General features: G+C 47.8%; 1 protein-coding gene, 3 long non-coding RNA genes and 1 other non-coding gene across 5 annotated transcripts; 4 read left to right on the top strand and 1 right to left on the bottom strand.

The window, feature by feature from the left end:
- The first annotated feature begins 18,040 nt into the window (after nucleotides 1–18,040).
- On the top strand, nucleotides 18,041–18,459 carry LOC115248916 (uncharacterized). Its single transcript, XR_003887645.1, has 2 exons — nucleotides 18,041–18,165; nucleotides 18,254–18,459. It is a non-coding gene; the product is annotated as an uncharacterized lncRNA (long non-coding RNA).
- Nucleotides 18,460–27,586: 9,127 nt separating this feature from the next.
- Nucleotides 27,587–27,659, top strand: trnar-ucg (transfer RNA arginine (anticodon UCG)). The gene has a single exon. It is a non-coding gene; the product is annotated as a tRNA-Arg (tRNA).
- Nucleotides 27,660–33,149: 5,490 nt separating this feature from the next.
- sox11a (SRY-box transcription factor 11a) lies at nucleotides 33,150–36,350 on the bottom strand. The gene has a single exon (XM_011617887.2). The coding sequence runs from the start codon at nucleotides 36,164–36,166 to the stop codon at nucleotides 35,060–35,062; it is 1,107 nt and encodes a 368-aa protein (XP_011616189.1). The 5' UTR covers nucleotides 36,167–36,350; the 3' UTR covers nucleotides 33,150–35,059.
- Nucleotides 36,351–49,054: 12,704 nt separating this feature from the next.
- On the top strand, nucleotides 49,055–49,747 carry LOC115248919 (uncharacterized). The gene is made up of 3 exons (XR_003887647.1): nucleotides 49,055–49,143; nucleotides 49,296–49,585; nucleotides 49,673–49,747. It is a non-coding gene; the product is annotated as an uncharacterized lncRNA (long non-coding RNA).
- Nucleotides 49,748–52,632: 2,885 nt separating this feature from the next.
- LOC115248920 (uncharacterized) lies at nucleotides 52,633–62,674 on the top strand. The gene is made up of 3 exons (XR_003887648.1): nucleotides 52,633–53,258; nucleotides 62,207–62,371; nucleotides 62,554–62,674. It is a non-coding gene; the product is annotated as an uncharacterized lncRNA (long non-coding RNA).
- The last annotated feature ends 9,139 nt before the right edge of the window (nucleotides 62,675–71,813 follow it).

Genomic DNA, 71,813 nt, shown 5'->3' with positions numbered 1-71,813 from the left:
TTTGCCTTCACAGGATGATGTCAGCTTACATCATTTCACAATCAAAGTTAGCTGTGCTAATGCAACCAGAAAAAGGCCCCTTCAGGGTCGGTTCTATATCTGCGTTTCTATGAATGGCTGTGAGTAGTAGCACCCAGCTAGCTGTAGCCAGAACTAGCTGTTTACACGAACACTAATTAAAAGAATGAAAAGCTTCAAACATGAAATGTGTAGTTCAACAAAGACAGAGTGCTGGAACCCTCCAAAGCTGGATGGAAGTCATCAGCAACAGTTTCCAACAAGTAGCAAATAGCTTACAGAGGCAGGTGGGACGGGGTTCTATCTAAAGACCGGCCTAATTGAAGAAATATGCATTACCATACGTGTGTGTGTGTGTGGGGGGGGGGGGTGCTATGCTGTGTAATAAGAAGTAAACCCACATTTTGATTTCAGTTACTGTAAATCAAACATAAAAACATCAGAGGACCTGAGTTTGCTCCAGGGTGTGAATGCAGGATCCAAGGCGGTGGTGGTGGTGGTGGTGGTGGTGGTGGGGGGGGGGTCTTTGGGTGATGGGGATCAGTGATAAATCCATTTACATCCTCCCTGTTCCATTCTCTCCCCCAGACTTTGCCTGGGTCTCCACATTCGGGCTTGTTTACCTGTTAAGCTGAGTGTGACTAAAGCAAATTCCCACAGCCCGAGGTGGGATCGCAGCCGGGGGCTGACGGGGATGCGGGATGCCAGGTTTAAGGTAGGCCTGTAAGAAGGGTGATTGGGAGGGGGGGCGTAGGCCATGGAATCACTCAGAGCTGTAACCCACCTTCCCTCACCCAGCCCCCATGGCTTAATTATCATGTGCAGCCTAGTGGAGATGAAATAACGGAGACTCTCACACGAACACCCACACAGGGAGGATCTGAGGACTCCTCATGCACACACACACACACACAGGCAGACAAATGCACAAATAGGAGCAAAGAAAAAAACACGGTCTGCTTTTAATCGAAGCTAATCGGCAGGGAAAATAAACAGGCTGGCAGGGCCGCCATCTATCTGCAGCGGAGGCTGAGGCTGCCAGATAAGGAGCAGCGGCCTCACAGACACGTGTTCTCCTCTTTAAAACACCGCCTGCTCCTGTCGGCAGAATTAAGCTTAAATATGGGTCTTAGAGGAAGGCTTCTCCAGGGTGAAAAGGTGAAATTATGGGATGGATCACCCCCCAGACACATCAATTACATTCAGTGTTGTTATTTTTTATTTGCTGGGGGTCAAAGCCGGCCCCCCGTCGTTTTCAGCCTTTCCTCGGAGGAGCTTCTGCGACTATCGGATTCGCCGCACCCTTCGTTAGCCGAGAAGAGCTAAGAGCTGAATTAGCAGCACTTCTCATGATCTTTGTTGATTAGAAGTAGCCAAATGAGATTTAAAAAGAAAAAAAAAACTAAAAAAGGAGCGAGGGAGCAGGACCTGGAATCAGAGAGGGGATAATCGTCCATCCAGTGGGCAGAGTAAGGGATCCACTCCCTAAGCAGCTCTGGTAGCTGTGGAATCCAGACACACGTGCCTGCAGAAGCTTTTCGAGCATTTAAAAAGACTAAAACGCTCAAACTTACAATCCTGGACTGAATTTTCTGGCTCCGTTTCCGTTCCCCATCTGACCTTTCTGTCTTTATAGTTGGGAAGTGTTGCAAACCCCAGGCAGTAAATCATTCCCCACATTACTGCGCTCAAACGCAGCAATTAGACGCTGATTAATAGCTTGCTTTGAAGAATAATATAAAAAATAAACCTATTGTAAATCAACAAGCACTTCATTTGCTGAACTTAGTTTCACTCGGGCAGTGCTGATGCGTTCCTGCTCCTAAACGGTGTTTGAGTGACCAACAAACAGAGAAGAAGAGGAAGAAAAATGGAGGATGCTTTGATGTCTCACAAAGGGGAAAAAAAGAAGAAATCCCGACCATTTTGTCAAGCGTCTGAGGCGGCGGAGCAGCGGGGCAGCAGACGTGCACACACAGAGCCAGGACCGGGGCTAATTTGCGGGGATCACTGCACTGACCCCGAGCAGATAAGGTGCCGGCCGACGAAACTTCCTTCATTTCCTCTTGTTGTTGCAGAGTGGGAGCAGAGGTAGCCAGCACCCGGCTTAAGGACAGCGGGGGCTAAAAGGTGAACGCCACGATCGGCTGAACTTCGAGCTTGATCAAAAGGAATGCGACCTGGGCTCGGTGAGGCAGCAGAGCTTATCGGCCCCGCGGTGAGGCTCTGGAGGGAGGAGAGAGAAGATCCCAGGCCCCAGATAGCGGGCGGTAAAAAACGCCTTTTCTCAGGAATTAGGTGAATCCCCCTTTTTCTCTTTGTCCCCCCCCCCCGACGGCAGCGCTGCACCTCAGCTGAGGCGACAGTCGGCTGATGTGAATTAAATGATCTGACATCCACCACCAGTAGACACGCTCACACGATGCGCTGCCAGCAGCTAAAAACGCAATTATTCCTTCAGACTTTCCATCAGCTTCGCTAGTTTTAAACAGAAAGTCCCCGTGTTTACATATGCGGGAACCCCCCCCCCCACCATCTTTACTCCATCTGTCCTAATGTATCATTCATGATTTTAATTGCTAGTAATTAACTGGGCCCCAATTAGCAAGAGAGATAATCAATACTTGTTGATCAACACACAGGTGCATTATCTTCGGTGCCATTGGTAGCATGTTTAATGCCAAGAGGAAATCCTGTTGACTGCAGATTTACACCTAATTGAATCAGTTTGGTTTAATTCGGGACTTTACTTCAAACAGATTACACACTGAACTCCCTCGCTCTCTTTCTCTCTCTCCCTCTGTCTCTCTCTCCCTCCCTCTGTCTCTCTCTCTCTCCCCCTGTCTCTCTCTCTCTCCCTCTGTCTCTATCTCTCTCCCTCTGTCTCTCTCTCCCTCTCCCTGTCTCTCTTTCTCTCCCTCTGTCTCTCTCTCCCTCTGTCTCTGTCTCTCTCTCTCCCTCTGTCTCTCTATCTCGATATCTCTCTCTCTCTCTCTGCTGTAACCCATTTTAACTCGGTGCTAACAATTATCTGCTGACTAAAGAGTGAAGAGAAGAGGGAAAAACACACTCTGTGAAATGAAAGGAACACCGATCAGAGGGAAGTGAAAGAGGGAGTAGAACCAGCAGAAATGAATGAATACACAACGTGGACTTTTCTCCTGTATGGAGGAAAAAGGAATGAGTTGGAAGTCCTATGTTCCCCTCGTCCGGCCCTCTGGCACCATTCGCAGGGCGATGTGATCGATATTGACACTGTCATTAAGCGACTCTGGTAATGAGGGTGGGGAAGCGGGGGTCCGAGGGGAGACGTTACCTGCAGGTCAGCCCACCAGGCGTATAAAGCTGCCACTCACCCTGCTCCAGCACCTCCCTCGCTTTTTAAAGATTCCATATCGTCACACCTCCCTGAATTACAGCTTTTGGGCCGGTGGAAGCATTCCACGGTGGTTCCACGAGTGCAGAGGCACAAATCACACGCAAAACGTGACAGGATGGCAAGTTTAGGGGTAAGAACTGAGCGAGTGTGTGTCCGTGTGTTTGCAACATGTTGACAACCAAAACATGCATTATTCTAACAAAGCGGGGCTGTTTTGGCTGCTCCTCGCAACTCTAGAGGACTGTTTGAGGGTCAAGACATGATTTTAAGGGTGAGGTTAGACGGGTTTTGGTCAGGGTTAGGGGGTTCGGGGTTAGCTGGTATGTCAGGGTTGCGTTAGGAAGCTCCCTGTTGCATTATATCGATGAAAGTCCCCACTAAGATAGAAATGCACAGAAGGGTGTGTGCACGTCTGTGTGTATGTGCATGAGTACGTGTGATTGAGAGAGCGGTCTTTCATTGCTTGTGACGGGGTCAGGAGAGTACCCAACTCATCCCTCGGCGGGCCTCACTAATAGCCGTGCAAACATGCATTTATCTCTGACACCAAAATCCAAGAGCTCAAAACTGTCCATCAATGCTCCTGAGAAGAAAGAGCCCCCGACTGAAAGGACACAGGAAGGGAGACACGATGGACGGAGCGCAGCCACGTCCCGACGGATCTATGCGGCGTTCACGGAGCCGGTGAAACGGAGCGACTGGGCGAGCGTCACAGAATGAGATAATGTGCAGAACTAGATGGCACGTTGGGGTTGCGCGCTTCACCCGGGCCCTCCCCGTCTCTGTCTGGGTCAGCACTGCCGTCCTGCTCCTGCAGCTGCTGCGGCGAGGCCCGCGGTCGCCGCCGTGTCGGCCGATGACTGGATGACGGGCAGCCTGAGCGCACGGGCAATTCCAGGAAGTTTAAAGAAACAGCTCACCCAAAAAGGAAGTCACTCCATCCAGAACTATGGGCTGGCTGTGGGTTCAGCTCCCCAACAGACCACTGCTGTAAAAATCTCATCGGGATCGGAGCACTCGGCACAGCTTTACGAGCCGTCCACTTTTTCGGTCGGATATTTGCTAATTTGAGGAGAATAATGAGGAAATCATGGGGGATGACCGGTTACTGACTGTAGCTCTCATGTCTCGTCCGTATTTAAAGGCAGGAGGGGATGGCACTGAAGAAATGTCCCCTCTGAAGCGTCAGGAAGGAAACGCCAGTGGTACGTGTGGCTCCGAGGAAGCGCCTCCTCATTAACACGGGACATTCGCCGGCCATTCCTTCCAGACGCGCCTCAGCAGGTTTTGATAGATCTAACGCGTCCTTGCATTTGATGTACCTCGGGATGGTGGCTGATGTTTCATTGTGTGCTATAGAGGATGTAGGAGCTGCTCATGTCTCTTTTCCCCCCCACGCTCGGCCTGAAATATTGCCCCCAGATTATAGGCTCGCACGAATGACAGAAGCTGCATTTCATACAAATGCTGTGAATACATAATGCATAGCATTGTCTGCACGAACCCTTTCACATGCTAATGCCAACCTTTCCACCGTGTCTCAAAGGTACGTGCCGGTGACTGCCGAGTGGCAGCAGAGCTTCAAAATAGAGAAGGAATTCACAAAGCAAACCAAAAAAAAAAAAAAAATCATTAGCATCCTAATTGCCATCACTCACATACTGTATGTTTGCTAAATAATTCACCTTGGTGGGATAAAAGAAGACAGGTAGAGCCGACACGGAACTGGTGGAGGGACTGGAAGCTTCCAGAAATTCACAAGGTGGGAGAAGCACACCAAGGGTATGAAGGATTCATCTACATCGGAGATTAGCATGTCTTAATGTGTAACCACAGCTAAAGGAAGTGCTCTCAGCAGCATTTGAGCCAGACACTAAATCCTGACCCAGTTAATTGTATGAAGGGACAGTAAAGGCCAAATGCTGTTGAGAGGCAATTGAAATGCTCCTTTAGCGTTTCAGGAAAGTTCCCGCACATAATGATGCTCCGATGACCTCTACAGCTGCAGCAGGGGTGGTTATAGGTTCAAAACTAGGTTTAGTGCTCGAGGATGCACATTAAAGGTTGAACCAGTCACCTCTGTATTTGAAAAGAATCAGCTGGACTCAAGATGCTGCGATGTGTGTCTTTACCCAAAAGTACAATTTTTAACTTTGCTTTTAACTTTGTTAATTGGTTGACTGATGAAGGAAATAAGGAAAATGCAGTTTTCTGTGGTTTCCAAAAAAAAAACTGCTGCGAGGAGTTCCCCCCTGTCCAGTGACACATGAAAGGACCGGGGTACCTCAGGCCCATCTGTAGCTCCATGTGGTTTCCTCAGGAATGATCATGTGATCTCCAACATGGTGAACGTTTAACCCTGCACGCTGCATCAGTCTGGAATGTTGGACAGTGACTCGTCTTCAGGTGCAGTTGAGTGAGTGAAACATGGCTAAAATAAATCCTGACGTGCTCTGTTAGATTAGAACACTCAGAACCATTAACGGGCTCATTTAAAAGAGCTGCAAGGATGCTTTACTGAAGTAAAAGAACAATAAAATATCACAATTTTACAAATGGAAATCTGTTTTTAAGCATTTAATCAATGAGCAGGGCTGAACAGGGTCATTTCTGCAGCTCCAGGGGGGGAGAGCTCACGTTCAGCACTTTAGGTGTGTTTTCTTTTCCTTCTTTTGTGTTTGGACGGTTCTGGGTGAATTATAGCTGCCTTTGTTGACAACGCCCCAGTGACCTTGCTGCCCTGCGGGTGCCAGGAACACTGGACGGACCGACATGGACAGGGCCCGTGTTTACCGAGTGGTCCTCAGCTGCGCTTGCACCCGTGATTGCTTATCTGTTCCAGTTCTATGCTGGTCCCGTCGCTGTGAGGTGACACAGAGAGCTGATCTCTGACCGGAGTTTGCTTTTTGAGACGCTCGACTCCACCGTAGGTCTGTGGTCTCAGGTTTCTCTGGCGCTTGTGTCCATTTAGTGTCCTCCCCACTGTTGACTTTCTAGCCTGCTGCTATGTCTAAATAAACAGCGACTGGGTTTAGGCTAGCTCTCCCATCCCTGCCATCGCTACTCCTCGCTCTTATCTGATGCAGGCCTCAGAGACCAGACTGGCAACCCCCCTATTTTGGAACATTTTAAAGAATAATTACAGTCTTTTTTATTCCCAGAATATGCCCTGAACTTTGACTTTTAAACCCCCAGACAGCCACAACTAATGGAAAGACGATGTCTCCCTCAGAGGACTATTGAGGGTAATTATGTTATTCAATAAAAAAGCTTTAACAAATTACTTATGGTATGGAAAAATGCCCTCCATTGCTATTTTTTCCTCTTTCATATCATGCAGCCTTCCATTATTGGGCAAAACAATGGAGAATTGGATCTGCGCTGTTATTGATTTCAAATGAATTGCAAAAGTAAATTATTGATTGTTTGCAAACAGGCCAGCGAAGTTATAAATAAAGAAAAATACTCGCCTCTCCATCTTCCAATAACGGTCATTATGTCCCAGAAAGAAAGTGGATTATGGAACCAACCTGACGAATGCACCAGAAACTCTCAGAGGAATCCTCTGCTGGCTTCAAGCAGAGGTTCTAACGCACATTTCAGTGACCTGTTAAGAGCATTATGGGCCCCCGGTCCACATTGGCCCACTGCCCTGGTAATCTGGCCCATCCTCTTAAAAGTGGAATTGATTGAATAAATTGATCTTCTCTGGGTTGGCAGACGCAGCCTGAATAATTACCTCACGTAAATCTCAGCCCTCACGTATGAAATGTCAGCGACATTTTTGCCTTCAGCCTGTTTCTCAGCTAAAGTTTGGCCTGGATTAAAGAAAATGGTGAGATGCTACGGTTCCTGGTCTGCTAGCAAAGACTAGTCCACATGATGAATGTAACAATAAAACTCCTTTTGTGGTCTCCAAACTTGCAAATATGTTGTTTTTTCCTGACTCCTAAGATCCCAGGTGCACTTCCTGAAAGGAATTGTTCACTCATTTGTTAGGCAAGATTTGGTTGGATGGCTGGTTAATGAGCTTTTGGAAGGCTGGGTTATCAATATTTCCAGGGCTGGTTTGTGGTTACTGGTTACACTGGGAGGATAGATGCAGCAGTAAACTACTTTTTTAGGTTTTAAAGGAATTTGGAGGACATGTTAGACAGAAAGGAAAAACATTGGTCGATGCTTATTACGCACTATAAATGTCAAAAGAGTTTGACCAGCAAACACACAATAAAATAAAGAAACAAAACTCAACTCAAGCAACAAGTGTAATTAGGTTGGTTGGAATGATTTGGATATGTCTACTTTGGGAAGAAGAAAAAAACAGAAAATAACCTAGGTATGAACAAAACCTTAATTATAAGACCGTGGCTCAACAAACAGATAGCAAATATGCAGAAGGAGCCAAAGAACCCTAAAAAGCAGCTGCAAAGATGGGAGGGTGCAGGATTAGGGCCTTAGCCCACTCAGATGGGGCATTTCCATGACAGTGAGCTGCACCGTGGCTTAACAGCCCGCCCCTGTTTATGCTTTTTGGAGAAGAAGCCGGATTCCCTCCCCGTGACAGATGGCCTTTCAGCCACAAAGTGCTGTGTTTAGACTTAGCTTGCTCTGGGGCAAGACAAGGCAAAGCTCTGATGACACAGCATTCGGCAAACAACTCCCAGATGCAGGAGCGGTGACCACGGAAAGCACAGAGAACTGGACGACCCACCGAGTCAGTAACCGGCTGAACAGAGACGGCTCGGCTTCGATTAAACCTGCCAATGAGCAGGGAGTGTAAACAAGGGACGGAGGAGATAATGATGGGGCTTACAAACCCCAAAAAGTGGCTTGGCTTAAACATACATGACACAACTTAATTTAGATTCAACCCAAATGGATCTACAAAATGTGCTCACTTCACCCGAACCACCCGACTGGATCGACCCTCTCCAGCTAAAAAAAAAAAAGGAAAAAAAAACAGACTGCTTTCAATTAAGAGGATTGTTAAATTTGGTCAATTGAACTCTAAAGCAAGTTTTTAAAGGGGCAGAATAACAGAGGAGTTTGCGTTTCAGGGTGAAGTGAAAAGGACCAGCTGCTGGAGAGAATTAGCCCAGTCTCATCTGATCCAACACACACCCAGGCTGCTCTCCTTGTGCTCATACTTAGAAAAAAGAAATCTGGCCTGACCCAGTTTGACCCCCCATTCAAAGCCAGGGAGGCCCTGGAGGTGGTGAATTAATTGTAGCTCACCGAGTCTGATGGGCCATATCTCATACAGGACTCGGGCTCATGTTCAGAAGTGAGGAGCAGACTATAAAAGGGCAGTTTTGGTCGGCTGGTCCACAGTAAACAACATAAACACTATGTATGCATCTGCTTGCGGGGCTGCCCTTCTAAAAGCAGAAACGGGTTAGTTCAGAGGGCGTTCACAGGCTTTGACGCTCGCAGAAAGACGTGGAGAACACGGGGCACGTCTCAGGACAGCTGATGTAAAATGCGCTGAAATCATCTAAAGAGTGGAGGCGTGCTTTTGCCGCATTTCACGCTGGCTGCTCACACTTCAAAGAAACACCGCTGGAGCCACCTAAATTGGCCTCTCACACCGTATAGATTTTCCCATCACGGGCCGGCCAGCATCTAAAGAAGACAGAGGGTGGTGGGCAGCCGGGCTGACCCTATTGTTTCGAATAAAATTAAACATTTGTCGGTCCGTTAATAGAAAGAGATGGCTTGTTTCAGTGTGAAAGGTATACCTGACATACCTGCTTTATTTACACGAGTATGAGATGCATATGTTAATAAATAAGAAGAACTAAAATGGCCATTATCATTAACTGGCTCAAAGCAGGATGAGGCCCCAGGATGAGGCTGGAGGTCTTCCTGGACAGTGATAGTCACATAACAGTTATGGCAGCATGGGAAACAAGAAATGTCCTGTCTGGGGGCTTCCTGACGTCAGTGAATCGATAGCGCCTGACCAGGAATTTTAAAAGATACCATCAGTCCAACTGCTGGGGGCAATAAACTGAAGATTAACCTTTATGTTCCTCCCAGTCCAGGGAAGCGCCCTGAAGGGCATGCTCTACTGTTTACTAATCAAAAAAAGTTGCAGCGTCGATACCATAAGACCAGGGAATCACTTAGTGGCTCTGCACTAGACCCTGAAAGTTATTGACTTCTTCCCTTACCTATATGAGCATCATAAATGTGAAAGATGGACGCCTGGCAACGGCTTTGGAGATACCCAGGCACGAGTTTGCTTATTAAAAACAAACACTATATATTATTGTGATGTGCTGCAGCACAGATGTAATAATTCCTGTTGTTGTTGCCGAGCGAAGAAACAGAACATATGCAGTCACATGACCGGAGAACCCCGGGGTTGTTGCTGGTCGCTTCGGCTGGCTGCATGTGTCCTTTGTGAGTTTCAGGCAAACAAGAGCTCCTTTTCTGCTCCAGGAGCGTGATCCTGTTTCACCCCATACCTTTGAGCTGGGAGCCGAGGGTTTTGAATGGCGGTGACCTCTGTGGCCTCTCTTGGCCCCCACTGGCCTCCAACCCTCCAGCTGTTCATCCTTCCAGTCCAGCACACTGGCCAGTACCCCCAGTTTGCAGAGGCAATGGGAGAAGCACCCCTCCGAGCCTTAGAAGTGACCCCCAAGACCAGGGCCACAACACTGCCGGCGTAACGCTGCGGTTCCCACATGATTGTTGGAGCATGGTGAGGAGGAGAGAGAAAAGAGATAAAGCAGTGGGAAATTGACTGGGGTGTGTGAGAGTTCAGAGCAAGTGGGGGGTATGGGGGGGGGGGGGTAATAAATGGAGTAGAAGGAGATAGATGTGCTTCACACAGGACAAGAGAACATATGAAAAGAGTGAGGAGAGAGTTTAAGGGGAAGTATGTCGAGGGTGCTGGGAGCACGAGGGCGCGTGATCGGGAGGCATAAGCAGTGACTTGGCAATAAGACGCCACTGCCCCCCCCCCCCCCCCCCCCCCCCCCCTTCTGCATGGCTGGCTCCGATGACAGGACAGTATTCCCTCATCACCGATTACTAACTGGATGATAGCTCCAATCTCTCGCTACCCTTTCTCACATTCTGTCTGTGTTTGTAGCGTTGTCTTTCTTTCTTTCTTTCTTTCTTTCTTTCTTTCTTTCTTTCTTTCTTTCTTTCTTTCTTTCTTTCTTTCTTTCTTTCTTTCTTTCTTTCTTTCTACATCAGTTCATCCTAAAATGGCCATCAAAGGCTAACATTAGCCTATGGTTTGTTTACACGTGGAAGTTCAGCGCCCCGGGCCCGGCTCTTACGTGAGCGCTCCAAGAAAAAGACAAGTGCAACTTGAGAACGCTAAAAAAAACGCCAATAATACGATGAGAGCATGTATGTGGACGTGTGTGGGAGGGGAAGGGGGTAACTCTTTCTGACTTGCAGGGAGGGCGAATGGAAATGGGCTCTGTACAGGATGAAAGCCTCTGAGGACGATCCATTGACTATGAAATTTGATGATCTCCTTTCACCTTCAGACGCACAGAGAGCTCAGCTTAACATTGCCCTGGGCTCTAAACCCTGCAGCCTGCAGTGTGAAAAGGGCTCCGGAGTGAGCGCTTATAAATTATATTTTTTGTTTTTTACCCATTCTTTGTCATGAAAAGAAAGCAAGTGCATTATTCCTCCTCCCTTTACATTGTATACAAAATATTCCTAAATGATGCAGACTCCATACGGGGTCGGACGAGTTGTAAGTGGAGTGTATATTTTAATACATTACTCTCGGGCTCATAACAGAAGGATTCACAAAGTTCTCTGGAGGACGGGGAGTGTATTTGAATATGAATGCGTGTGTGAAATTGTCTTATGCGTGGCTGTGCATATGGTGCCTGTGTGTGTCTTTGCACACGTGTGTTTGTGGTGTGCATGGATCTGCACACATGCGCCTGGTTGGTTAGTGGGGTGTTGGCAGGGTTTGGTACCCTGCTGGGATCAACCCTGCCCAGGCAGCCTGTTGGAAGGGACAAGCTGTGGCATGTATGCTTAAACACACACACACACACACACACACACACACATACACACACACATACACTTGCGTGCGCGCACGCAGAGCAGCTGCTCCTTCTGCAGCTGCTGCTGTCGCCCAACCCAGAACTCCCCGTTCCAAAGGAGGGTGAGAAGGGAGGTGAGGAGGGGTCGATGGAATAGAAGAAAAATAAGGGGGGGGGGCAGAGCGAGAGGAAGAGAAATGCTAGAAATGAGAGAAGAAGAAGAAGAGAGAGCTGACAACCTAAATTGGAAAGATATAAGGAAGATGTGAGAAATGGGAAAAAGGAAAGTAATGAAAGTGAGAAGGGAGGAAAAGAGGCAAAAAGAGGAGGGATGTGGGGGGGGGTCCGAGACACTCAGCAATCACACACAAGATTCTCTCACCTATTAATAGGTGAAAAAGAAAAATCTCCACTGCCCTCACCTCCATTAAAAGTCCACAGGAGGAGGTGAAACCGAAGCCTTTCCATCAGAAAAGCTTCTCCTCAGCCGTCTCGAGCAAAAGTTAGAGACAAACACCAGTTTGGAATTAATACGCAAATGTGAACATCTACAGATGATTCTGGCCATGAAATTCCCACAGGTTAAGCACAGATTAAACTAAATCCTGGCCTATATTCCATTGACAGAGAGTCTCCGTTGAAGATAATACATTACTCTGCAACTAAGCTTAATCTGGGTCTGAGAAATCAACATGGACCAATCCTTTCACTTGAGATGAGGCCGTTTGCTCCACTTTTGAATTAAATCGCCACGTAAGACATTTGGATACTGAATCAACGAGTTCTAATGACGATTTAGAGTAGATTTGATTTGAAGGACGGCCGTGTCGGGTTGACAGTGGGTGCTACTAGATCGTAGAGGAGGGATTGGCTGTGGGGGGAGGGCGGCGCAAAAAACGTGTCCAATTAACAAAGTAATTAGTTAATTAACATAGACGACCCTGAAGGCCTTCCTCAGCCTTGTGTAGACCTCCAAACCAACTGTCAGATTTGGAAGACTTCAACAATCAGCGCACTGCAGTTTCACCGCCAACCTCGACCATCATCAATGATGCACACACACACACACACACACACACACACACACGCACCCTGTACTTAGAATCATCTCCACATATGGTTTTGCATCCAATGTCAGCTTCCTGCCTCTTCCAGCCACAAACCCGCAGGGACACAGACTGTAGCGCGTCATCAGATGGTGGCGATGACGAACCCTTGTCCTCCAGTGACATCAGTGACCATGTGTGTTGAGTGAGAGCATTTAACAGCGCCGATACCCTCTGAACTCGGGTTTATAGATGCATCAGCTTTTACAGTGACATCACCTGATGTAGCTTTTACAACACTTAACCCTTATAAAGAGCCAAGTGATCAGTGGTTTCTCCATTTAAAAGGGAAGGAGGTTAGAAAAGGAGAGGGCGAGAGAGTCAGAAGACCGTCTCCCTCTCATCTCTCCATAGCCACGGGCGGGTGCTCAGCACAGGAGAAATGTGCTTACATCATCACCTATGGTCCAGGCATCCTGCAGAGGGCAGTGCTAATAGCAGAAGCACAGAGCAGAGGAGGCAACGACCGACTCAGGAGAAACTCATCAAGGCGCTCCCACGCAACTAGGATTTCTGACATTCTTGGCAGCCTTTCAGAGAGGTCGGTCCTAAAATATTCGAGCAGAGCTAACCTTGAGGAGGCACTGCGTTCCAGCGAGCAGAGACCAGCGGCTTAATTCATCATTAATGAATGTCTGCATGGGTTGGAGAGGTGAGGATCAGCAGCACCCCCGCCAAACTATTATTTATGTCATTCTGTTAGATGTTTTGCTCCGGTAAACACTTTGCTTCCTTGCATAATTTCATCCTCACAGAGCAGGACAGATAGACCGCCAGGCTCCACACTGTGACCCAGATGAGGACAGAAGAGACTGCACATGTAACATTTGAGTTATGGACGTTTATTCCGTGCAACAGGAATAGAAGTATCCAGAATGCCCACATCCATCCTTGGCTCCGCGGAATAGGCCGACCGAGGGCACCGAGTCCAACAAAATCAGCGTCACTTTCCTTGATTATATGTTCACATGAGGGAGACGTTGTAATCACTGTAACCAGCATAAACTCCATTGATCCCTATCTCTCAACTGTTCCGATCTAGTCTGCAGGCATGCCTACAATGGCACACAGCTGCCTCAGTAGGGGTATCAGGCCCGGCAACATTTTTGTAGGTGCACGAGCAGATAGGATCACATAGCAAATGCTTGAGCAAAGGATGAGAGCTATGAATACACTGCGACCAGGAGCATTCTTCTCACGACTTCCTTTGACCACCGCTGCAACTGAATCTTTTTGTTTGTGTAAGTGCGTGTGCGCAGGGAGGGTGCATGTGAGGTCTCCAAAGCATGGGTAGAGCCCGTTTTCTTTCGGATACTGATTGGAAATGAGTGTTGAGCGCTCAGAACAATTATGGGATCATTAGCACCGCCAAGCCAGAGGCAAAATATGAACACCGGGCCATTTGTCATCCGACCACTGCTGTCTAATCAAGCTCACATGTGTTTGTCCACCACCCCAAATGTGTCTGTGTGTGTGTTTGTACGTGTGTGTGTGTGTACAGAGATGGGATCCTTGGCATGTCGGCAGAGGAAAATGGAATGTCTTTTGGTATGTGTGTGTGTGTGTGTGTGTGGTTGTGTGCACATGCTTGAGTGGGGGGCAAGTGATGAGTCAAGAACCCTGCCCCAATATTTTGTGTGGGTTTATTTGTTTAAATGTGTGGTGGCATCCAGCAGGAATACGGCATGTGCCTGTGCGTTCGTGTCCGAGGAGGGTGAGGAATGCCCTGCCCGAACGCAACTGTCCAAACACATCCCCGTCAGCTGTCTCGCCCCTCTCCTGTCAAGACGAAATAACTTCACATGGATTTATTTATTTATTTCGCCACGCCCCGGACCATCATCTAGCATCGGCTTTGTCGTGCATGTCCCTCCGCTGCCCTAAAACTAAGAAAGCACTCTGCAAACTAGTGCGGGAACCTTCAGGAGGATAACAAGAAGGAAGGAAAGAAAGGCTGCCAGAAAACACCTCGCCCTCCTCTTTAATCATTTCATTTTCCTGCTGACAGGAAGCACCTGCAATCCATCTTCCCATCCGTCGTTACGGGTGGCGTAAATGTTTTAGGTAGATTTAATTAATTGATTTGGTGACTGATGGCTAAGAGCATTTATTACAGGGGCACTCGATTCACATTTGCAAAAACGTGGAATAACATTCTTAGATTGTCATTATCGTCCGAGCCTTTGACGCTCCAGGGTTGTGCATACCTGAAGCAGCAACTAAAAAAGTCAAATCCTGCAACTCGAGCATTTCTAAATTCCTAAAGTGCGAATGTTCCCTAAAAGGTTGTCATTCCATTTTACAGTTCAAGACCTGCACAGTTGTTCTGCTGGTGTCTGAGGACCTCGTGCTGGAGGAAAGGCCAGGAAGTGAAGTGGTGGGGCCTCTGACTTGTGTGCTCGCGCCGGTCGGCCGCTGAGATACGACTGCTGTAAGAGCACGAGGGATTAGCAGCGCAAACATTGATCACTGATAAGCTGCTAAAAGTGGCCATGCATCTTGTCGCCGATATTCTTCCTCGCGGCGCCCAACTGAGCCCGTTTCTTGACGTAAAACAACACAAAAGAAGACACACTGCACAAATGAAATCCTTGTTTGACATAGTCAGCTTAAATCCCACCTCTGACTAAAACAAGCCATCACTATTAGTCAAACGAGATCAAAGAAACCAGCTGAACAGGCGGTGTCTTCCAGTCAAAGATGGGAACAAGTAAAACATTGATAGTGGGGAGAAAGATGAAGAGGACGAAGGTGGGGGGGGGGAAGAAAAGAACTAGAGTTGAGATAGGTGGAAGACTAATGGTGCAGGGACAGATAAAGAGTTGGGGAGGGTGGGGGGGGCAACCAGACTGCCGGTTCCCTCTGAGGAAAAGGAACTGGCAACCAGTTCAGAGTAGAAGCAAACATCTTCATCTCAAAGCCTGTGGAGCAATAGATGCCCGGGACAAATCAGCAAGTTTCACAGGTTTTTTTTTTATTTATTTATTTTATCCTGCATAAAAGACAAATACCAGCTTCAAAAACTCTGGTCTCCCCCAGAGCACATGAGCAGGGGCTGGTTCCTCTGGGTTTACCATATCGGTCTGTGGATCGATCACAGAAGAAGAAGGAAAAAAAACTGCATTTCAAAGGGTTGGGGGATCCACCGGGTTTTCCTTTATTTAAAAAAAAAAAAAAAAAAAAACTTGAACAAAACAGACTAGAACTCAGCAACCCTGCAGACACTTGTGGCTCTGGGGGTCCCAGGACGCTCAAGTGTTCTCAGCACCCATAAGAGTGCGGCCAAACCATATCAGCACGATTGTGAGCGCCGGAATTTAAGACAAAAGAACTTCAAAGTAAACAGTAAAGGAAAATAAAGGATTCAGGCAAACAGAGTGCGTTTGGCTTCAGCTCGGCTGCAGCACAGGAGACGACGGTAGAGAAACTTTCAAACTACACAAGATCGCCTTTGCAACATGTGTTTTGGCTATCAGTGCCATTAAAAAGCCATTACACAGTGCAGCAACAGAGCTTGTGAGTCTTCCTCAGACTTCTGGGATCATCTATCATGCAAATTTACCATGAATGATGCATTTAGAGGCGTGCAGATTCACACAGTTTGACATTTAATATTTGCGCCACAATTCATCATTTTCATAATCCCGCAAATAAAAAGCGACGGTCTAACAAGTGGGGATCGAGAAAAATGACTTTTGTTTTCCGGACCACCGGAGCTCTGCTGTTTAGAATGAAATAAATAACAGAACGGGGTCATCCGTTTCGTGTTTCTCCCGGAGATTGTTATTGTCATTCCAAATGCTGCTGCATTCTTAACAGTGGAGGCTAATGGTGTCTTGACCTGGAGGAGAGGAATGCCAACTCTCTCCGCAGCTGCACTCTCAGGCCAAGAGCTGGAGTGGACGCAGGGGTCAGAGGTCACCCATGATGTGATTTGATCCCGTGCAATCAATGGACGCAGGGTCCTGGCCTTTATTAGCGCGCTCCTAATGGAGCCGAGCAACCGAACAATTGGGAAAGAGAGCAGACAAGAGAGAAGGTGAGCATAAAAACCCCTTGGCATGTTTAAGTGACATTTTTCATTTGAGGAATATTAAATACAGACCACGACCCAACAATTTCTGGATGCAAATGGAATTTTCCTCCTGATTTAGCCCAACGAAAATGGTTAAATAACCATTTATCAGAGCAAATAAAATCCTTTCTTTTTGTACTTTAACCGAACAACCTAATTGCTTATGAACCCATAAATCTGAGTTTCCAAACTAAGATTCAGGCGCGCAAATGGTCATAAATGTGGAGTCACCTCCACAATGAGCAACAGACACAGCAGAGAGAGACTCTGCGCTGGTCCATTTCACACTTCATAAAGCAGCGACATATTTATTCCATACATTCATACTCACATGTTCCTCCAGCCAGGTAATGGCTGCACAACTCCCAGTGATTCATTTGCTCTGTCATTTTCTCCACTTAGTTCGGGACTTTAAGTGCAAGTTTCAGAATTGCGTATTGTGCCCCAGTTAATTTATCTGTTGGTTTTTTTTTTTTTTTTTTTCAAATCTCGCTGCAGGGAAGCTATGTGCTGTAAAAGAGCCTCTCTTTAAAAACCCAAATGCACAGGAGCTAAAAAGAGGTTTTTAAAAAAAAAAAAGCTGCAAAGACACATGTTAAAAATCCCACCTCTGCCGGAGCAATTTGGTAAAACCGGGTGAAACGCCATAAAAGAAAAGAAGCGTGTGTACAGCTTTCTTTCCTTCCAAATTAGTCAACAATCATTTTATATGCACATATAGGAGTTTATGACAGAGGCACACAGAGTTAATCAGGAATAAAAATTAGTTCTTTTGAGGCCCACGCGGCGCTGGGGTCAAGAGGGTAAGCCTCAGGTAAATGCGAGGCAGTGGGAGTGCACAGGCCTGCCCTCTTATTCCTGTCTGATTTAAAAGAATCCATAGGGGGCCTGTGGTAAACACAGCAGGGACATGAACCTTCTGGAGCAGGAGAATGAGGGGCTGGTGTTGTACTTAGGCTTCATATAATGACCAACAAAGCCCCCACCTCCTTCAGTCCCCCGCATACCAACTCCCACTCCACCATTCCTCCTCCTATTCTATACGTTTGGTCACTAAGAACCTCCATTCAGCCGCCGTATACCAGGAACTTTTCTTTCCCCTCTGGTCTCTCCCTTCTCCAGTTGACCGCTCCCTCGCTCGGTGAGAGGCAGGCCCCTTTCAGGCGGCTGGCCGGGATCCTGCTGTTTTATGGGAAGTATTGTGATCCCGCAAGCTCTCTCAGGGGGATCAGCACTTACGAGGGCCGATGGAGACGGTGATTTGATCTTCTCTTCTTTCACAGGCTTTCCTCGAGTTCTCATCAAACTCGTGGGCCCTCTCGCCCCGGGAAGCCTTGGCACAAATCGAATTCCACGCGTCGGTAGAACAGCCAGCATCTCGGAGACGAGGGCGGACCTCCGCTGCAACACAACCGCACAGAGCCGGTTGCTGTTCTTCGTCCTGACCACGTCGAACAGGAAGTCGCGCTTATTGAAGAAGTAGAAGACAAATCAGTTTATATCAGTGGTAATAAATGTTCCGCATCATCACAATTCCACATTCAGCAATCACGGACAGAGGTGAATCATTCCTAGAATTATTTATTTATTTATTTGCCCAACACTAATCGGGTTAGCAATAACTGTAATATCTCCAATGCCAGTACAGACGTCCTAATTGGATCATGGGTTCACAAGCTTGTACGTGTGACTCGCCTGGGTGCCAATTAATGCTGACCAGCTGTTCCAGGCTGTTGCTGACGAGCTGAGTCACCAGGATCCAGCTCTGCAACCATGCGAACATTTAGGGTGGCTGGGGAATTTCTTTTCACATTGGAGGACTTTTCCAATAAAGGACGTTTTACAAACGCCTATGAAAAAAGAGTTGATTTGCCTCATTTTGAGTTGATTTTGAGACATTTGACTGGAGTTCACTGAGGAATTCCCCATTAGGAACGACTGTGACAACACTTTCCTCTCTTTCGAGAACTCCGTCAACATCCTTCACAGATCCGGCCCGGCACTGGCGCGGAGTGAGGCATCGCAGACCTGTTGTGCCGTGGGCTGATCTCCGTGTGGATGACAGCAGAATGCAACAGTTATTGTAAACTGAGAGGAGGGAGGCTTTTGCGGGGGAAATCCCATCGGCATGGCCAGCATTTACTGGTGAACCAAAACACAAAGCCAATAATCTCCGTGTCATTAAGGCTGCTTTTCCACCACTCAAGCTAATGTGATGACACAGATAAAACCATGTTGGTGTGCGTGTAGGTGCGATAAAAGACATCGCTTACATGGACCCACGCTGCATTTTCTGTATTAATGTTTCAGTTTAAAAACATGGATTTTAATAGCCCCGCTTCAAATCTGAAGAATATTCGAGGACTCTGAGGTTTTGTCCTTGCTATATTTTCTTTTTATGGATGCTTTACAGCCTCGTTGAATCATCGCGTAAGTGTAACGGCGTGCTTCAAAGTGCCTCCCGTCAGAGGAAAAAAGAGCTCTTAGACAACGCTTTTCAAAAAATACAGCTTTTAGTGCAGCGAACGGCGGTCTGGTCCTCGGCAGGGGCGCCGAATGGGTCACGCATTCATTTTGGAAACAAGCGGAAAGTCGTTGTTCTTGGCGGGGAGAAAAGCTCCAGCGTAATTAACGTGTTTTCAGATAACCCCCGCAATTTTCCCAGATACTGAGACTTCCGCTCCACCTCACACACACTTGCACGATTGTCTCCGGTCCTTTGAGGGCCTCGTTAGACATGTTTGTTTTGCTTTTGACAGGTTGCCGTCGCACAGAATCAGAGACGACCTCCTCCAAAGGCCAAATATCCTCCCAGTTGTTCAGTCTCAGTTGTTAATGGCTTCCTCCACTTTCTGATGGCTGCATTTATGGCGCATGTTTGCACAAACGCAGTAAAATGAGTCCACACATCTGCGTGAAAACTATGCCCCCCCCCCCGTGAGTCTTGGTTTTGCTGTACATCAGAGGCTATCGTAATAATGCTGAAATGAGCTACAGCTCTCCCATGGTGCAACAGTTGCTTTATGTTTCATAAACGTCATTTGGAAGTAATTCAGTAAGCGCTCCCGTGAAAAAGAAATGAAATACAGATTGCCATTGGGTATATTAACACCTGTCACATCGGGCCAACATCACGTTTACCCGACTTTCTCTTATTTTCTTCGCCCTCCCAATCTGCCGGTGTAATTACTTCATCGAATAAATCAACAAAGACCTCAAAGCGGAGCGCGAGGAAGCCAGGAAACACGGAGTAGAAAGGAGAAAGGCATCAGGCCCTGACGCATGGGAGATGTGTGACGTTCGGAGATCAGGGGAGCGAAGCCTTGAGGGCACACAATCAATATCACATTTTCCATCGCCACCTTCATCGCTATTGTAAATGGCTTGTGTCAAAAATAATAACAGGTTGTATCAGGAACCCTGGGTTTGCAATTTCGCCCCTCTCGCTCGGAGGCCCTCGTCTCCTTCTCCCTCTCTCGGCCTCCTTTACTCCGGCCCCACCGGGTGTTAATGACGCCACGGTGGCAGACACTTCTCACACCAGTGCCGACTTTCTCCACCCCCCCAACCATTCTTTATCTCCTTACCCTTGACAGTACTGAGAACTGGAGGGAAACTGTGTATGTATGAAAGCGCTCAGCGCTAGAGATGATTAGCCCTCTGAATGTTTCGCCACTCAGCCCCTAACGCAGTATTATTAGCAGCGCTGGAGAGATCGAATCTGCTCTCACTTGTGTTGTCATAGCACTCTGGGCAGCAATAAGCAAGATGAGTTGCTGCACACTAGAGCAACAGAGTCCTCTTCATGGGAATCAGAGCTATTCTAAGTTCTTCTGTGGGGAGAAGAGGTGGGGGTGGGGGGTGGGGGTCGGGGGGCACTTCTCTGAATTTTGTCTTTGTTTGAGCTGATTGGCCTCTCTCATGCAGTCAGCCTCCAGTCTTGAAAGTCCATGCAGAATATCTCTTTTACCTTCATTTTCTGTGTTCCTGTCAACCTTTTTTTCTTGCCTGCTGCTGTCAGAGACCAATGGAAGCAGTAGGAGGGAACCAAAATAGTAACAGTTCAGAGGAAATCAGCTCTGCAGAGTTGACGGGAACCAGATGTGGTATGAGGAGGAGATAGCAATGGCACATTAGCTTTGTTAGGTAGTCGAGAGGAAAAAACTCAAAATGTTTTCACTTTCTAACTAAAGACATGCAAACAGTGACAACAAGGTGTCTTTCAAATGACATGTAATTAGCTTAGATGCTAAAATCCACCCTATTTTAAGGATCAGAGAAGAAAAAATTTTTTTTTGCAGAATTTTGTTTGTATGTTACAAGAAATGAGTGCATTTATTTTCATGTTCCTATTACTGCAACCCAAAATACAGAAGAAAAAGGAGTCAGAGAGGCCAGACGTCGCATTCTGTAGCATTCTCAGCTGACAAAAAGAGGAAGTGGCATTGATTTCCTCCTTACTAGCTCCAGTCACACTAACCAGATAACTGTCCTGCAGTGTAGAGAATGGAGAATATGACTATATCTGGAATTTCTTTATTTCATTAGAGACATGAGCCAGAATCCTGTACCTTCTGACGTTACTCTATGGACTAGCGCACAAAAAAGGAACTGTTTTTATAAAAACCTAGTTCTGCTGGAGGGTGGAGGTGTAGGCCACTGTCAATGCCTAAGCCGGTCACTATAAACAGCACCAAAGATCAACAACAGCAAGGTCACGTCAAACAAAGGCTTAAACGGGGCCCATTCTCTCCAAATCTGACAAGGGAGTTGAAAACCGCCAGGAAAGATGTTTGAGAGGTGACATAAAGTCTGAACTGGCTTTGCAGAGCAAAGTGCAGCATCATTAACATAACAAAACAGCTCCGACAGAACCGTTAAAACCCACCTGATGCTGATTCAGTTGAGAAGTGATTCTTCTAAACTTTAGAATCTAAAGGACAGAGAGAGCTGCTCTGAGTGATGTAGGATTCATATCTGGAAACAGACATGATTCAGAGCAGGAACAAAGTGATCCGCGGTGACTCACAGCACGTCAAACCTCGCCAAAGGCCTTTACACCCGAAAAGTGTTGATTTTCTAGAGCACAGACGCTAATAAGCTTCCTATTCCCTTCCAAAACAGTGTGTTGTCACACTCCCAGACACGTCCCCCGTGAATCTGCGGTGTCCATCTCCTGCTATGTGCAAAATGAGTTTCGGCACAGCCTTATTGAAGAGTGCAAACAGCAAAAGTAATACAGGCTGACAGGACGATGCTGAGGCCAATCGTTGGGTGGACGAGGGGGCTCTGCAGCCCTGGCTTTTGTACCGGTGCTCCTTTACCCCAGGCTCATGGAGAGGCTCTTTATGCTAACGTCTGTGGTGTTTTTAAACTGTTCTGCCTTATCTGAGGGGAATCGGCAGGAAGTCAGTGAATCCCTGCTTATCTTCTAAGTGTGTGCATTTGTGTGTGTGTATGTGTGTTTGTGAAAAGGAGGAGGAGGGACCCGAGTCGAATGCTGCAAGATCCACCGGAGCAAGTCAGGACAAGAGCAGCGGGGGAGGCGCCCGGCAAGACTGACAGACGCGACGCTAACATTTGACGCGTACTCATAGCGAGCACATAAACAACAACGGCCAGGAACACTCTGACACAAACACTCAGGGCATAGGTGACATTTAATCCATCCGTCACATCCCGGCCGAAAGGCAGACATGAATCCCTCGCACACGGGTGCGTTTGTGAAATAAATATAAGTTGATGAATGACATTATTGAGTCTGGGGGCCGACGTCGCGGGCTGAGATTGTTTGAAACGGGTCGCATTTGTGTCGCAGGTGACATTGCGTGGAACACTGACGCACTGCAAACACACACCAAAGACATGCGCAGCATCCAGTTGTGCAACACCAGAGATAGCTCCGAAGGGCATCTTAAGGAGGTGATAAAAAGGTCTCTGCCCCCCCCCCCCCATTTGAAAGCCCGCTCCCTGATTTGTGAGCCATAACCACGGAGAGTGTTGTCTGAACGCAGGAGGGTGGGTGGTCCGCCGTCGGGTTCATGCACCTTTCTCTTTGCAAACAGGCCACATTTACATGGTTTTAACGGCCACTATGTCGGCTGGCTGCTGTAAATCAGGGGAGGGGGTTTTAACCTGTAGGAGCCATTAGGGGTTAATGCCGAGGGCAACGGCCACTGCTGCTCTGGCACAGGACCCAACATATGGACGTCCTTGAAAGCACCATCCTTTAGAGGGCATTGGAGTCACTTTTGGCTAACGCTGACCTCCAGGCCTAATTAAAACCACGATTAGCTTCATCTAAATGTTTCATCGGAATTTGCAATTTGTATTTAAGGTTGGTTCCATGTATTTCACAAACACACAGTGTCCAGAAATAAACATTAAAAAAAATCAGGATATCGTAAGCTGCTGTATTTACTGAACGGAATGAAGCAACTCTTTGCGTTACCTTTTCTTTATATTCATGAGCAGCGCAGCTCCCTGTGGCGGTGCTCGTTACCATCATAAGGGACGCACGCACACGAACTTCCCAGGAAAAATGAGCAATTAGTGGAAGTGTAACACACCTGGCAAAGGCTCCGCGTCTCTCCGAAAGGCCATCAGCACGCCGGGAGAATAGGCTTCCTTGCCGTTTAGATCCGAGCTAATTGGACACATTTGATTGGCTAATGAGCATCTAAACGGGATTCCGACCATAGCAGGAGCAGCATGTGATGGCGGGAGGCGTGGTCGTGGTCGCGCTGTACTTTTTTGGGACCTGAGATATAAATGTATTCTCCTGAAACTGTCCTGCTTGCTAGGAAAGTGCAGAATCCGGCCGATAGCATTAGAAAGTCCGGCAGCACGCATGACTCTTCCTGACTCCACTCCAGAGAAACTGGGATCACAATTTTCCAAGTGGCAATTTTTGACCTGAATATCATTCATCACCACTTCCTCGATGCTCACGGGCCAATTCCAGAACCTGCTTCCGACAGGAGAAACATGGGCGTGACCTTACCCCCCCAGCATTAACACGCAGGGGAATGACACCACACCGTAGACATCATCACACGAATGTACCCTAATTCACAATAAAGGAGGGACGGTGGTCGTTGGACAGGACGCCGCTTGCCGCCAGGGCGAGCGCTCAGTGTTTAATCAATGGGAGAAACTGTCTATCTATTCAAGTATTGATGTATCCTATGACAACTGCTTATCCATGTTGAGCAGGCAGAGAGGCACTGGAGGCCATTCAATCATCCACCAGCTGAAGTCAGTGTTGAGAGGTGGGGGGGTGGGGGGGTACTTCATGAATCTGAAGTACTGCATTCAGTTTGCATATTCCGATTATTCCACTGCCACGATGGGAGCTTAAGCGCAGGGGTCAATCACCATGCAAACAGGCTCTCCCACACAGCAAAGCCCCCCGCCCTTCCTGATTCGCTGCCTCGGACAGACAACAACCACTAACAACAGTATAATTGCGTTGGTCGGAATGACACCCAGTTCTGGCGCCCGGCACCAGAGAGGGCGAGAAGGTGTTCTTTCAAACCTTTGTTGCATATATCACCTAAGGCGATACCGTGGAGATGTATGTCTACGTAGCCATGTAGCGCCAGCCCAGTCGACCTTATTAGCATTGTGTTTGCAATAGACTGTCAAACCAATCAATCTGTAGTGAGGAAAGTTGTGTTGCGTCTCCGAGGCACACAGCGTGCACCATACATGTAGCTATTCAGTCCCAGGTGATCAAATAATGAAGCTGGCTGTGACCCCAGCGGGTCAGAACAGCAGAGAGGTGATGCCACAGACACCCTTCCACCTGTTGTTGTTCATTACAGGCAGGAGCTACATTACTTTGGAATGCTAGATGAGGATTCTAGCTCTAAATATGCAGCAAAACTGGATGTTCTCTACCTACAGGTCCACTATTTATTTTAAGCTGAAGGTCAAATACAGATATAGATTTATTGAAGACTGAAGTCAGATTAATTATGCACCCATCCCAACTGGCTCCCTTAGCTTTTGATGACTAACGTGGCTTTTTCATCTCGCCGACACCGTGGACCTATGACAGATCTGTGAGTCAGTGGAACGCACGAACATAATAAAGGCGCTCTTCTTCTCACTCAGCGTCTCTCATATTAATATTTTCATCCTGTAATAACTAAAAGCCATTTGACTGCTCATTAATCAGTATCTGAAGCTCCCCAGTACACACAGAAATATGATCCCACAATTCCACAGGAAGAGCCGTGGATAATAACCCTGCAGCTGACAGGCTAACGGAACATGACGTGCATGTTGTCCATTGGGAAAACCTACCTGGGCATGACGGAAACAGGCCAAAGGGATATGCGAACCTCGGGCCCAGCACTGAGAGGCGTAGGGCTCCGCCCACGCCCTGGTGACAAATCAATACTTAAAACCAAAGCAGGACAATGTGCAGAATCAGCGTCTGAACCGGTGACAGAATTGATTTGTGGGAATTTAAATGGAGTCCAATATTCTGATACTTCATCAAGTCCATATCAAGGAGCGGCCTCGTGAGTTCTGGTGTTTATTAAAACAACAAGAGGTAAACAGGTGGGGTCAGCATAAAATAACATCACCTGAAACTGTACAGACTCTGATTTATGCGTCTGGTCATTTATGTCAGAAGCTGCATGCCTGCCTGTGTGGGTGTGTGTGTGTGTGTGTGGGTGTGTGTTTAGCTTTTTTGCGTTTAAATCAATGGTCATCCCCTGATACAAGATGGCCTCATAAATCATTGTTTGTTGATCACTTGTCAGGAGACAGGGGCCTTACGTCGTTCTCCTAATTATTCCAGCTCGCAGCCCCGGCTGGATGAATCCCGACAGGAATGCCGGAGCAGATCAAGGTGGTGGACTTCAGAAACGCCACCGCGGCTCCGTTTCAGCCTGGACGGACAAGGTGGGCATCTGGAAAGGAGCCTCGGGGGGTAGGAAACGCTCGTCTGGGAGTGCGGTAGCGTCGGGCAGGTTGGACTGTTAGGTGCACTGAAGTGAGAAATCTAGTGTATGAGATATCAGTCACGCAATTGCAACGTGCTAGGGGACATGACAGGAGCCGGCCCCTCGCCTGATTGAAAAGGGAGCACAAAAAAAACAACTAAATCTGTTTTTCAGCCTCTCTCGTGTCGCATCAGTCTCTAAACAAGATTTGATCATGTCTTTGTTGCCACTCAATACCAGCCCCTCAGTGGTGCTGCGCTCACACAACAAGACCGGACACACACTCTTGTCGCATCAGTAGTCCCCGACCGCGACACCTGGCAGAGGCGGTTAGCGTTCGCTTTCTGTCGTCTGCTTTAGCGGAGCGACCAGGACGCACCCAAATGAGGAGAAGTGTGACAAAAGAAAATCGGGCCAGCACTGGAGCCAAAGTGGTCGGGGGGGGGGGGGGGGCAGTATTGGCTTTCAGTGCCATTAACTTTTCAGCAGGTTTCTGTGTCCACTTAATTACTTTAAATGTGCAGCAATTACCCAGCCGAGGCTATAGGGCTTAAATGATGAGAGGGACGAGAGTTTATGGGATTATTGGCGAGATTTTTATGAGAGGGGAACTCACAGTAATGCTGGAATTAAGATTATACATTCCAATGGAATCTCACACCAGCCATCTGATCCTGGTGTAATTACTGGATCAGCCTGTTCTGATGAAGAGCTGTATCATATTGATTCGTTTTACATTGTCGTTGACATATAGAAGAGGCCTCGTTTGGTGTTGTTGGCTGAGCCAAAGTGCGTTGGCTGGAGGTCTAAATATGATCTTAGCGTGTACAAATCATGCTGAGCATATCGGAGAGGCCACGCAGGCTTTTTGTCTTTGATATATATGTTTGCAGCATAATGAGAGCTTCTTGCTTTGATCACCACCGTGTCCTCCGCACGCTTTATTTGACCGTACTGGAGCATGTCTGTCGCATGCGTGTGCAGTGGAGGCCTCTCCAGTGGGTCGCCTGGGCTTACGGATTAATATATAGCACACAGGAGTTGTATTTGAGATACTTATCCAAGGCCTTTAAAGGCAAGGTGGCTTGGGGAGGTGACTGAAATTGATCAAAGCATCAAAAATTTAGAGCATAGGAAATACCGCTTGGGGAAAAAGGTTGCGCAGGTGAGCTAACAGGCCGCTTTATTGTGCTTCAGCCAATACGTTGAAGCAGTGGCATCAATACCTGAAGCGTAAGGGGTGACCCCTATTGTGAGGAGTGAGAACTGGTGCCAGCCACTTACAGCCTGACAGTAAATATCCCAACTAGGCAGCAAAAAGCGTCCGTGTTTCATCACCCATGGGCACCAATCAATATTTAGCAAATCACTCCTTTAAACACCTACAGAGATTATGGGGAATTCACTGGATCAATGGTGATCACAACTTTCAAAGCAGTGCTTCAAAAAGTTGATTGTTTTCAATAAAATATAGGGCTGCGGTGTTTCTGACGCACCAGAGGCAATAACTCAGCCCGTGCAGGCTTTCCAGATTAGTCATCCATGATTTCATCAGGTCCTATATGAAATGTCTTGAGGAGAAAAATGTAGGTCATTCAGAACAGCATCAAACGGCGGCGGAGGGACCCACACTTGTCTGCTGCATCTGTGAGGGCGCTCTCGACCGCCCGCGGGTACTTGTAACGACCCGGGGACAGCATTTCTCCGCCGCCAGCTGAGGTGCTTCACAAAATGAATAACTCTGACCAGCCGGGGGGGGACAGAGGGAAGCTAGCTGCTGCGTGTGTGTCTGTGTGTCACAAGGAGTGAAGCAGCATGTCACCTCTCTTTAGATGCTGCAGCTCTGGTACCCGCTGATTCCAAAACAATCCCCCTCCCCCCAACTTGTCTGCCACCATGTCCGGACCAAGTGTTCCTCAGGTATGAGCCTTAAAGAGGTGAAACTTACCAATGTGACTTCACCAGCCGTGACATCACTTTAGTGTTAGCGCTACGTCTTACGTCTCTTAGAACATCATCAAGACCATGTGGCCTAATGGATAAGGCGTCTGACTTCGGATCAGAAGATTGAGGGTTCGAGTCCCTTCATGGTTGAGGTCTAAGTTGTGGCAACTTAAAGGGCGGTTTTGATTTCTTTGATCCCAGATCAGAGCACAATGTAATTAGTAATCAATTGCTTTAAAATCAATACATTTAGCCCTACTTTTCTCAGACTTTCCAGGCGCATTTTTGTTCTTCTGAATCAAATTTAGATTTCTGACTGTCTTTATTTTAGCGGTCAACCCTACAGGACGACACCTAATGGTTCCCTAATGATCGTCTTTGAGGCGAGGAGCTTTGCAGGTTGTTGCTGTCTTGAAATTTTGGAGCGAGAAGTAACCATATTTGGATAAGAGGGCAGAACTAGGGACGGGATGGGGGGGTAACCCACCCACAGACTGGATCATAAGACAGGCATGTGAATGAAAGAGACACCTCTCCCCCAGTGTTAAATTATTCATATCTAAATAATTACGGGAATAATTTCAGTTGGGCCAGTAAATCATATTTTAGGATGATGTAATTTAGCTGTTAACACTACATAGTTGTGTTTTCTGGAGCCGGCCCCCAGCGAATCCAGGTGGTATCCGTGGTGGTATTGTACGTAAAGTCACTTGTGCGTTGGCTTCACTTCTAAGACCGGGAGTCCATCTTTCATACACAGTCTATGGTTTATGCCCTGTTTCACTCTTTCCTCACGATCACATTATTCATCCCACTGAGAACGATCTGAAACCTCAGATATCCAAATTTCTCCCTTTCTGTGTCGCATGTTTTCCATATTTGGCCAGATAAATGTAAGATTTTCTGTGATGATATACAGCCAGATGATGAATTGTTCATATACATATGTATGAAATATTCAAATGGTTTTTTTGCTGGCCTTTTTTTAAAGGGTGGGCTACGTCCGCAGGAGGGCAAAGCAAACTGCAAGTTTTCAGTTCAATCAGGTCCTGGCACGTGTTCTCGGCGTCTCCTCTTCGTACGGTAACAGCTGTATTCGTTTTTGCATCCCTCTGGATGGAATCACTCCAGTCTGTGTGCAGTTAATGGAGTATTTGGCAGCTCTTGTCATTTTATATAAGCAATCCTCAGGGATCATTACTTCGTCGGAGCATCCTGTGTGGCGATCGGCGGGGCCAAGCAGCTCTGGTCTGGGTAAAGATGTCTTGCTTTACCAGACAAACAAGCTTATTCTGAAAGGCGCCTGATTTGGAATAAATTATTCACACAAATGCAGGACTCCCGACAACTTACACGACATGTTGGCATCATTTGCTGCATTAATTTTTTAGCACTGCTGTAATTTGAAGGGTATATAAATGTTTTTTCACAATCACACTAACGCTGACACATTACTTATATGTGTGTGTGTGTTTGACATAGAGGGTCTTGTGAGGGAGACAGGGGGGCTCGCCATCAAAAACCTTGCAGGATAGCAATCATTAGAAGCTCAGCCCCCCCGGTAAGCAAGCCATGCTTCCTGTGTAGGGCCCCAAAGGATTCTGTGTGCTAATTATTTACTGAAGCAGCAAAGACTATCAAATGAGACCCTGTGTTGAGTCTAACTGTGAGGGGGTACCCTGACAGTGTAACCTGGGTAACATGCAAATGGAAGGAGAGGCGGGGGAGGGACCGGAGGGAGGGAGGGAAGGAGAAAGGAGGGGAGGAAGTGTGGGTTTATAATGGTCAGGGTGCGTTGGAGGAGCAGAGGCTCACTGGTGAGTCAGGAAAGGTGGGGCCACGGAGGGGCACAGCAGCAGAGTATTAGATTTCAGATGCATATGAATGACCAACTGCTGGCTCTGCTCAAGCTTTGGGGGGAAATTGCACGGGCTCCCTTTGAGCCGCAGTTTTGAATCTAGATTACTGTCAAGCTTAATCCCGGGGTGACTCGGCGGGGGGTCATGAATGTCTGTGGCTGCTATCGTTAAATCGAAGACCTGCAGAAGGGTGTAGGTTACTGCTCCTCAGCTGAGTTTTTCCCCATTCTGATCTCTTTTTTTTTTTTTGATTCAGCTACAAATTCATGTTAAACGTGTCCAGATCTGCTCCGCTGAACTGCATTTGCATGCGCACACAGGCATCCTTGTACTTCTACCTTTTTAAGGACTTTCACAGGCGTAATGTATTCCCCAGCTCCTCACCCTAATCCCTAACCATTCCAAGTAACCCCCTAACCCGAACCCTAACATAAACTCAATTCCAACCTGAACCTTAAAGCCACGTCTTGACCCTCAAGCGATCCTTTGAAGTGACGAGGACCAGCCAAAATGGCCCCACTTCCCCAACATGTCCTGACTACAGTAGAATGACTATTTTGATGCTCGCTATGTAGCAAATACAAGAACGAACACACCCACACAGCCAAAATCCTCAACTCAAATGAAGGGGGAGGGGGGGAGCTGTGGTGTTAAACTCGTGCATCTGGGGGCAAAGAGGTAAAGAAAACCAAGCAGACTTTCCTCAACAGATGCACACACGCTGTAAAACAGCACTGATCTTTTAAGATCCACTTTATTTGATTAGAGACAGCACACGGACCACAAAAACCCCAAATGCATGTAATTTATTAGAAACGCACATATTCTGGCTGTAATCTGGATTAAGTTCTGATTTACCGTCATCACGCTGCATACATTAGAGCCCATTACGGCCCTGTTGGACTAATAAAGTGGGCTTACGGCCTTAGAAAGTTCGAGGCTGCTGCAGCTGCCGCAAAGCTCAAAGATAAATATCTGACAGAGTCACAATTAAATCCAAAAAAAGGTTATGTAAATCCTCATCTGGCCACAATCAGGCCAGCCGAGAGAGCCGTGTCATTACAAGCCGCCGCTAATTAAACCCAGCTCGTTAATGTGGCATTTGCAAAAATCAGAATAGGGTCTTGGTTTTTTTTGTTTTGTTTTGTTTTTTCCTTTCCATGTGGACCGATACAAAGAGTCCGCCTGCATAACACTTATTGAACTGGAATCTGCAAAACGTCACCAGGGACACTCACGTTTAATTGGTGCAACACTCAGGACCGGCTCTGAAAGGAGAAGCAGGTGCGCCGTGGAGCTCCTTCCCCTCTCCACGGCTAATTCACATGACTGATGCGCGACCTCCAGCAGCTCCCTGCACACAAAAAAAAACAAAACAGAGTGACCCTCTCCCAATGAAATGTCACCACGTGTCAGGACATATTCTGGGAGGAGTGATTGAACTGTTTGTTTCAGTGCTGCTTAGTCAATAGCACCGCTAGCTTAAACTGCTCCTGACAGCCTGCTGTGTCGGCTCTCGGCGCCGCCGCTCGCCTAAACTTTATTTTCGGAGCCTCTTTGCCCTTGATAAATAATGAAAACCCACAAAGGAGGATGTGAGAGCAAAATTAGGCAGCGGCAGCACCTGCTGTACTGCATCCCCGCCACATCCAGAATGTTTAACCAAACAGCAGGTCCTTTTTCCCCTCTCTCTTCTATGAGGCGATTGGGCCTTTGCCACGCGCCCCCCCCCCCTCCTCGTAAATGGGGGTGGTAAATATCAGCGCGGCAGATGGGGCTGGTGCTCCCTCTCGGCCTCCCTCCTGCACTCAGGGAGGGCAGAGCAAATGGATAGCCATCAACAGCAGCAGGAGTCGCCCCGGGCCACGGCTGGAGTAGAGGACAAAGTGAGCGGACTGTTGCTCAGGCAGGCAATTTTACAGACAAATCTTCCCCCGACTGCGGCCGCTCGCTCTTCGAATCGACTTAAAAGGTCGCGGCGTCCAAGATTTGGTGGGGAAGGCTACTGCGTTTAGCTTTGCTTTTGGGTGATAATGAATTATATTTTACGCCGCAGGCTGTTCGGACTGCTACGGGAAGGAAGGGGGGGTTGAAAAGAGCGCCATTTCGGCAGCCGGGGCAGACGGCGTGCCGCGAAAGGGCAGGATGGAATGGTAGCGAAGTGACGCCATCCCGGTAACAAATGGATCAAATCACACCCGCTCATCAATTACCAGACAGTAAACAGGTTTAAAATTAGACGAGTGGTGTTGTTATTGCCGTTGCGGACCCCCGGGCACGGAGGAGCGTGGCTCGGTATTCCCAGAGTGATATTAGACAGCCTCCCACAGGGAGCAGAGGAGCACATGTGGAGCAGCGATGACAGAACGCAGAGGCTCACTGCGCAGCGGCGGCGGCTAAACAGTGATGTAATGCATCTGAGCTCACCGGGCGAGAGTCAGCAGCACGGATGGAGGGGAAAAATGAAATCATACGTGACCTTGTTATCGCCGGATTCATTATAAAAGAGCTAAAAGTGACCCAGGCCGGGAGAAGCTTTAGAGTCGAGCGGCGGCTCGCATCTGCATAACATAAACGGCCATTTGAAGCAACCCACGACGGAGGTGATCCACCCTCAGCTTTCAGGTTCATGGCGTGGCTTTCAACTCCCACATCCCGAGTTATATGAATGATTTAAACGCTCCGGCGATCGGAAATTACTTCACTTTGTAGCGGCAAAATCCCTCCCCGGCCTCCCGCTGTCTCCCTGAAAGGACGGTTCCCCTGCTCGGCGTCTCCCCCAGCATTGTGGATTTCCATTTATTTATTTAAGGAGGAAATAGAAGGAAATTTCAACGGATCACTAATTTCATTTCAACATGTAGCGGTGGCATTAGCCCTGAGCAGATATTTCAGAGCAGCATAAAATCAATGTTGAGCTTCTACTGGGAATAGCCCTGGAACCCATTAGCAACTTTGACCAATAGGTCAGGCAAAGTAATAGCTAGATAAATGTTTTATTACAGATTTGCAAAGCAACCTAATGGGGAGGCCAGTACCTGTGCAGCCGTGCATGGCAAATATTCATCATTAGATTCTTTTGCTGTAATGAACACGAATCCCTCGGCGGGCACGACCTCTGTTTCTTCAGAAGCGATCCGTTAGGTGGCCTCGGCGGCCGACGGGCCTCTGAAACAACGATAGCATGATAGCTTTGGAAGCACGACTTCAGGCCGGGTCACTGGACTCATATTGGGCTGCGACCAGTGCATTTAAAGCCCGGTGATATTGTGCATGATCCCTTATTTACAGGCCGTTTCGCTCTAAGATGCCTCCAACCTTCATGTAAAGCTGCATCTGCATTTGTTTTCCATCAGCTTTACCAACCTCTGGAATTGCTATTTTAAGCCATCTTTATATGCTAACCTCACTGACCTACTGCCCCTGTGTGGATTTACAGTGTCCCCCCCACCTCCCCCTGCCCCGAGCAAACATATGTGACATTTGGATCTTTTATTTTTTCAGCCTTTTATTTTTTTTTGCAATGCTACTTTTCTGAATGGAAGCCAGACAAACCTAGAGCCCCCCCCCCCCACACACACGCACAGCCAGCAGCAGCTCCTGTTTCCAGCTCGTCTCCATGGACACGACGAGCCGACCAATAACATCGCTCGGCACGGGCAGGCGGGTGATTTGATTTCTTAAAGGGACAGCGACCCCTCCCCCCCCAGGGGAGGAGGCAGAAACGGCACATTTTCAGGAGAGTAAAGCACCGCAAAACACCGCAGATGCAAATTTTTCCTTTTTATTAAACGTGAATTCACATGTTAGTTGGAGCCCATCCATGTCAGAGTATCCGCCTATATACAAAAATAGGCACGACTGCGTCATCACATCCTTCAACAGAGAACATCTGTGTACATTTATTCACAAACTGAAAGGACAGTTGATGGTGGTAGGTAATCATTTATTAAAAGATGAGTCAAAGACAGATTCACACTCGGAATGTGAAGTTACTACTGCCCAGAACATCCAAAACAAACCAAAAAGAAGAAGAAAGTCTCGGCATATAATTAGGACGTATTCCAAAACTGTTTTATCAAACAGACTTCATTGTAAGACCCACATAAAAATAAACAATATCTGCTTTTTTTCCTTAAGTGCAAGAAATAAAAAATACAGGTTTATGGTTGTTCCTTTTCTTAAAAAAAGAAGGCAGTCTTCCGTTTTAAAATAAAGTTTCATTTCATGAAACAGGAGTATGGAATGTTTGTGTTTTTGCTCGCCCAGACCACCACTTTTAAATTCAGAATATGCCCTTTTAGCAAAACTCGTGTTTCCCTAATTTTACCGCCTGGATCTTTAAATCGCAGCTGTTCTGGCGTCAGATACTCGGGAGTCGGATTAACATTCAATTCCTGGTAGTTGTCATATATTATGCATCACACCATGAGGCCGTTTTGAGTTGCTTTGCATCAGTTCCAGCTGATCAGTTTATTTTGTTCCGCCCAGACGGGCTTCAGCATCACAACATGAAATGATGTCGACAGTGCACACGTCTGTTTTCCCATCACCTGCTACAACTGTTGATGGTCTGTATCGTAAGAGGATATATTGCACAAAAAAATGAGAAAAAGGGGGAAAAAACAGTATGTGCCATAAAAAATACCAAAATCCAGTTTCACACCTGCGATCGGGACCCATCCACATATCACGAGTATGATATACATAAACTCCTAACTTTACTATATTACAGTACATATACAATCTTGAAACTAGCTCCAGCTCTGAGGTATGTGTTCCCCATGATGCCATTGTATCGTCTACAAATACTCGACAAATCTGCTCTACAACTGTACAAAAAAAACCTAGTTCGAAGTCACAAGGCATTTTTGATGCAAGTTCTTAATTTAACTTAATCCTTAAAACCAGGACTCCCTTGCATGCGTAAAACAAACGATAAAGGGAAGAAGTGCCTGAAACTCACTGAAAGCACAGTAAGAACATTCCCTTTGAAACTGTACAAAAATATGCCTGAAAATATCTTACTTTTCTTTTAAAAAGATGAGGTCTGTTATGTATCAAAATGTTTGCCCTCCACGCTTGTCGTCAGCAGAGGGTTTAGGCTGCGTAAATTTAATTTTTTACTTTTCCCAAAGAAAAAAAAACCCAGGAGGAAAAACTAAAAAAAAAAAAATCACTTACAAAAAGAAAAACATTTGCGGCATTTAGAAATTACATAAACCGTTGTAAAGTAACGTCCTGAACAGGTTTCAGTTCACAGATTTGACTCAGTCCACAGTCTTTTTTCAGCTCCCTGCAGTGTTTTTTTGTCTGAAGAGGATTCGATGCATAGAAGTTCACGTATTTTTCCCTTAAGAAGGTCCGTATTTTTAAAGATGAACTGTAAATGCAGACCTACACGGAGAGGGGGGAAAAATCCATAAAACCCTGTCATGCTGCCAGAAAAAAAACCGTCTGCAGACTTTTTTTTTTTTGCTACCGGCTTCATAAGCATCTCACCTCGCCGCCTGGCCCCGCACCTCCCTGCAGGAACCTTCAGAAAACAAACCCTGCAGGAGGCGCAGCCGCCACCGGACCAGGATGCGGCTAGAACCGACTCTCGCCTCCTCTCTTATTACTAGAGAACGTTGAATCTGTGGGGTTGTTGTTTTTGTCTCTCTCTCTCTCGCTCTCTCTCTTTTTTGCATGTCAGTATGTGAAGACCAGGTCGGAAAAGTTCGCCTCCAGCCAGTCCCCGGCGATCATTTCACTGAGCTCTGGCGTGCAATAGTCTGGGAATTCGAAGTGGGAGCCCAGGCTGCCCTCGCTGAACGAGTCCAGGTCCTTATCCACAAGAGACAGGGAGAGGTTTCCTGAATTCGGGTTGCCCAGTTCCGAGCCCTGGGCGCCGGACGCGAAATTCAAACTAAAATCGAACAGCAAATCGTCCGCGTCCTCGCCGGAAGAGGAGCTGCCGCTGCTGCTGGAGGAGGAGGAAGAGGAGGAGGATGTGGAGACCGACCTGGAGGATGCTGGTGAGACGGAGGCGGCGTGCAGTGTGCTCTGCTTGGTGATGTTTTTGATGTTGTAGAACAGTCTGTTGTTGCTCCGCACCTCCTCGTACATGCTCGCCCCCTCGGACTCGGCGGACGAGCTCAAAGTTGGGCTCGCCGGAACTTTGGCTACATTGTACGGCCTCAGGCGCTCCTCGTCCCCGGCCTTAATCCCCATCCGGTAGTCCTCCTCGTACTCGTCGTCGTCGTCCTCGTCCGTCAGCTCGTTTTTCACCGTCTTTGCAACTTTTAAGCTGGGAAAAACACAGTCGTCCCCGTAGCCGTGAGAGGACTTGGAGCCGCTCTTAGTCTTTATCTTTGAGCACTTCTTGCTGGGAGTCTTTGTAATCTTTCCGCACTTCTCCGGGGAGGGTGCTGATGACTTGGAACTGTCGAGCTTTGGTTTTTTCTTCGGTCTGTATTTGTAGTCGGGGTAGTCGGCCATGTGTTTTAGCCGGAGCCGCTCGGCTTCCCGGATAAACGGGATCTTTTCGCTGTCCTTCAGCATCTTCCACCTCTTCCCAAGGCGCTTGGAAATCTCCGCGTTGTGCATGTCTGGCGACTGCTCCATAATCTTTCTCCTCTCGATCTTGGACCAGACCATAAACGCATTCATGGGTCTCTTGATGTGACCGGTGGCTGTTTTGCACCAGTCCGGGTTTATCGACACGGGGCTGCATGCCATAAATTCACTCTCCTCCGAGTCGGTAGCCTCTCTGGACATGCTCCCGTCCGTCTCGCTGTTGTCGGTGTGCTGCACCATTGTCCCGTTTTCAAGTTACTTTTCTTTGCGCCCGGACGCTGCAGTGTGTGTCTGCTCCCGCTCTCCCCCCCAAAAAACCCGGATCAGCTCACTGTGTTTGCGCCGGTGCGTCCTCGTCCGCTGCTTAAACGTGTCTCAGGCTCTGCACTCTTTTTCCAGAGTTACAAACTGCCTTCTTAACTACTTATCAGCTTTTTCATGTTCTCTGCGTCACCGACGGCCGCCCAATCACGGCGCTTCCGCTCCGCCCCGCAGACTCCATACAAAACTCCCATTAACCCTTTTCGTTCCTCCTACCCGAGCTCTCATTGGAGTGGAGGTGGGGATTTGTGGTACACGGCGTCTGGGGCAACACGCCGGGCGAGACAGACATATTAAACACACATTTAGCACCGTGCGCTCCGGAGATGAACATTACGCATCAGAGCGCACGCGAGAATAAGGTTTACTGTCTTATTTGAGAGCAGCAGAATAAAAGGAATGTGAGGAGAGGCGATTCTCCAGGCAGTGTACAGATGTGGCTGGAGGACAAGATGTAGGCTATCTGATCATTTGCTCCCCCCCCCCCTCCCGTAGGTTGGAAACTGAAGGTGGCGCTTGGACACTGTTGCAGACGCCTGGATGCGCCTTCCTGCCTGCTGTAACGGGATGCGTTTAAACAGCTGGTAATGGCTTTAGAAGCGGGCTCTGCGGTGTCATTAACTTTGTAAAAACCTTACAGAATCCGCGGATATCGCTGGCTGAAAACGACGTGATCATATTTCCCCGATTTCTGAAACGTTTTTCAGCCTGGATGGGTTTCAGTGAAGGAAATAGGTCAGTAGCACAAGCTCCCAAACAGATCCTTAGCAGAGATTTGTTGTGTGCAGGCACCTCAAACAGAACGGGATCCCCCCCCCCCCCCAAAAAAAAAAAGTGAATAATGCCTCTAAGACGTACTTCATGCACCCAAAAGCAAGCTTTTAATTTATCTGAAGCGTCAATTTCATTTAAAAAAAAAAGTTTTGTATCAAAACACGACAGCCACATGCTCTGATTTCACATGCGTGTGGATTAGTGCTCATCCTGTAAAGTGTAAAGCAGCAGGGCTCATTCACATGGCAACATTTGATTGCAGGGGCTTCAGCTGAGCCAGAGCAGCCAGGCATGGGTGGAAGGCTCCCTGCTGAGTTTGCTGTGTCAAGAGGCACTGTAGCATCAAGCTGGCGTCTCCTGTACCCCCACCCCTCACTCCCTCCCAGCCATGGGTGGCAGCCAGCAGTGCTATTGGAGGCCGGCGCGATAAGGCGTCCTTTCCCCCCCCCTCCCTCTCTCTCTCTCTTTTGCTTCGTCCCCTAGAGGGCAATCACTTACCCTTTTGGAACCCTCCCCCCACCAAGCCATCGCATTTTTCCCAGCTGGGACTCAAGTGTCTCCAGCAGTACAGAGGGAAAGCAGATAGTGAGGAAGGAGAGGAGGGAAGGGAAGGAGGGAAGAAGAGGAAGGATGCAAGCAGGGCTGAGGAGGAAGCAGCACAGACGGATGGAGGGACTCCTGCCTTCTCCAGCCTCGTGTCTGTGCCTGTTTGTGTGTCTCTGGCGCAGACAGAGATAGGACTGAAATGCTTTATCATGGCCGGCCTGTGCTGATTAAGCCTTATCAGATATATGTGTCAGAGCGAGAGTCTGGGGAGGCTGGCACATGCAAATGCGCTCTCCCGTTAGCGTGTTTACTGTCCTCTGCTGGATCCATCCCGCCAATTGTCGATCAGGGTGGGTGCATATGGGTTCATTTCACACGGACTGACAGCATGGAATCATATGGGTGTGCGACTGCAACGGCCCTCTCATGCATCATGTGCGGGGGTGGGGGGGCTTAAGTAGCTCTCCGCCATTGCGATTTGCACAAAATAGCACTTATATCTTAATGAAAGCACAATATCGATCCATCACTTCATTCAAGTCGCGGCGCTACCTGCAATGCAGCGCCTTGCTGCTCCCTGTCCATCCATCCAGCCTTTGCCCCCCCCCCCCGAACTCTGATGGTTTCATGCTGGATATGAATCACAGATCTCCTCCAGGACGAGTGTGCGGGGTGGCTGTCCTGCTCATTAGCATGGCTCATTATTGGCTGTAAATGAGGTGCTGGTGTCAGCCCATGCTGCCTATGACTCATCTCAGGGAGGGTCTCATCGCCATGGCTGCCTCACACAGATGCACCACCGACACCCCCACCCCCCCACCCCCAACTCAGGCGAGGGTGGAGACAGTGGAGAGAGTGGTGGGATCCTCAGACGTGTTGTGTTTTCATTTCATTTTCACTCCAGAGATGGCACACAATTAAAACAGTGAAAATCCAGTTATCAGCATGCAATTTCTAATACCCCCGGCCTCCTAATACCCCCCAAAGGCAGATGTTTTAATGCTTATTTGTTGCCTTTTTTGTGCATCAGGGGAGAGCACATTTTATTCCAAAGCAATGGAGTGTTGAATTAAGTGATGGTTTTCATGTAGGAATGCTGAAAAAGGGTTTCAGGAAAAAACAATTCCCTTTACATTGCTTATCTAAAAGCCCCCCAAAGCAGGTGCTGCTCCCACAAAGGGCCAGTGAAGCATTAGATCAATACTAACCCTGGCTGGAGGCTATCTGATGCTCAAAATGCATGGATCCATCTCCTCTGCATAGCCTTAAGACAGCTGTGGTCTCCTGGAAGCTGCTATCTGATGGCTTCACAATGGGGTAAAAAAAAGGGGGGAGGGGGGTGACGGGGGTAGGGGGTGTGCGAGGGTGCTAAGGCAGAAGGGGCTGTTTTGGAAGTGCATAAACATCCAAATTAACTTGTCACTTGACAGTTTGTTAGGTGCCACGTGGTTTTAGATTACAGAGGTTATTGCAATATCCTGTAGCGGAGTCATACGATGCTAATGTGTTAGCATAGCTGGGGTTTATGTGCTAGTTTACGAGGTAAAAACAATGCTTGTCTTTACTACAGCCCTCTCAGTTCAACCTATAGCTGAAGGCAAAACCCAATACGTGTTTTTAAAGCTGAGGATTTATTGCTGGGACACGGGTGACCAGCTCCTTTAGCCCGTTTTGCCGCCGTAACTCTTGAGACGGTACTAAAATCGGCCCCGTCAGCTGGCCCGGGATTTGGTGGGCTCTCATTCACGACAGGGCCTCATTCTGCCGCCTTCCCAAATGTAAAATGAGGTTTGGCGATGAGGAGGACTTCCCAGCAGCATGGAGGCCGTTTCTCTGCTTGATGTTTGGTGGTTGTGGAGCCATTTCATGCTCTACTGTTGATTTGCATTATCAACTCAATGCAAATGTTTCTCCGGGGTGTCAGGCTGTTTGTTGACCTCCTTGATGTGGCCTCTGTCTCTCAAGGTCTGATGCTTAACAGATACTTGAGACTGGAGTAGGCTGTCATGAATGTAAACAGCTGATGCACGAGTACTGTGCCGGAATGTTTGTCACACACACAGATGCAAATACGCTCGTCTGCTGCCACCCTGCAGACGCCCACTCACACAAGTCCTCGGGATGAAAGAGCCGGCTTGCGTTTGTTAGATGCCTCTTTTGTTTTTAGTCTTTTCTTTTGGGACAATTTCAGAAGAAAGAATGAAAATGAATGCAAATTCCAGATGAGATATCTGTGATTTTTTTTTTTTAATTGGAGATAAACAGAAGGATTCCAGTGTAGGAAGGCAGCCAAAAAGGTACGAAAATAAATATGGTTGGTGACGATTGGCAGCTGAATGGAATCGAAATTTAAAGTTCAATATATTGTCACCTTAGGTGAGGTCATACTTGACCTCTTTTGACCTTTTTCCTCAGTTTTCCACGAGCTACAGATATTTGCATTTTTCTCAAAAGCCTCCACAATTAATTCATTTAAGAGGTGTCAACATGTTTAACCTTCATTTTTCTTACAAACGCCCCCTGGTGGCCAATTCTAATGTCAAAAACTTCCAAAGATCAATCAGAATATGGTGAGTATACAACTACAAGTACAATAACACAAACACTTTTGTGGCCGTACAGGTTTGGAAATGTTAAATAAAATAATTTCCAGTTTTCTGTATGATCTATTTTATCATAGGATTGTATTAATACATGTAAGAGAATAATGTACATAAAAACTTTAAAAGTGGAGACAATTTTAAGCCAAACTTTTAGCTGTGGCACATTTTGATGCGAGTCTGTCAGCTAAAACTCCATTTTCCTAAAAGGCTCAACACTTTTCTTCCACTGCTGCTGATCTAACTCAATTCAACAGCCCGGCCAGTGGACACTTACTCACCGCTCCAGCATGCATTACAAGCCTGAGGGAGGCTGTAAACTTTGTCAATGTGAGACACGAGGACCGGCGTGGGTGTAGGAGTAAGTCAATTTGTAACTGAACACTTTGTCGCCGAGGCAACGGCGGCACCCGGGAAGGTGAGATATGAGAATTAAGCCTTTTATTAACCGACGGCTTGTTACGCTCTCAGTGAAGGTGTTTGACGGGTGGAAGAGACGAAGAGATGAAGAGGCTCCCGTCGCTCTCCTCTCCTCTCTCTCCTGCAGACCAGACGCTGCCCTACAAACGATGTGCGGCGGCCTGCAGGAGATGACATCATCCCGGAGCAGCTCGGGCTCACATAGAACCGCGTGTTCTTCGTATTGCTGCGTGGTTCAGGCCATTTAAATCCTTTAATTATCTACCAGGAGTGGCGCAGCCGTGTTTACTGTAAGAGTCCACTGCAGCTCGTTTGGGTTTGTACAGTGTGTCTTGAGTTAATAAACTTGTGCCGAGGAAGAGCCCCGCAGCAACTGTAATGGGAGCGTGTTTAGTCTGGAGACCGGTGGACTAATGCTGATGGATTGTATGGCTGCAGGTCAGGTCTCGCGCTCACACACACTTGTTGGAAACTGAAGCAAGAGAAGGAAAACTTTCAAACGCAGATGGCTGCTCCGGAAAATGCCCACGCCGTCTTTCCTTTAAACGCTCGCTACGATCGCTCATCAATAAAGCGCAGCCGTGTTCTGATAAAGCTGTTTACCGCACGGCTATAGCTGGGACGCCTGCCGCTGAGGCCACGTGCCCCCCCCCACCCGTCGACCCGCCCAGACTTGCCCCGTAGTGAGATAAGTTAGTGTTGACTGCAGACCATTGCGTGAAGACGGGTGAGAGGCCTCCGCCGCCGCTTAAGGGGCCGGCGTCCCTGGAAGCGTCGACCTTCTGAGACCTGATCTTGTCAGAAAATAGACTCAGTTCATGGCCTGACGCCCCGATCAGGCAGGAACACGTTCGATTCCGAACAGTCATACCTGCCGCTTCCGAAGAAAATGTGTTAGTCACCCTGAGATGAGGCGATCCCGGAGCCTTCCTGCCGTCTCGTCTTTGCACCGTCAGTCAGCGCGTGACAGGTCGGAGCAGCCTGACAAATTGAGGATCCGTGCCCCGCGGGCTCAACTCAGAAAGGTCGAGATTCCAGAATTAGCAGGTAAGATAACCCGGAATTAAAGGCAAACACTCTGAGCTGGGTGGCTCTTATGGCATTATTACCACTGATATTTCACTTGATTTCATTTCTGCAAATAAAACGCAAGAGTTTATTTTGTTTATCTTCGATTTCACCATCCGATCATTTAATGTGGATTTAATTAAATCGCAAATCTCATTAGCTTTTCCTCGCAATGCTATCATAGCTTCCTTGTCAACTATCCATTGTTTACATTTCACCCCCCAGATGAATAAAGCGATTTAGTCACACGCACCAGGAAAAAAAGAAAAAACAGCATTTCAAGGAAAAAGAAGTCAGCAGCATCAATCAAGCTTTAACCTTGAAAACAAAAACAAGAAGAAATGGACCCATGCGGAGACAAACACCTGAAGCAAATCCCAGCATTCCCTCCTGTTTGAACAGTGACCTGATAAGATAGCCCCAAAGTTATCAGCACAAGATGAATTCCCAGAGGAACCCAGAGGAGGGGTTTCATCAGTGTAGCGGGTGGAAGAAAATCAATCTCTCAAACCACAAATAGTGACAAATAACCCCCGAAAAGTGAAGCAATATTAGCTGTAACCTCTGGAGCATTGCTTTTTCTTTTTTTTTTTTCAGTCAAAAATGAAACAAAAAAGAGTCTCAGACAGAGCGAACATTCTTTAAATCAATCATCACGGCCGCGCTCCCGTAAAAAAAAAAAGGGGGGGGGGGGGATTTAGAGAGAGAAGCTTTTAAAACGTCAACCGTGGACAAAGTTGCTTCAGTATCTACTGACTAAAACCAAAGTTTCCCTCCAATGTTTCTGAGTCTGGTGGCACCACAGAGAAGAGGAAGGCTTCCCTTTTCCTCTATTCCGTATGCACATATAGATTTGTATTTTCCTGGTATCGGAATCTCACTCCGTCCTCTCCATACACTGAATCGCTGCCCTTTCCTTCATGTCTTTTAAGGATTTCTTAGACAGGCTTCAAGGAAGATTTTCATAAATGTCCTCCTTTGCAAATCCGCCACAGCCCCCACGGCTCCAGTATCTGCATCTCAACAGTAAAGGTCACCAAAGGGGACTTATGGATGTGGAAAGGCTAAGCTGTGTGCACGGACGAGCGTTAGCAACTATCTGGAAATCAATAATAGAAGGTCTGATAATGAGCGTGTCGAATCACAGCCGCCCGCTCAGCCACAAGCATCCGCCAGACTTTGGTCTTTCCGGAAGGCCTGAGTGAGGAAAACAGGAGGAAGTTTGCACGAGTATTTCCGCGCACGCAGGAACGTAATCAGACCGAACACAAAAAAAACTGCGAGAAGGAATAATAACCATCCCTTTTTTGCTATTCCAGATTCATTTGTGTCTCCTTTAAACCGCGTTGCCGCATCAGTAGCGGAGGATTAAGGCGCGAGAGCTGTAAGACAATTCGGTAATGAAAAGGAAAGCAGAGTTTATAAGGAAGCACGGAAAGAGAAGACTTTGGTCCCCGAAAGTGTAAGCGGATTAGCTCCTCTTATTTTCAACATTTCCTCTTTGAAACACCCGTGCGCTAATCTCATTATAAGTGTCTGTCAAGCGTATTTGACAATTCATTTTAACAAGGCGCCGCTTCCTTCTCCCTCAACTCGCGGGCTCCCGCTCAAATGGAAGTACATGAGAGCCGCCTGCTGAACACACACCGGCTAACACGGGGGAAAAAAGTGCACGAAGCTCGGTACTTTTAATCATCTCTAACATGCACTAACTGACGTACGCTAATTTCAACAGTGTCTACCTTGAAATGTGTTCCCCACAACAACGGCGGCATTTTAACGACCTTGCACACAACGCTGGCCCGCACACGAATCAAGACCAGAGTTAGCTCGTCGCTCTTTAACACACTCAAGTGTGTGTGGAGGGAATATTTGCCGTTGACTGTACAAACATAGATACTGTAAACTATCGCGTTTTACTGCAAAAGACAAGAAAAAGGTTCAGTAGATAATGAAACATTTAGTTTCAAATATAGCTATGAGACGCTACAGATAATTAGCCTTTTGTTAATTGGGACGAACCAATCTCGCGTTCTTCTGAGTTGTTAGAATAAATTGTTTGCCTACAGAACATCATTATTTCATAACTGCTGAATGTGTTTTGAGTAACAACAACAATCCGCCCCCCCCCCCCCCCCCCCCCTTTTCTTTTTTTTTCCTTTTAACAAGAAATGTGAAAAATATCCTCAGGCATTATTTTTGAACTACTTTTATATAACAAGCTGACTCCATGAATATTACATCGGCTCCCCCGTTCGCAGCCTGTAATGCACCACCTCTTATCATGGATAGTGATATATGTAACTTTCAGGCGGCTGGGATGCCCTGCTAGCTAAACGTGGACTTAGATCATGACCCCTCGCGATCTCGATCTGTCTGTCACAGCAGTAATCTGACCATTGTGGGTAAATACTGCGAAAGGTCTTCAAGAACGATGAAGACCGGTACCTTAATCACGGCTAATCCCCAGTTGCCAGACATGTCTTGGAGGGACATGGGATGGACACATCACCCCAATTAGTAGCAGCTAAAGCTTTCAAACCTTGTCATTAGGAGTCCATAACCTTCCTGTCACTCAGCGGAGCTGCTGCAGCCTCTTATTCCTGCAGTTTGTCACATTTTCCTGCATATAAAAATATCTGCCGAGCGTTTCGCTCGGTGGCAGCAAAGTGTGGAAAACGGCAAATTAGGCATCTGCCGTGTTGCTACAGGCGTGAAACTTTAATAGGCTGATTTATGTATGAAAATTCCTATGAGCATTAGCACGCCGAGCAGAGGAGTCTTATGGCAGGTGGAGTGTACTCCACCCCTAATGTATTCTTCCAGGAAATGAAACAGGCATTCCAGATACCTTTATTTGTGTTAATAGATGATAGGGGCACACACATGCATTTGAATGTACTGAGCTATCAGCTCAGCATGCAGATAGCATCCCCGGTGTTTTAGTGCCAGAGAGGCCGCACCTGCCACGGCAGACAGTAGAGCATTAGCGGTTATCGCGGCATAAAAAAGAGCGCTGGTATTAAGTCTGCAACAATAAGAGCAGGGTCAAGGATGAAGTTGAATGACAGCTCCGAATGAATACAATTTCCCAGGACGAGATAAAGAGGGGTCTTGTACTCGGGCTAAAAATCCCAATAAAACATATATTTCTTTACTCTTCAGCTCTCTGTTCCGACATGTTTTCATTCTTTGTGCCATTCTCTAGCGAGGGGGTCAATAATTAAAGGAGGACAATGGCCACGCCGGGTGAGATTGATGGAGAGGATGGGCAGAACCTCCGCCGAATCAAAGCTATTCACCGCTAATGAAAATAAGAGAGAGCCCGCACTGTAAATCATCTTATGGCCTAATGTATTAGCGATAATGAATTCACGCAGCCACATTTAACCTTAGTTTTGCAATTCATTATATTTGAGATTAACAAGGGAGGGAACTTAAGTGAACTGTCTTCAGGGAATTACAGCGAGGGCCTCATTGTCAATCACGGATTGTGTTCCGATGTCTTTCATTAGGCCTGGTGGAATTAAATAAGACTTTCTTTTAATGGCGGATGGCTCTCCCATTTAACGCTCCTCTTGCTCTCCCAAGATGGTTAACTCTTCATTACCCAAATTAAAAGCATCCATCTCGCCCGGCTCCTGCCACATTGCCATGACCTCTACCTGTCAAAACTTTCATGTAAGCTCTTGAGTGATGGATGATACCCCCGGACCCCATTGACAAAATTATCCAGCGACTGTCCAACCCTCTCTGATCCATTCAATCCATCTCCCCAGGCTACATCCCACTAGCTATGATACAACAATGAAGCCGAGTCGCTAATTTACTCTCATAGAAATTAGAAACTACCTTTTAATTATATGCCTGGGAGTGTTCTGAGGGTTCATGGGGATCACCCCCGAAGCTTTTAACTCAACTTTCTGGGGGTTGATCGTTCATACGCTTCAAACGTGTTATTTCAGGGGTCGTTCAACACACCTAGGGCCAGAGGGAATTTCAGGAGCTTCGGGGAATTGGAAGGAAAGAAAGTATTGAAATCACTTTTGAAGGTCAGGGTCATTCCTGAAGGACATAATTGGATAGAAGCACACTTAAGAGACCCATCCAAAAATCCACACTCCAAGTTGTGGAAATTAGGATGTATCGCGATAGCTGAATCTGAACACCATGTCGTACATGTGGGCACCTAATCAGTGGAGCAAACACAGATACGTGTTCAGATCTGCAGATGCATCACGCCACACTTTTTACAGACGGACTCTGTTGACAAAGGAAGTTCTCTGAAGCTCCCTCTCTTTCCTCCTCTATTTGCATCACCTTCAGACACATGTAAATATTCAAACGCAGGCCACTCGTCATACATAAAACATGATATAAGTGGTCCCATTCTTGTCTGACCTCTTGTCCCCCTGCTTCTATCCCAGACAGATGTAGATAACACTCCAGACACACCTCACTTCCTGAGAGGAGAGTTATGGCTTCCTGGGAGAGGCACTGCCGTCCCCCGGAGCCCCGAGGAGTCAGACAGCTACCTATGGAGAGGGCACGTCTCTGACTTGTAGACCTGCTCTGAGGCTTCTCCTCTCACTTTGAGATCCTTCGTGTACCTGTCAGGGGGTCAAAAGGGTACGCTCGCTGCAGACAGCCAAACGGCGCTGTGTGTCTGGGAGTGTATGTGTTTGCATGTCTGCATGCTGGTGTGTGTGTGTTTGTGTGTGACACCCCCCCCCTCCTCCACGGTGACAGATGCCAGGCTGTTTATGTGTGAGGCGCAGGAGGGCCGGGTGGGCAGGTGGGACGCAAGTGGAGGCAAGTGTGCGGGGGTCTGCGGTGGCTGGGTTTGAGTAGCGCGGCGTGAGAGACCGCACTTGTCAAAGTGTGCAGACATGCGTGTGAACGCATTTGCATACACGGGCATATGTGCGCGCACGTGCCTGTACCTCGGCGAGCTTGACAGCGCGGAGAGTCAAAACGAAAACCTGTGCTCTCCACTTCCCCCCAAAAATGTACCGTCCCAGAACCACAGCACGACAGATGGGGCAGCGGCGCCGCTGCTCTGGCAGGCGAGCAAATGATGAGCTAATGGTAGCTAAGGAGGCGGCCGCGGTCGCCCACGGCTTATTCGGGATTATGGCTCAATCACGGAGGTTTAGGGTGCTTAGGTAATTATTTAATCAAAGAGTGGACGTGTCAATAGAAGTCGACGACAGATTAATTATGAGTCAGGGATGACTTTAATTCATCGTGTTTTACTGCTCCTCTGCCACGAAGTTGGCAGGGGGGAGAGTTGATGGTGTGAGGGTGAGTGACGGTTCCGGTGGAGTCGACGTGGACGGACCCACTGCTGGTTCGTTACGTTATTGCTCTTCAGATATATCGTTTTTTTTTAGTTTAGTTTAGGGGCCCTGCACAGAAGAAATGTGTCCAAATGTATACAGTAATATTCCCGAGGGCACCCCCCTCTGGCTGGTGGCTCAGCCCCCTCTGGCTGGTGGCTCAGCCCCCTCTGGCTGGTGGCTCAGCCCCCTCTGGCTGGTGGCTCAGCCCCCTCTGGCTGGTGGCTCAGCCCCCTCTGGCTGGTGGCTCAGACTATAAAAAAAACTGTGAATGCTGCACGTCTGTATGTCGGAATGAGGTCCAGCCTGCACCGGTTTATATGAGGAGATGGGCGGCACATCTCCAACAAGCGCGACACCACAAAGTTGGCGTTAGCTTCGCACTTGCTCTCAAGAACAGTGACAAAAATAAAACATCTCCAACAGCGCAGCTGGCCAATCATGGTGTGAAGTAAGTGTGAATGTTCGGCTCGTTTGCTTGGACACAGACGCCCCCCGATCTTATGTCGGAAAGAATGTGGGGTGGGGGGGGGTTTCCAACGCTGTTGACTGAAGATTCTCGCCTCTCGAGCCTTCTGTGACAGCTCTAGAAGAAGATGCAGGCAAATTACAGCGTGGAGATGGTGCGTGAGTCACCCGGCCCACCGTCAGTAACCTGTCATTATTTATAGCAGACCAAAGAAGATGAAAACGCTGGTGAATTCTGCCTTCGTTACCACTAACAGCTTTCTACTAATAGCCGTCATTTGCTGCAGCAAGGCTCCCGCGACCCGGTTGCAGCGATGATGTACAAAACAGACAAGCACATGACCCGGGGAAGTGGCTCATTCACACTTCGATCTTTTAAGTGTTTAAGCTTTAGTTTGAGTGAGGAATCTGTCTTTGTTGGGTTTCGCCCGTCTCGGCAGCCTGGATCCAGAGGCTCCGTGAGGCTTGGTGTTTGCTGATTCTGGGGATTCCCCCGCATGTGCTCTATCCAGTCCTTCTGTTTCATTTGGCTGATGGAGAACAGGATGTGAAGTTTACACCAGCGCAGAGAAACGGGGGCAAGTTGAGACACAGGGATGGCCGTTCCTGGTAAACTCCCTGATCATGTCACAGGAGAAGAGAGATAAATAGCGAAGGGAAAACAAGCGAGGGGAAGCTGGCTATTTTTCTAAAAGCTCCACGGAAGTTGCTAATTATATCCAGTCGGAGACCTGTAACCTCGGCAGGGCCGCACACTGACATACATCCACCGGCATGTACGCTCACACTCATTGTTGCTGAGGCCTAACCTCTGCCGGCCCTGCGGTTCCACCCGAGCAACAACCAAATTAGAAGGCTGGAGCGTAATAGCATCCCCTGTCTTTGCTGCTGTTAAAGGCCAGTAATCTGTCATTTGCTCTGACATTAAGGAGAAGACGGATTTTACAACAAGATATTCATGTCGATGATGTCGTGGAGACCAGCAGAGCACGTGGGTTTCCGAGGGGTTGATTGAGGGCAAGCTGTCACGCCTGGTAATACGGAGGCTGAGTCTCACAGCCCCCAGCCCCAGGCGGGCAGATGGTAGGGTGGGCAGAGCAGGGCGAGGGTCTCCTGTCTCTGATTCTCAGCTGCACTTGCAAGATATGTCTGAAACACGCTGGCAGATATCCATGTCCTTCAACTCCTTCTGCACCCCTAGCGTCTCCACCCGAGCCAGCTGTGTCTGCGCGAGCTCGCCAGGCTCCGACAGCAGGGATCAAAACAGCAGACGAACCAAACGTGACACCGACCACCATCAAAACGGCCACGGCGAGGCTCCCACAGCTACATCACAGGAGGCGCGTCGCGAGGAGGCGCCGGGCGAGCTGCGAGCTGTCTCTATCAAACGAAGCGAAGGCTAGCACATTAGTCAACCAGTCGTGTCGCACTGTGATGTTGCTTAACGCAATTAGTCATTGGAGACACGGCGGGAGCTGAACGTGAACCAACACGATCGTTGCTCAGCTTTGTTTTCAGATTAAAGGGGAAAGTTCAAAGCTCTCAAACTTTGTTACCTTTCCTCTTTTGTTGTTTGCACGCGAGCTCACACAGACAAAAACCTCCCAAAGACGAGGGGATGAGAGCGAGTGAGCAAGCGGAAGGAAAAAAGTGAGAAGAAAAACAAGCCGGTGCGCGCAACGTGCGTGTATATTGATGGTTTACGTCCATATGGGCCACAGGCAGGAAATGTCTACCTTCCTGTTTGATAATATTGGACCAGCAGTAGCTCAAAGACAGTCAGGAGATGGGAAAAGGGATTTGATTTGTCTGCTTGTTTTAACTGCTTCACAGGTGTTCTCAATGAAGCAACCATTCACGGACCTGAGAAAATAAAATAGGGAGGGGGATGAAAGGATCGTTCGGAGGATAAAAGGGAGCAAAATATCAAAGCAGACAGATGGAGGAGCTCAGTCGATTGATAAATGCCTCTGGATCTGCTCCCAGTAGCAAAAATAAGGGTTTCATTTTGGTCTCAGTAAACAAGATTTCAGTTGAAAATCCCGAAACAACAACAGTAGTTCCACAAATGCTGTATCTGTCGGAAAGAAGAACAAGTCCGTAATGTGAACTGATACAGGCAGGTCAGTCAGAATAAAGTGTGGATATGATGGGCGTCACCAGGGCGACTAGCATCTGATCCCAACTGCTACCTTTTTTTCTCCTTTCAGATAAAAATGTCTCATCAGAAGCTGTTTTAGGAACCAAAAACCTTTGGAAATGAGAATATGTGAACATACGGAAATCTGATGACCAGTTTAGCCACGTGAGTTATTCTGGGGTTTATAAAGTTGCAGGGGGGAGTTTGGCTTCCCCCCTACAGGAAGCAGCTGGCAACAGCGCCGTCACTGAGGTCACATATGAGAGGTCAGCCAGAGAATCCTGGTGTTCATGCACACACACGCCCAATGGTCTTCCACACAAACAAACACACACACACACACATACACACACACACTGAAGTCCTGAGTGACACGTCCTGGCAGAGGAAGGTTACATCATGTAAATAACGGGGGGGTAGGGTTAGAGCCAGACTTTAATGACATCAGAACTGAAACCTGCTTCCGAGTCTTATGTCCAACACACACACACACACACACACACGCACGCGCGCACACACACACACACACACACACACACACCTGCCACTTACCAAGTGTTGAAACCATATTTATGTTAATACTGGACTTGATTGTGACATGTGGACTCAAAGTTCGTAGAACCGGCTCGCATGGCGAGCTGTTTTTCAGATATCTTTCTGGCTGACGGCGCAGCCTTGCTAACCATATGCCATCAAAAAGTGATTATTACGTTTGATTAATGCGTAGCACGCGCAATTAGGGGAATATAATTGAAGGCAGTGGTCTTCTTTGGCACCGCTCCCTGACGGTGGACATGTGCCGACGCGACTGGGGGAGTTAAAAGGGCCGAGCAGCTGCGGAGGCAGATGAGCCTTCTGCCGAAGCAGGAGGGGGAAAAAAGTTATATGCTGAAAGTATATTTCAGTTTATGGTTTATCTGAAGCCCCCAGATGTTGTGAACATGTGGGTGTTTTATATGGCAGTTAACAGCAGGTCATGCTCAGACCGCCATTCCCTCAGAAACAATTAATAACCCATAAACAGTCGAACGGCTTCTCCGCTGAGCATTAGGTTCACAACGGCTTCCATGCAGAGAAAAAAGGCTGTGAAAATCTGCTCTTTTTCTTTAAGGCGGGGGTCTTTTAACTTTCTTTCTTTCTTTTTTTTACAGCTCCCCCTCACTGCAGAACTGTAGCTGTATAAATAATGTGATTCATCCCGCCAGCTATGTGCGCACGGCGCTGAGACAGTAAACCGGTGGCGCTGCTGAACCGAGTGACCCGGCCTGTTGTTGTTTGCCTCCATCTGCACAACGCCGGGGCGGTTTATTACCGGGGCTTGTTCGAACACGGTACAAGTAAATATGGCTGGTTGTCTGGTGGCGTCTGATCTGATTACTGCGCTGTGAAAGGGTCCATTGAGCACAGGAATCTGGTTTTTGCTCCTCTTATAAATGCGTAAATGGATGATTAGATTGCAGCTTTGAAGGCAGATGGAGAATTCACAGCCGTCTAAATGGGGAATATGAACATAAACGGCTAATGTTTACGCCCAATCCAATATCTCCATCTTCACCTGCGCTTAAGGTTAAATGTATCAGACCTGTAACTGCTTGTCAGGTCAGACAGGGACGGCCTGGCAACGTTCTGAGGTGAATAAACAAAAGCTATTTGTATAAATAAAGTTTAGGCGGCGCTGATGTACAGGGTGGGTTAAGCCATCACCGCCTCGGGAGCCCTGAGATTCATCATCGCATGTGGCTGATACCTCACCCAGGATGCTCTCGCAGGGGTCAGGGGTCACGCAGCCATCAGAGGAAGCCATCAGTGAGTAGCTGACCCCTCCTCTGCACACCCCCCACCTTTCATCTGTCTCTCTGATTAGTTTGCCCATGTGACAGATAGCAACTTAAAATGAAACACCCCACGGACACCCTCCAGGGAGGAACGCTCAAGCATGATATATATATACACACATTTTTGCTGCTCGGCTAGCGAGCGCACTTTCAATTACAAGGAGAGGCCGTTAGATGTTGAGGAGTGACGGCGCAGAGCTCTGCCGGGCCTGTCGGCTCTGGAGAATGAATCCATCCACCTGGCTTCAGCTGGATTTGGATCCTTCGGCTTGTCTCTCATGTGTGATCGGTGTGTATCTAGCCTGCAGCTGCAGATGGAGCTCCGTTTGATGTGGACGGATCCGATAGCCATTCGGTCGCATTATGTAACGCAGTGGACGTAACGCAGCTTCAAAGTGAAGTTGGCACAGTTCAAGCTGCATTTCTGTGGGTTTGGATCTGTAAAAATAAGTTTGTGTCCAGACTAGAAGTCAGCCGGCTCCAACATAAATCACTGTCCGTCTTAACTCCCCTGCTGACTGTGAAATGTGGTCCTGGGAGCGTTTTTACCTGCTTATAGATGGATGAAATTACAATCGGTGCCACAGTGAAGTATTGTTGGTCGTCTTTCTGTCAGAGAAAACCTGAAAGTACAGTGACGTAGGTTTTGTTTACCTGGTTATCTTAATATAATTATAACGTTTACGAGTCATAACAACCAATTTAAACGTATCGCTCCTTCGCCACATCAGAGGCGACGTTCCAAACGTGCGTTACAGTGTTCTCAGGGTAACTGGTAGCCGCGACAGGCTTGATTTGGGGATTTGCCGTTGCCGTAGTGAAGTGTAGGCTGTGTGTTGATGAAGTCATCAGGGGGTGATTTGGCTGATATAGAAGGGGACCTATCGCTCGTCAGAAAACCATCCGCCGTGCTGATTGAGTCGTGCGCGGAGCCACTGGGATAATTTGCCACAAGCGGGCCGGCTCAATGGACTTTGATTGGCGCGCTGTATGCAGTCGAGGGTTGTCACTCAACGCTCGACTCGCCTGTTCGCACTTATGAAAGATTTGGATTCCACTTTGATTTTCTCACTTTGTCTTTTATCTTTTTCCTGTCAAAAAAACCCCAAAAAGGATCCGCCTCCTCTTTGGTCTCTGGCTTTCCTCTCGCTCCGCTCCTCCCTGCGCTTCCGTGGCCTCTCCCTGGCCTCAGCCTGGGGGCCCACTCAGCTCGCTGAAAGGTAACAAAATCTTCCGGAATGAAATCGCCGGGGCTGATTCGCTGATTTTCCTGTCAAAGAGGCGAAGGAGTGTATTTTCCCCGTCACAAAACAAAAGGTGTCCATTGCAGTGATCTGTGTTTTTTAAAAAAAAGAGAAGAAGAAGAAGAAAAGAAGAGGCCCCGCACCTGACCGGCGTATTTTAAAGTGCCAGTAAGATGAGAAGACGAGTGCACATGCAGTCACGTATCCTGCAGGAGGACAGAAAGCTTCTCTGAGGCACCTGTTCATATTCCTGTTAAGTTTGAAACTTTGAAACATGTGGCTCAGCCGGGGAGCTGTAACTCTGCCAAATTCCCCCAGTTCAGCTGTGCACTGGAACTTTTTAACACCCCACCAGTGAAAAATCACAACGGCGGCGCTCCTGCGCGGAGGAAAACTGCGTTCCCCTTCATTACCTTTATTCCGGAAAGAAAAAGGGAGAGAGAAAGGACGCGAGTATCTGCCAGGAGGCGCTTGGCAAAATACCTGCAGCGAGTTTCAAAACACCACCGGATCTCACTTCTGACTGTTTTGGCACCGCCGGGTGGAGGCGGAGGCCTCGGCGCTGACCATAACGCAGGTATGCCTAATCCTCTTTCATCTGCAGGCATCAAAAAGGAAGTATCTGTCCAAGTGAGGAGAGATTCTGCAGACTTTAAAGGCTGCTGGGGGATGGGCGTGTCGGGACCAACCCCGTCCTGCTCCTTATTATTCTTTGCACAGAGCTGTAAGTCTAAACAAGCCGCTTCCAGAGCAGCACCGCTGTGCACTCATGCTGGCTTCAGTGTTGTTCTGCTGTGGCCCGTGTACGTGCGTGCATGCACGAGGCCGCTGCACTGTTGAGATGACCCCCGCTTTCTTTCTATAGGGGCTTTCACTCTGCAAGAGCTCAGGCCCTGCACAGAAGCAGCCTGTGCTTGTACCTTGCCCCCCCCCTCTCTTTCTCTCTGCAACAGCTTGAGTGCTTCCAGCTGCCGACACTGAACACCGCCTCCCACACACACGCTCGTCGGTACAAAGCTGGGCCAGCATAGGACGCGCATGGACACATGCGCGCGGCACCTCCCTTATTTGGTCGCGATGGCTGCGAGAGCGCCTCGCCTGTTAGCGAGCGCCACGCGTTAGCACGCACCCTCCCGGACCCTCCCGCGCCTGTGCCCCTTCAGACAGGGTGGATATGGGGGATGATTTATTGTCCGTACCCATAATAGACCCTCCCGCCGAGAATGCGGCCGACAGGTAACGGGGCGCAGGAGGAGCGCCGGCGAGAAACGGCGTCGAAGCCAAACAAAGCAAACAAAAAGAGGAAACGACACGGAGATAGAACGTAGAGATCCATATCAGGGAAAGTGCCATAACTTGTATGTTAGAAATGCACAAGAAAACCAGAATCCAGGTGCACACACACACACACAGAGTCACATGCACACACACAAAGACAAAAGGTCCTCCAGAAGCAGCAGTGTGTCTCTCAGTCCTTTCATCATCTTATGAAATAAGAGGAGAGCACCAGAGGAACCTGTTGCTGGGCTATAAGACTGAAGCAGCCCAGGAAAAAAATGGTAATGCTAGTGATAGCGGCGGCAGGGGTCTGTCGGAGTGTAACCATAGCTGCTAAACTTGCATTCAGGCCCTTTCCAGGGCTGTTCTCGGGGTATGCAGACGACCCAGGGGCTAGAGTCTTAGGGAGGACTTTAAGCCTCTTTGTCAAGCTCCTCGGAGCTCAGGCGACCGCTGTGAGGAGGCCGAGGCATGCAGCTGTCTGGCAACAAGAGGCTCCTCATGGCGCTGACACCGGCCTGCGGTTCAGGGATGTGTGTTCCAGAGCGCGTACATATTTCACATTGTTCATCTGAACATGTGGGCCCGACTTGATCAAAAGGAGGCTGTTGGTAAAACGCTGATAAAAGGCGAGGCAGACGTTGTGCAGAACGCTGACGAACCTGAGCTCCGCAGGAACTTTTACACTAACTTTTTGTCTCAACACACCTTCATTAGAACAATTTATGGCATTTTCCTGAATAGCAGTGTTCTTTGCTCGCATATGTTGTTCTGAATTTGGAGTTGGAGCTGGTGTCAATGTTACGAGGGCAGTGCTACATTCATATACGGCTGTTTTCAGCAAGAATTCCAGTAAGAAATGGACCTAAACTCAGTAATAGCACCGAGTAGGATGTCCAATTTCACCACTTTAGTCATCTTGTGTTACTTTTTACGAACATAAAGGAATATTTCTTTGATAATTGCCTGACATAAACCAGGCTCCAATGCAGCTGCGATAAAATGACAAACTGCACATCAACGGTGGGGGGATATTGTTTTACTGATGCCGTCCCTCATAACGACCTGACAAAAGACTCTCACCACACTTCACCTTCATTTATTAGACACCTCAGACTCTTTTAAACAACGCTGTCGTCAGCGCGCCGCCGTCTCCTGCTGCAGCCATGTGACGTGGCCTGAGGACAACACGGTAAACCCGACCGCTGTCTCCCCACCCGGGTATTATCAGTGAAACCAACACCTCCTTTGGAATGCCTCAGAATCGCCTGGAGACATGGAGGAGCGGGTTTTATGAAGCCCGGCCCCGCGCCGCTCCAAATGAGCCGTGCTGAATTCTCCACCGCCAGCCGGTCCCGGGGGAGGCGGTTCGAGAAAACCCTATTATATTTGGGGGCAGGCAGCGCTCAAACTGACAGCAACTGCTGCGACAGCAAAGCCGGTTGAGAGAGGGTGAGGCATGTCTGCCGTGTCGTCGTGACAACAGGCGGAATTTCAGACGCGGGCACAAAAAAAACCTAAATACAAACCAGATTTTGCCCCCATCCCTTAGTTCTTCTGCACCCGACTCTCCTTGTTACATAAGGCTGCAACTTGAGATCATCTTGTGTCACAGGCCACTCCAGGTGGCCACGCCCCCCGCGGTAATTACAACGCACACTTGCTAAAAACGGCGCACCCGTGCGTGCGCGAAGAGGACCGCAAACCTGCCATTGAATGGCACTGGAACGGGGCAATTACTGCAGGGAGGCGGTCAAGAGTCTGGCCTCTGTCAGACCAACAGGGCAACGCACGGGAGGACACCACGTCACGAGTGGTGGCTTCAATCCGAAGGATAACGCGGAAAAGGTCAAGTCGGAGTCGGCGGATCACACATAATCACCTCCCAAACGCCGCCGCCGTATGGCGAGGTAGCCTCCTGACGAGAGACGAGAGAGAGGGAAGGAAATAAAGAGTGAAATAAGAGGAGAAGGAGGCATTATCATTGAAAACATCCCCCCCGCAGCAGATGTGCCGCTTGTCTTGGGCTGTGAAGAAGTGGCGTGTGACCCCGTTCACCTCCGGACTAATGAAAGATTGACTGACTGACTCACCTCGCCTTGCTAGCACAGACATAAACTCAGCCAAATATTATTGGATGCAGGGCCTGGAAATGATCTGGGAGCTTAAGGAAGAAGGGGGGAGGCACACCAAACCATGGTCTGACTGCAGGCCCTTAAAGTGAGCTAATCAAGAGGACGACTGCTGGTGTGAGAGGGGGGCAGAAGGAAATGAAACCAGAGCCGTTTGAGTCTGGTCGCATGATTTGTCATGGAACTGGTCTGGAGGTTGTAGGATTATCCTGGACCTCCTTTCAGATCACAGATCAGAGGGGAAATAATCTGCCCCACATACAGGCATACACACTTTATTTGTTGTGCTAACTTGCTTTTTATTAAAAAAAAAAAGAATCAGATTTTTCAGACTTTGATGGATCTGCCACTGATCTGTCGGGAGCTTTACCTCCCTTTACCAGGTCCCTCTTTTTGAACTGGCTATTTCACAGCGTAGGGTTGAGTCCAACATTAAAGGGATTAAAGCAGACATTTCTGAAGCGGATTCTCTTTCTGGCCAACCTGTTCTAACTCCTAGTTGGCAGATAATGAAAGCCTGGTCTGGGTCCTTGGGCTTGGACGTGACTCTATGGATGCTCCTCTGGTCTCTGCTCCACACATAGAGGCTGTTTCATCAGTGGGATTCCCCCAACATGTTTGGGTTAGCTTTAGCGGACCGTCTGTCTAAATAAACGGTTGGTTAAGGCAGTGAAGGTGCATCAAAGAATTCATCAAAGCCACAAAGTGACGGGAATCTCGTCTTGGGTAACTAAACTAAATCGTTCTAATTAAATGGCCATGTTTTTAGGCACTAGCTGCATTTCCATTTTTCACACATTTTGCTAATGCACAATTGTGTTTTGTACGTGTTTCCATTGAAGGGTGTTTTGATCGCAAGCTTCATAATTCATGTGAAATCTCATCCCAAGAGACGCCGCTGGAAGAAAGATGGACGACATTCGTAGTTACATCGGCGGCCGTTGCCTTGACAATAGTTTCTATTGTCAATATGAATTTGTAGCGCTAATAAAATATTCGGTCTCCTCCTCGGTCCATATTTACTGTTCCGCCACGCGGTCCCGTTAACCGATACGTCAACACATAAACACAGCTTTGACACTTTCGCGGTATATTTTTACATCAAAAATGTCTAAAATTCCGCCTCATGAGCGGCAAAACCTTTGAGCGGTTTTTGAAAGGTTATCTGAAATACAGGTGTTCCTATGGAAACCCAGCTGCTGATCAACACGCTGGGTTTACGAGATGAGGAGATCTTTTCAACGGATGTTTGAGGCAAGCAAAATCACCCAGTGGTGCTGCCCCACTGAGTGGGTGACAAATAAATACAGATATATTAGTCGTCAACTTTTTGAAATGATCTGTGTGAGATAAGAATGTCTGACCACCAACTTCAGCAACGCTGATAAAAAGGGCTAAAAGTGTCCCAAACCTTTGTTATCCGTCCCTGCAACAGCTTTCTATTAACATTCAAATGAAACCGAATGTCTTGGGAGATTATTTGTTCATTTGCCGCCCTGAAATGCGTCTGCATTGCTAGCTTAGTTCCCAGCTGGCTACTATTTTCAATCAGCTGAGCGAGGAAGGAAATTGCAAATAAAATTCCGCCCCCCCCCCCATTCCCATGATACCTCACTACATTATTTGTTTGGTTTTAATTTGAACCCCCGCCTCGACCCTATAAGACAGCATGAAACATGCATACAAATCTTCACTTGTGCGCAATGACACACATATAAACATGCTAGCACGTCACTCAAGACTTCCTGTGGCGTGTGGAATCTGTTTTACATCAAATCAACCTTCATCCGGCCCGTCAGTGGTCAATTTTTATACAGAAAGCCAGAGATTACATGCAGAACTCGGGCAGGGCAACCTTGGTTTGAGTGCATAAATCATTGACAGGCTGCGCGTTGCTCCGTATTCGGGAAAGCCCACATGTGATCCCAAAAGCATCCAGTAATGAATGTATGTGCTGGAGGTCACAGAGCCGGCGAAAGCAAATAAACTGGGCTGAATGCAAACAGGCTGCGCATCTGCCTGCGAGAAGATGATTGGACACAATAATTAGACGAAGAAGTCGTCGTTTTTGGCAGCTCCTCTCACGCAGAGGCCATAAATAAGCTCTGGGAGGGTTTGTGTTTTCAGTCAGAAATAAACCCCACAGAGCGTTCAAAATAGAATATTAGATGCTGTGAATACGGGAGTCATTGATTCATGATCAATGGAGAGAAGATCAGAGGATTAGAATTGACAGAAAAGCAATTGCTCTTTAAAAACATGCTGTTGTTGTTGTTGTTTTTTTTAATGTTACGAGAAATTACCTTCTCAGACAAGTTAGCTGGCAGAAAGGCAAATTATGCTTCAACGGATGAATTAAGTTCTCCGAATCACGCGCAGCAGCCTTAAATCATCGGTTGTCAAAATTAATGGAGAAGGTTCTTCTTTTCAACATCGGGACAGGACACGACTTTATCTGCCACATCCAATTAGTCGCACTGCATCTTCGGGGATGCCTTTAAAGTGTCAGTCAGGAGGCCGTAAACATTGTCTTTCAGCAGCAGTCCCACCTCGAGGAGGGGGGGGGGGCTCTAAACAACAAAGTCAGCGCTTTGATATCTCTGCTTCTCACCTTCCCATAAAACACCGCCGCAAAACACTAACGCATCCCTCTTTTTTAGACTTTACGGCCTCTCCTCACACTATTACCCATGATCACACAATCAGCGTCGGGTTTTACGACCGTGAAAAGAGCGTAGGGGCGCGCACGCGTGGGGGGAGGGGCAGAGGGTGAGGGACGTTTTGGACAGGTGAGAAAAAAAAAAAGCCCCCCCTCCCAAAAAAAGGGGAGGACAGTTGCGTCACACGCACGTACAAGTGCACACAAACACAAACCTGCCCACCCCTGACTGCTGTGTCTTGCCCCCCCCCCCCCCGCTGCCCTTAGCTGTTTCCTGGATTCCAGATGACGTCCTGACAGGAGGGCTGAGTGAGTGGAGGTGAGGCTGTGTGATGACAGAGCAGCCTCTTTATCAGTGACCAGCACACCGCCAGCTTGCTGTTTGAAGATTAACGGGCAGATTGGAGCCCAAAACTGCCGCCGCCCCCGTGTGACACCCCCTCCCCCTCCTCCTCCTCCTTCCCCCCTCTCTTTTTTTTTAAACATTTCGTTTATTTATTTGGGTTTTAACCCCTCGCTCGCCGGCTGCTGAAGCTCTCCGGGTTTAATGTAATTGGCCTATTTCCTGAATGTGAAGTTCCTGCTTCGCTGTAATTTACTGGGACTTTTATGGGCTGTGAGACAGGTTCAATGGGAACCAAATGGAGAGGCAACACAGGAAGCTCTGGGCCGGACAACCTGATACTCATCAAGTCAACCAACCCGGACGCAGCACAATGAAGTGACGAGACTGGCCGCAGAGACTTGCAGGGCTGCTGAGGGATCTGAGTGCTAGCATGTAACCGGCCTGCACAAGCCAGTCGGTACCTCTCCATACGTCTTTGTCCCAGTATACGTGCACAGAAGTGTAACTGATTTATTGTCTCTGCTACCAAGAGTGTAACTCAGTAAGTTTTTCAGCTTGTTAGGGTCATTTAATGGCAGACTTCAAAACCGTAAGCTAACTAGTTAGCAAGCAACAAATAGCCTGGCAATGAGCAGCGTTGCCTATTGGTTTACCTTTTTGATGATTAAAACTTCAATTTCCATGAGGCTAACATGTTTACATGCACTTTAACATTCCAGTTTTGGTAGAATACTTTGATTTTTGCTAAAGGCACAGAAACAGGCATCATTCGAACAAGTGAATGTTTTAGCAGGTGTAAAGCTTCAACCTCCTTTTTATTTTGTTGATTATTCTGTTTAGTAGCCCACATAATTGCCGGGCACTTTTCTCTCAGCAGAAAAGACGCGTTGAGATCCAACTGGTTTTATCACAACATCTCATGGCACGCAACGCGACAAAGCAGATATTTTGCTCTTTGATGTCTGCCAGAGTAAATGGACTATCGATGCGGAGTACAAACACTCCTCTATGCTAATTCTCCTCCGGGGCTCTTTGATGGCATCAGTTGTATATTTGAAGTGTGTTTTGAAAAATTGCATCGGTGAGCCATCCAAATAGTTAGAATTAAAGCCTTTTCACTCACAACACCTCCCCAGTCACGTGCACGAGGGCTTCTAGATTGAGAAAAGAGTGCTCAGTAGTGGCTCAAACTGGCGCATAAATAACCGGCAGCAGCACGGGCGAACCAAGCCGCCGCGGTGGCAGCGGTCCAGTCGGCTGCCAGGTGACATCATTTGGCATTGTTTCAACACTCCATTTGTTTGATTGTGCTGATTGTCCTCCCACATTCACTCGATCAAGTGGGTCTCTATTTTGTGTGCCCGGTTGTTTCGGTAGTCCAGGTGCAGCGCGCTTGTGGAGGCTTCCTGTCCCCCCAGAGGTCCTTTCAATGCCTCTCCCGCCGCGGGTATTGTCACAACCCCACAGTGCATCTGAAAAGAAGCAGCAGCCCTCTGTAAATGTCAAAGAGGTGACTTGTTTTTAACTGTTCGTGGGCACTTGGTGTGTGTGAGTGCACCGTCGGGTCCACGGTGTGGCGCCCCCTGTTGAAATTCGATGGTGGGATTGGGACTGTTTTTAAAATGCACAGAGAACAGGCTTGCATTAATTTACACCTGCTTCCTTCCTCCTCAGTCAGCCCGCTTTGTGATTGGCTACAATCTGTTCCTTGTCACGAGTCACAGAGTCCTGACCTGAGAGTCGTTGGCTCTCCCCACACACATCAAAGATTTTGCTTCTAAATGCTAATATTTATGATTGTCGGCCCCTCATATAGGACACCACGGGAGAACTTTATAAGACAACCTTACCAAGCTAACTGGGCGTTAGCCTTCCTTGGTAGGGAAGGGGGCAATCAGAACAAAAACAGCCCCGATTATGATGATATGTACATCCTGATGTACATGAATAGATCTTTTGAGCATCCTACGTGTTCTGTAGTTCCTCATTCCTGCGTTGAGCAGAAAAGATCAACATAATGGCAGATTGTAGCATAAAGTTGGTATTTGTGGCGCTACGACACTTTCCAGAAAACTTAACACTTGCCAGCAAAGCGGCAAATTTATATTTCATCCTTGAGGTGCAATTGTATCACTCACAATAAAGCCGACAAATGTGTGTTTTAGCAGCACAGCAGGACAATAAGGCGAGCGAGGCTAATGGCTATAGCATGAGCGAGGAGACAAAAGAGAGACGGAGGCGCAGATGTGATGTCATGGCAGGTTCAATCAGACCATCTGAGCGTCTCAGCAGACGGACGAAGACAAAGTCCAATTTGTCCAACAGTTTCTCAGACACGTGTGCTTCCTGCTCAGGCCCTGCGTTCGGACAAATATTCACCATTTTCCCGCGTGACCGCCGGTGGGAAAGATGTCCTGATCTTTTCCCCGTGGGTTGAGTTCGTCAACAATTAGAGTGACTTCCCTCACCCCCGCCACACCCCCAGCGTGAGCTTTCAGCAAACAGGAGGGAAAAACGAGACCTTGTCCCTTGTCCTCCCGCTGTCTCGCCTTTTTTAAGACACCCGCGGCCTTTTCTGTTGTACACACGCTGCAGTCTGGCGGGCGGCTCGCGGGCGCCATCCAGTTAGCTGGGTATTTTGGTCGGTGTGAGTGGGCAGCGGTGTCATTCTGCGAGCTTTGAGCTCAGTGGTGGGAGAGCTGTGAAAAGCCGTCACTAACAAGCGGAGAGATTCCCTCCCTGCATCCCACAGCCAGATGGTGAAGCTCCGAGGAATCAGAAACCTCCTTTATAGTCCGACAGAAACACGGGGGAATCAAACGCACCGCGGACGAGCTGCACAACATCTCAGCTCCTGTCGGTGATGAAAACAGCCGTTCGTGCGCAGTCATTTTAGAATTTAGTATCCCGTAAAAGCAAGGAAAGGAGGGAAAAGTGCTCCTGAAGGCCGGGGTCACCGCTATTCCTCGACCTCCAATATTTGACAGTTAGTTAACAAAATAAGACTAAAGTCAACTATCTGTGTTTTATCAGTAAGTGTATACAGACCAGAGACCTTTCAAATCTAAAGTCGGGAACACATGCCAACGTATTTACTTGATCATGTACAGATGGAGGACAACAAGCTGGACCCCGGGGAGGCGTCCTGTTCCTCAGCTGGAGGGGACATCACCAGCAGCGCTCGCTCACCTCCAGACGTGCATCTGGATCCTGTCTCCGACAGGCTCATCTAGTTAGCTGACCTGAGTGCTGGTGGTGGAGCCATGCCATAAAGAGTTAAAATGATAATAAAAACAAAATAACTCTACACACACACACACACTTTCTCTCTCTCTCTCTTCCTCGTACTTGCGATTCATAAATAAAAGACATTAAGATTTTCAGCCACATTTGCTCACTTTTATCAAAGTAAATTTGAATCTCAAGCCATAAAAATACTTTATTTTTCTTTGTCTAGGTGGCAAAACAGACACCAGAGCTCCGCATGTGCCCTGCGATCGGTATCAATTCATGATTTCCGGGCTGAGGTGAAGTCCAAAAGTTCGCTGAAATGAGACAGCACCTACTGGCAGCCACAGAATCACCTCCCGTCCCATCTGCCTCCAAATAACACCAAAAAAATAAAATAAATAAGTGAAAATACACCCGCTCTTTATGCCTGCCTCCGCCCGTGGCCTAAATTATGACAAGCTTGATTCATGCTGGTGCAGTGCCAGTGGATCGCCTGAGGATGCCCCCGGGTGTCTGAGCCAGCGTATCCATTAGCTACCTGTGTCGGCTGCTCCTCCGAGGTGTGCAGACACTGATGTCTGCCTTTCTTTCCTTTAAAGAGATCCCCGAGCCACACGCACTCTCTCCATCCCTCTCCATCCCTCTCTCTCTCTCCATCCCTCTCTCTCTCTCTCTCCATCCCTCTCTCTCTCGAAGCTCACCATCTGGCTAAGGATTGAGCACCATCCTGCAACAGCCTCCGATGGTCTGACCACTTAGCCCTTTTCCTGTCACTCAGCCTCATCAACAACCGCCCTCGGCACAGGTGGCATTCCCTTATTCCTCCTCCATTGGGGGAAGAAGTACTGACAGAAGGTTTGCGCTAAACACGGTACACTGGGAAAATAATAATAATAAAACATGCATTTTAATGCATGACGCCTGTCGGTGTTTGAATCAGCTCTTTTGGCTCACAAGGGGGTGAGATATTCTCCTCTGGTGTGCTTGAATGTCCCTACTGTAGCCCAGAATGGACACTAAGCATTACTGTTCCATTGTTGCAGAGATCTGGATTTCCAATTTTCATTTGACAGCCTAAATGCATCGTCACGAGTGAAAGTAGTGTGGTGGAAACATCAGTTTTGTTCCCCAGTAGCCACCATCAAAACATATACTGCCGTGGTAATTTCACCTTTTATTCCTACCAGCAGACACCGACAATCCCTACATGTTTGACTCCAAAGAATTGAATAAAAAAACATGCTACCTGTTGCATTTAAAAACAAACAAACAAACAAAAAAACCCCATTTAGCTCTCTTCGAAACGTGCATTTTCAGTCAGTTCTGTTTGGCGTCGGACAGCCTAATTAATGTTATTTACACTTTGCAGCATCAGGCGCTTGATTTTCTGAACACCAGCAAACTGGAACAGCTGTTTGATAGAGAGAAACTAATGATGCCGTGCCCGGAACCACCAGCGGGGAGCCCGACACCACGGGCGCCGTCGCTCAACAACAGAATGTCAACGACAGCAGGGCCTGTGTTTGGGGAAGGCACTTGTCAATCACGTTCCCAGCCAGCGGGGGATCAGGTGCACCGGCCAATCAGAGAAGGTCCCTGCACAGCAGGTTCAGGACCAGGAAGTGAAACGCCATCTGGAGTGACAAGAAGCCGTGAGTGGGCAACAGAAACAACGTGCCGACGTGGATACAACAAGGGCGTTTGGAACCGTGCTGCCGTTCCCGCCAAGTCTGTTGTTGGCTGCAGTCGTCCGATGGCGCTCATCGCAGATGTGCACACGCGTTTCTTCTCAGGGCGTTGCTAAAAATTTGCCAGCTGATAGATTTTTTTTTTTAAATGAAAAGCTGGAAATGGCCAAATTGAAAATTATGACGTGAAAGAAAGGGTGAAATGAAACTCCATTAAAACAAGTTCTGGATGGAGAGAACGCTCTCTTCTCCCGTCTTTGGTGTAACGAGGATCTTTTATTCCCCTGATAAGAGACAGATCTGCTGAGAGATCGGTCGGAGGAAATGGAACTGAATGGAAATCTTTGCGCTACATTTACTCAATCATCAATGTGATTAATAGCAGTTAACACCTCGTAAAAATAGAGCCGCAATTATGGCGGAAAATTAGGGTCTGGCATTACCCTCATGCTAATAAGTACCGAATATAATTACATTTATCTCAGTATTGTCACAGAGATTGATAAATTCATGCTCAATCTCGTTAATCTCTCAATAACATCCAGCAAAGACTCGCGCAATCGTCTTTTTTGGTCACACTGATAGTGGGGAAAAAAGCCTGTGTGGGAGAAAGAGGAGGAGATAGTGGCGAGAGATGACAGGAGGACGGGATGGGGAAAGGCAGCGCCAGTGAGCAGATATGCCTCTGTCCATCTCGAGTATTTTTCATCCTATTCCCAGCAGAGGGGATAAAACAGATAATTACCAACTCTAAAAACTGTGTCTTTATGTGCAGCTCTGAAAGGAGAAACTCTCCAGCGCTGAAGAGATAAAGCTCAAAACAAAAGCAGGCTGAATTGGACCAGGATTAGCTTTAATGGTGGTAATTACCAGAGGGGATAACAGCCCGGTCCTCTCTGCCCATCACCAAGGCCCAGAGCGGGGGGGGGGGGGATCTGAATCAGGGCCCACCCTTCGGGGGCCCGTGTGGCTTCATGGTGGCAGCAGTTTAGTACATTCAATTGTAAAACACTTGGACGGCCGATCCGTGTCTGGCCTCTCCTGCACTAAAAGCCTCTATGGTAGCTCGCTAGCACAATAATGGCCTTGCATAAAAAAGGGAGGTCCTTCACACTGTTGCTCCTTGAATTACAAACTGAGGTGATGGCACAGATAGGAGTGCCCTAAATTATAGCAGCGGGGGCAGTGGGACCTTTCTTCCCCTTGTCTGGGTAGCATGGGTAGTATGGGTGTGCCAATAAACCGTTATTGCCCCGCTGACAACGATGGGCTCTGCTGCTAAAAAACAAGAGAAATTAAAATGCAACATGGTGCCACCTTATCAGTGAAAGATGGCCCCCCAGACACCAGACCGTACAAAAGAGAGACGAGAAGAGCCGTGTGCGGGACAATGGAGTGTTCAGGAGGCTATAATTTATCTGGGTTTAAATCTTTGCGTCTGAACTCCAATTTAATGTATAGCCTGGAGCATGTGCCATCTAAATCAGACTGCTGCATATACCCGTGTGGATCCTTCAGCCCCCTTTACTTGTGTACAGTATCAGCCCCACAGATTCCCAAGGTGTACGTGGATGTCTGACCTGTGGTCCGTTGGTTTCCTGAAACTCAGATCAATAAAGCCCAGCCAAGCCAACAACCTATCCACGGGGAGGCCGGATCCATAAATATCTCATATGTCCAGCTGAGCCAGACTGTCCAAAGCCTGACCGGCATAAAGTGATCTCACTAGTTCAGGATGTGTAGAATAAGACGCCCTCTCTGCGCTGCTTAACTTCCCATTGATCACATAAATGCGTGAATTGTTTCTGTGAAAACGTGGGAAGGATGTGTTCATTGTTTCGTTATCAGCGTCAAAGAGACGAGGATAAAGAGCCGCGGGCCTACAAGGTTGCGCTGGTGATCTATTACTGCCTCATATTTAACCTGTAGACGCTCAGGTGAGGCAGCCAGGGTCTGGAGTTTTCTTTTAATTAGCTTTTTTTTTTTAGCTCCGATAGCAAAAGCTTTCACACGGGAGAATGGAGCTGCCACTCAGGACTCAACCGGGGACAGCGGAGCTTCAGCCTATAGCTCTTATCTCAGGGATGAATCAAGAGGCATCATCATGTTTCCGGGTCTGTTAATGCTCCCTGGGTGACTGCCCCCTCCCACACACAGTCAGCCCTCTGCGGAATAGCTCCCGCTAATCTGTTCCCAAATATAGGGTTCACCTCAAATGCAATGTGGATTATTTACAGGCTGATATTGGAAGTTCATGCGGGGAAACATGGCTGCAGCTCGATTTGGTCCCCACGTCTCTGAATTCAAACGATGCTGCCCCTTGTCACTCAGAAGGTGCGAGGGATAACTCGTCAAAGATGAGCAACGTTATTACATCCAGCGACACAGCGATGAGCCATTTCCCGGAGGATGGCATCAGAACTCCAGCCGCTCGTCTGGCTGCCTGTAATCAAAAACCACCATCTCTCTCCCTCCATCTTTCATAAATAAGTTTGTGGTTATCATCTATTTTTCCCCTCTACAGCTTCATTTTAATCCAGGCGAAAGGGAGCAGATGAGGCGTTAATGTGGGCGATCGTCACAGCCCCCACACGCACCCACCGTGGCAAATTAAACGCCGCGGGCATCCGTGTTGACCCAAACCTCGCAGAGGCAAACATGCGCGGTCTCCAGCACCCTGTGAAGAAGAGGCAGGCAGCAGCAGGCATCCACAATCACCTCTCCACAACTGTGTGGCTGCAAAGATAAAGCTATATTGTAAACACAACAGGTGACCGACTGCACAAGAACTGCCCGGGGACGCCGGCTGGTGAGTGGAAGGAAGCGGGTGCAGCCTTGGTTAAATCACCTAAATATCTGAGGGATGCACGCCTTCGATCTGACCATAAACGGACCTAATATGACTCTGACGCATGTGACATGGTTTGGACCATCGTGGTCCATGTGTGCCAGATGCACATGGTGGTGTTCATTTGAAACACATGACTCTTGCACAACGTGCACTCCTGTGCATGCACTCTACTCTCTCTCTCTCTCTCTCCCTCCCCTTTTCACACAGACACACTGAGCCCATAAAATTCAGATATCTCCGTACTCCATCCTCTGTGAGACCTTATTGTCCTGGTTATTACCCTGGGTATTGTTACGAAGAATTGGTATGCTTATCAAGGCCTGTAGTCTAAAGTTGATACGACACTGGCCTGGCAGCTTCATTAAGATTGATATCCTGCCACAGCGCACTCAGATGAGCCGATCCAGGACACGGGAAGGAGCAGCCGAGCGGAGTTGGAGGAAGACGGAGAGAGAAAGGGACTGTAGGTCTACCTCCCAAGTAGCTCAATTGCCATCTATTGAGCCACTTGAGCTCAGGAAAGGGACCAAGCATGCATACCTCTCCTTTAAGGGAACGCTCCCGTCCGTAACCTCACCCTGCCAGTCATAAATTACCTTCCTCAACTCACTCCCTTTCACAGTGAATGCACAGAAGGCCCCTATAGCCTCTCCACGAGCAATTAAGGCCTCAATAGGATGGTATCAAACCGCCCTGACCTCATCCAACCCATCCTGTCATTGTCACCTCCTGAAAGGTCTCCTCCACCGCGTCTCCAGAGTGCAACTCCTCTGTCAGGGCAGAGACCATTTTACTGGCCACCGGCTCATTTTCCAGTCTTATCACGAGCCATACAAACAGGGTCAGAGTTCAACTCCACTGGAAGTTCGTCATATATTCTGAGCAATCTTTACAGCTAGTTTAACAATGCCAGTTCACCCTAAATGTACCCAGAACCAACCGCGTCATTTAACGGATTACTTTCAGTCCAGCTGACGGCCTCTGCAGCCACGCTGTCACGTGGGCCCCATTCGGGCCGTCCGCCCGGCTGGAACGAAAACTTCTGCTTTATGAGAAGTGCTAAACATGGGCTGTACAGGTCACTGAGGATTGCTGAGCGTACATTAACCGAGCGCACCGGCATGTCTAATTTGCTGCGGCGGGCAAGACAAAGACTTTCATTGATATCACCGTATCGAGTCAAGTCTGGACACACTGGATATCTGTGGTTTCCCCTGGCCAGACCTAATGATTTATTGTGTCACGCTATCTAATTGGCAAGGCCCTGAGAAAAGACATATATATTTTTAATCACTGTTAACCATGTCAATAAGAATACCCTGGGTAAGGAAACACAAAAAACAAAGAAAAGACTCCCGATTTCCTTTTCTCTTATCAGAGAATTCAGTTGGTTCAGGCATTAGTTCTAAGCTTTCCTTTCACCTTTAAGGACCTTCATTAGAGAGAGGAGCTTCAAATGGGAGCCACTGAGTAAACATCTGTTATTGAAAGACATAATGTCAAGCCAAATGCGCGCCGCTCTCCTTGTCTTGACTCTGTACATTGCGTTTAAACAGGTGGGGGACACGATAAGACCAACAGTGAGGGCGAAAATGAAATTTCTTTCATTAAGATAATCATATGCAGACACTTGTTCAATGCCACCTATGACTTCTACGTAATGGCGCAGTCCTTTATTTTTTGTGCCGCATGAATGCAAAAATTATGCCCGACCACAAGAGTTTAATGCTTGTGTCCTGCCGCTTTCTGGGCTTTTTATTGATGCTACGGTATTCTGAGCTGGCTGTGGATGACAGGACTCAGAGTTTAAATGTCAAACTCTACCAGACCCACTGGTCAGTCTGGTGCACACAGAACAGCATTATGGGAGTGGGGCAGTTGCAGCAAGGCCTTTCTGATGGCCTATAGAGTGCTGCCTATATGCACACAGAGTCATCAGGCAGATGTGACCTCGGGAGCACACACAGGCTCTTTGTGTCCGAGGGATTTAGAGTCCCCTGGGCCTCCTGACTCTAAACATTAACAGACCTACTGCAGGAGGGGCGAGAGAGTAAGAGAGGGGGAGAGAGGGAGAGAACCTTACTCTGCTGACATGCAACATTACACTGCGTTAAACTCTCTTGCTCTACTTAAAATCCTTGGAAGGAGGGCCATATATGTCTTGCTGCATGCACAAGTGAAGACAATAAGTTGATGCAAACTCCAGCACACCCACACCGCAGAAGCAGCGTGCTTAGTTTATAGATATCACTTACGTACTTGAGGGGATATACTGAAATATACCTATATATGTCTCTGTATCTATATCTATAGATCGCTCTCTCACTCTCTCTCTCTCTATATATATACAGTATATATACTGCAGTTCACAATTGTTCCCATGCAATAAAGGTAAGGTTTCAGAGTACTTAAAGGAGTCCTGAACCCACCAATTTTTACGCTGCAACCTGAGCAGAGGCCGCCCCCCCCCCCCGATTTGCACAATTCAACACATCAAGCTTGACTGCTGTGTTGTGACGTGATTGTGCGTGCAGGAAAATAAAACAGTGGCTTCGGATAAAGGACCCAATTATCTGTCAGCAATTGATGTTATGAGCCTGACGTACAGGAACTTATCTGGATTCTTGGTGCTTTCTTTCCCCTCTGTAATAACATTATTATTCACCGCTGTGGCTAAAGCTGCCTCCCAGTTCACGGGTATTCTCGTCTTTTTTGCTAATAATAATGATACAACATTTGCATAAAGGAAATGAAACAGGTTACATTTGCATATATTAAACATTTATATGTATGCATGTAATATGTTTGCTCATTTCAGAAAACTAGGCAAGATAATAGTAAGACTACGACAGGAAATAGTAGCAGCACAATCCACAGTAAATATTGGCCTTCGTTATCTGCCATCCCCTCAGACAGGAGGCTGTATCATTTTTCAGCAAAGAGCCCCCTGTTCTTGAGGACTAGGCCAGGCCTTGCTTTATTAAATTATCTCCCTTGCTTCGCAAATACAATTTCCTGCATAAATCACTCAAATGATCCTTCAGACTGTCAGGTCCGAGAGAGCGTTTTCTTTCCTATCTGCCTCCGACCAGGTTATGCAAATGCTTGCCAGTGTGTGTTCGATATCTATTGAGATGCTTCAATTGTCTGTGTTTGGCCTCAAATCCTTCGCTTGTCCCCATATTATTCCCCTGCCCTTGATGGAAGACACGCTAAGCATCGAGCCATCACCAACTCGGTAATCCATTACCGAAAAAAAAAAGAGCATGCCAATTTACCTAAGCCAGAAACACTGACCCTGCAACCTTGACCTTGTAAACATTACAATAGGGGGAGGCCACAGTTTGTGCATCGGTGATCCGCTCTGAAGCCCATTGGAAGAGCTTATTATGGCCCTTAAGCTGGGGCTAGATTCAATCATATTGGTAAAAGGACTGAAAAAGACAAATCTTTGCTAGCGGTCAGCTTAAGGTCCCAATACAGAAATAACTGTACCAAAAAGAAGGCCACATTATCATTGCTGCTGCAGTCAGGTAGCCAGCTGGAGGATAAACATCTGTAATTCATCGGCTCAAAATAAGAGCCAGCTTAAAATTACTTCAGCTTGATCCCAGACAGCTGTTTAGGCAGCAGCACTGGCCTGACTGCACAGGGGGTCTCAGAGCAGGTCCTGAAAAGGGGACCTCCAAAAAAACTACAAAGAGACAAAGGATTCTTCTGAACAATGTTCTCGCAGATACAATGGTGGTGCACAGGGTGGAAGGGCCAAAGGAGCAGCGCCTATTCTGAGGAAATGAATGACCAGTGCATTCCTCTGCAGTCACCGAGGAGTGGGCGAAGTGACCAAGAGTGACAAGTTTTCACGCCGCTTTGTCGACAGTCTTCCTGCTTGACCAATAGATTCCTTCTGCTTTCCACCTCATCCCTTCACGTTGTTCTGCATCCTTTCTCCTTTAAACTCTACTTTCAGTCATTGATTAAACCCTCAACGGTAATGGCTGCCTTTCTAAAAACATTAGCATTAAACTAGCAAATTGTCAATGTTTAGCATTTCAGACATCAGAAACCTCAGCTCCGCTTCAGCCTTCAACACCGGTAATCCTCCTCCTGACCAGTTGCTGGATTTGGTTTTGTTGTATCTGAGTTGTCTTGACCTCAACTTCTGTGGGTGGATTTGGAGAAAGAAGAGAGAACTGCTCAGTTGTGACAGATTCGGCTCATTTTAGTCATACAATATGTCACAGTGAATAAAAAAAAAATCCCACCAATGTGACACAGAGTTTAGTTGGAACGGGCTTATTCAAGTCCTACGTGGGTGTAACAGGAGTCCACTAAGAATTGTCAGTGCTTATATTCACAATAAAATATGGTGTGGAGCGTGCACATAAATACACACCGGGGTCAAGTCTCTGCATAGCATTACTGACATGCATTTGGAGCACATGTTTATTCTCCATACAAGCTACACATCAGTCCTTTGACAAGTGAAATGGGTGATGTAACGTATGGGCCAGAATCGAGGGGTTCACCAAGAGGACAGCGAATTTGCAGGATTTTATCTTCTGTCACACACAGGCGCCCTCCCTCTTTCTCTAGCACACACATAAAGGTTGAGACTGGCTGGGTTGTTGCACTTTACTTGAGAGGAATTTAGCTAGGTACAGATAGAAAGCGGGCAGAAAATCGGCAAAGAAATGCAGGTTCATCCTATATTTTCGTGCATTTCCGTGGCTAGGAGGCTCCGATGTGCTCATTTGAACGTACCTGGTGTCAACAGAGTGACAGTGGGAAAACAACACTACAGAGAGCGCCATTTTGGAGCCCAGTCTGCGAAGAAAGTGTACAGCTATTAATTGACTAGGTAGGACCCGTGGTAATCCCGCCGAGGGATGGCATCAGCATTCGCACCTGTGACAGATGCAGAAAAATGAGGGGGCTCATTAAAAA

The sequence above is a fragment of the Takifugu rubripes genome, chromosome 2, assembly GCF_901000725.2.
Source record: "Takifugu rubripes chromosome 2, fTakRub1.2, whole genome shotgun sequence".
Taxonomy (NCBI): domain Eukaryota; kingdom Metazoa; phylum Chordata; class Actinopteri; order Tetraodontiformes; family Tetraodontidae; genus Takifugu; species Takifugu rubripes.
The sequence above is the reverse complement of the archived record's forward strand: the minus strand, read 5'-3'. Positions and strand labels throughout refer to the sequence as shown.

Bases quoted from the DNA above. Each gene is read 5' to 3' on its own strand.
- sox11a (XM_011617887.2), bottom strand. From the start codon at position 36,166: ATGGTGCAGCACACCGACAACAGCGAGACGGACGGGAGCATGTCCAGA.